The sequence below is a fragment of the Heloderma suspectum genome, chromosome 6, assembly GCF_057233095.1.
Source record: "Heloderma suspectum isolate Gila_16-S chromosome 6, 16-S_ref, whole genome shotgun sequence".
NCBI classification, from domain to species: domain Eukaryota; kingdom Metazoa; phylum Chordata; class Lepidosauria; order Squamata; family Helodermatidae; genus Heloderma; species Heloderma suspectum.
The window spans coordinates 83,147,386-83,219,474 of NC_139463.1; the positions used below are offsets into that span (position 1 = coordinate 83,147,386).

Here is a 72,089-nt window from a genome sequence, read left to right on the forward strand (position 1 = left end):
TCAATTAATCATTCAAGTTCTTACTTTTGTAACTAAGCATGTTTAGAATCCACACCACCAAAAAGAGAAGATGAATTCCTAGATGAAGAAGCATTCCTTCTCCCCAATAGGTTTGAGAAGGTAATTTTGATCTTGTTGTCATGCTGTAGATCACTGGGTTCAGCGAGGGTGGAAGCATGGAATACATCATGGTAACTGCCAAATTCAGATGTGATGGAGCATTAGAGTTGGGTCTGAAGTAGACAGTGCATCCAGTGAGTACTAATGTGAAGAAGACCATAAGGTGGGGAAGACAAGTTGAGAAGGCTTTTCCCCTTTCCTTCCTTCTCCAGCCTCTCCCTCAGAAACTGAGAAACAAACCCCTCAGGAAATGGCTGCATTGATTTTGGGACAGCTGTACCCACTGTACCACAAGCTTCAGTCCTGTTACTCCCTCTGGGTTCCAGAGAAACTCAATGTGCTCAATTGGTTCTCTCAACCCACTTGCAGGAGAAATAACCAGGATATAAATATAATAAAGGTAGCACAAAATCAAAGAACATGTGGGAATTTGGATTTGTAAACTAATTAAGATTTATTTTAAACATGAACAATGATAAGTTATTATTCTTAATCAATGCTTGTTGCTAACTTCCCTACCTACTCTACCCTCCTAATATCCCAGACAAAAAACCCACTACCTAGATGTTGCTTCTTCATTCCCTAACCCCCATCTGACTCCTGCCAGTTCATTCCTTTTATAACTTCAGAATCCTCACACACCTACCAGCCTCTCCCACCTTTCATTCATTCTCTGACACATCATTAACCCTATCTTGCCTAAGTCAGGTTTAGCGAGGAAAACTCAAACATTCATATGATAGGTATACGTTACAGGGCCCAAGCCAGATCTGCAGTTAGAGTATGTATGTGCCCACAGTTGCATACCCAAATCCAGATGGGGAGAATCGCATGTCTGGGACCAGACCCATGTTCTCTTGGTCCTGTATTGCTTTATGAAGCACCCGAACCTTACTGTATTGTTAGAGGAATCTGCCTGTGAGTTGACACAAGGCAGTTGGTACTTAACATGATGGTGGGATAAACAGTGAGGGAAGATGCATCATAAGACATTGCAGGACCAGGGCAACATGGAACACCTTTGCTGACCAAAGGTATGGGTCAATAGAAAGGGCATTGTAAGCAAGCACAATCTGTGAGATTGCACAACATCATCACTGATGCACATCAGTTAAAGCATCAGCCTTAGCTTCCAATTTCCTGGCTTTGTGGAGGTTGAGCCAACATGACATACCTGAATGGAGGTCTTGAGTTGGCAGATTATTTGATCACCAAATTTCCATGTGTGTGTTTTTTTTAAAGAAAATGTATTATCACAATGTTGGCAATCCCAACCTGTCCCCAATGTATTTTAATCTGCTTTCTTGCAAGATTATCTATACGGGATTATAAATGCTTAATTTACAGGATGCTTGATTTCATTTCAATATCACAATCCTAAAACCTCAGGGAGATCTTCATGGATAGCAAAGTCAGTTCTCTGAAGACATGTTAACAGAATCACCCTCTCTGTCACCTTCCACATGCACAAAGCAATGATAATAGTGATGGAGAGGGTGGAGATAGCAAACTCATCCCTGCTTCCCTCCCTCATGTGTAGAGATTATGACAAGAATGGCTGAACAGGACTCGATTCTCACAGCCATCTTAATTAGCATACATCGAGTTCGAATGCATGTTCTCTGTAATGTGTGAATATGCCCCTAGTGTGAGACACGATGCTTGCAAGTCCTTCTCCTTCCACACAGAAAGTGGGAGCATGGATCAGGGGCCTGGCACTGCAATTCTTCTTTCAGAAAGGAGGTGTTGCCCTTATTTTCGTTGGGCAACACGTTGCCCTTATTTTCCCCGTAGTCTACGTAATCTTTACGTAGACTACAGCGACCAAATAAGGAACTTGAATGGCAGCTCCCTATGGGGCCGCCATTAGCCATATGTGCTTTTTTTTAAAAAAAGTCACCCATGATAGGCTACGTGACGATTTACGTAGCCTATCATGGCTGACTTTGCAAATCTAGCCGTGATAGTCTACGTTAATCGTCATGTAGCCTATCATGGGGGCAGTTTTTTTTTTTACTTTTATTGGAATGGCGGTGGTGGCAGCCGGTCGAAAGACCGGCTGCTGCCTCTGCCCCTGTCGAAGACTTGACGAACCGCCGCCGGGACCCGCTGCTGGGAGGGACATTCGGGAAAGGTAAGTCCCATCCTGGGGGGGTGCGGGGTGCGGGGGGTGCGGAGAATTTCTCCCCGAAACTACTTTGGGGGGCCGAACACGTTGGCACTCGGCCCCCCAAAGTTTCGGGGAGAAATTCTCCCCCATCCCTAGCGCAATGTCCTTAGCAGTAGCATTTCACCACCACTCAATACTGCCGATAGAACTCAGTGGAATTCAATAGGTTTATAATGTCAAGGTCTCCTTTAGTCATAAAGCATAACTCAGTGCCAACTCACATGTGGCGACTGGCATAGCACACGTCAACTCAACCCAACGCCCTGTCAAAACCAAAGGAAAATGCCAGCAGTTTTACTTGTTGAAAGTAATTTCAGCTTTTTCAAGAACATCCCATATTTTGCTGGCATATAGAGTTTTAGGAAATACACCAAGATATTCACATGACTGATTTTGAATTACTTTCCCAAGTTCTTACATGTTTAACTAAGCATGTTTAAAATCCACATCTACCAAAAAATGCATTTCTAGATGAGCTCCTTCTCTCCAATAATTTTGACAAGGCAATTTTGATCTCCTTGTTTCTCATGCTGTAGATTACTGGATTCAGAAAGGGTGGAAACATGGAATATATCATGGTAACTGCCAAATCCAAATGTGATGGAACATTGGAGCTGGGTCTGAGGTAGGCAAAGGATGCAGTGAGCACTAATGTGGTGAAGACCATGAGGTGGGGAAGGCAAGTTGAGAAGGCTTTTTTCCTTCCCTGCACGGAGGGCATCCTTAACACTGCCCTGAAGATGTGCACATAGGTGACAATAACAAAACCAAAGCATCCCAATGAAACGACAACACTTAATACAACCATTCCCATTTCAACTAGATTTAACTCAGAACAGGAGAGCTTAAGCAAATGTGGAATTTCACAGAAAAACTGATTGACAACACTGGAGCAAAATGGAGTTGCAAAGGTGCCACTGGCATGTAAAACTCCATACAGAAGGCCACCGATCCACACCATAGCAACCATTTCACTGCAGGCTCTCCTGTCCATCACCATCTGATATTGTAGTGGATTACAAATGGCAACATACCGATCATATGCCATGACTGTGAGGAGGAAGAAGTCAGATCCTACAAAGAAGATGAACAAGAGGACCTGAGCAACGCATCCTGAATAAGAAATGTGTCTACTATTCATGAGGGAATTGGCCATGGACTTGGGGATAATCACTGAAACTGAACTAAGGTCAAGGAAGGCGAGGTTCATGAGAAAGAAGTACATGGGGGTGTGCAGGTGATGGTCAAAGGCTACCACAGAGATGATGAGAAGGTTCCCTGTTAGAGTTGCCAAGTACAAAACCAGGAACACAAGGAAGTGGAGAATCCGCTGTTCCTGAGACTCTGAGAAGTCCAGGAGCAGGAACTCTGACACGGAGGATTGATTACTCATAGCTTGCTCCTTACTAAGAGGCATGTCAACTGTGGAACAAAACAAAAGGACATCTCCTAAAATGACATGTCAACATTACAGGAAGGAAAGCTGCACTTGTTGAAAGTGCCATTAAAAATAAAATATAATAGTAATTATTCTAATTGCTACAATATGCAGATGACATTTTCGACAATTACTCAGCTTTCAGGAAATATAATCCCTTTAAAAAAATCTTACAATTTACATATTTGGGGGAAAAATCACCAGCAGAGGAATTCTTATGCAATCAATTAAAAAAAAAATGAAAAGGTCTCCCAGCCACAAAAGGTTTATAAAGTGCAGGTGAAACGTGCTGTTCTCAGAAACTCAAACCAGATTCAGAAGGGATAATAATCAGAGAAGTTAGGTGTTGAAGCGGAGGAGGTCACTATCCCTAATCTCTGCCATAGGCTTCTTTGGAGTGCAAATAACCCTTGTCCCCTACTTTCCTATTCAGCTTCAGACTCAGAGTGGATGTCATCTAGGGATGGCAGAGAATTCCGCCATGGATCACGGTGAGGCCGAATGCCAGTGTATTCGGCCCCCCGAACTCCGTGGCGGACGGGACTGCCACCCCTCCGCCACCCCATGGATCCCCCCCCCGGGACGAGACTCACCTGGGGCGGTTCTTCTGGGCGGCGGCTCCAACAGCAGCTGCGGTGGTGGAGGCCGGTCTTCCGACCAGCTGCCGCCGCCACCATTTCTACTCCTGTAAAAAAAAGAAAGAAAGAAAAAGAAAGACGTGATAGGCTACGTAAAGATTTACGTAGTCTATCATGACTAGGTTTAAAAAACCCACATACAACATGATAGGCTACGTAAATTTTTATGTAGCCTATCATGGCTGGGTGGGTTAAAAAACAAAATGGCCACCGCCATTTGCGTTCCTTATTTTTGCCCTTTTAATCTACGTAAATATTTACGTAGACTATGATGGCAAAAATCAAGGGGAACACAAATAGTGTAGTGGGTGCTATTTGCGTCCCTTTTTGATTCCCCATTTTAGCCTATGTATAGGCTAAAACAGGGAATCAAAAAGGGATGGAAATAGCGCCCGCTACGCTATTTGTGTTCCCCTTGATTTTTGCCGTCATAGTCTACGTAAATATTTACATAGATTAAGAGGGCAAAAATAAGGAACGCAAATGGTGGCGGCCATAGCTGCCGCCATTTGCGTACGCTGTTTTTTTTTTTTACCCAGAGCCCTCCGCAGCCAGAAATCCGGCTGCAGACAGCTCTGGCCTGGTTGGGCCTGGCTGGCTGGTCCGCGGAGCTGCCGTGGAGCACAGCCAGCCGTGGAGGATTCCAGGCGGGAGGAATGGAGCGCCTCCCCCCCCATCGAGGATTCCGGGGGGAGGGACGGAACGCCTCCCCCCCACCATCAACATAATCCGCGAACAGGTAAGTGACTTTCGTACATCCCTAAATTGACCTCAGGCTCTCTTTGGCAGAATTTGGAATACGCATCACCTGGGAAAACACTGGCAGACAGGCTGGCAGAGTGGGTTTTTCAGTAACGTCCTTTTTTAAGCACACACAAAATGAGTATTTTTTTATTTATTTTATATTTTAAACTTAAAAAAAAATTACCCACACCACACCTGCCAAATTTCAGACAGTTTTTGATTAAAGAAATGATGCAAGTGAACTGAAGGAACTGTGAGTATACCAAAGTGCACATCATTATCCAGTTTATGTTTATATATGCAGCTGGCAATCTGGTTAGGCACCAGAAACCTCCATCTGGTGGACCCATACTTCCCCCACCCCATCTCCTCCTCCTGCCTAAGCCTCTTGGGGCTGACAGATGGAGAGCCTGCAGGAGTTCTGGCACTACCAATCTTCTGCTGGCCCCTCTGGGGTGTCCTCTGTGGGCAAGACCGATGGGGGCTGCCTCCTTCAGTGCAGGAGCAGGCTGCTGGTGGTATGGTGCCCTGGCATTAGGGATGGCGGAGAATTTCTCCCCGAAACTTCGGGGGGCTGAGCGCCAACGTGTTCGGCCCCCCGAACAAGTTTCGGGGAGAAATCCTCCGCACCCCCCCGCACCCCGCACCCCCCCCGGGACGGGACTTACCTTCCCTGAATGTCCCTCCCGGCGGCGGGTCCGGCTGGCGGTTCGTCCGGTGTTCGAGCGGGGCGGGAGCGGCAGCCGGTCTTTCGACCGGCTGCCGCCCTCGCCATTGCAATGAAAGAAAAAAAAAAACACGTCCCCTGATAGGCTACGTGACGATTCACGTAGCCTATCACGGCAAGATTTGCAAAGTCAGCCATGATAGGCTACGTGAATCGTCACGTAGCCTATCACGGGTGACTTAAAAAAAAAAAAGCGCGTACGCGAATGGCGGCCCCCATAGGGAGCCGCCATTCCCCTTCCTTATTTGGTCGCTGTAGTCTATGTCAATGTTTACGTAGACTACGGCGAAAATAAGGGCAACGCAAATAGCGTTGCCCTTATTTTCGCCGTAGTCTACGTAAACATTTACGTAGACTACAGCAACTAAATAAGGAACGCGAATGGCGGCTCCCTATGGGGGCCGCCATTCGCGTACGCGCTTTTTTTTTTTTTTTAAGTTACCCGTGATAGGCTACGTGACGATTCACATAGCCTATCACGGCTGACTTTCCAGATCTAGCCGTGATAGGCTACGTGAATCGTCACGTAGCCTATCAGGGGACGTTGTTTGTTTTTTTTTTTTACTTTCGTGTTCGCGGCCGGGCGAGGCGGGAAGCCTCCTCCCCGGCCTGAATTTCGGCCGGGCGAGGCGGGAAGCCTCCCCCCCCGGCCTGAATTTTGGCCGGGCGAGGCGGGAAGCCTCCCCCCCCCGGCCTGAACTTCGCGGGGGGAGCAGCGAAGTGCTCCCCCCCACCGCGAACAAGCTGCGAGAAAAGGTAAGTGACTTTCGTTCACCCCTACCTGGCATTTCCCCCTTGCTCAGGCATGCCTCGAAGTGGCGACAGACAGCAGTGCTGGGATCAACTCCTACCTCAAATTGGTCCTACCCGATGTTGCCCTTATATTTCTGTGGAGACGGAGACTGCCTGCCTAAACACTAAACTACCTAAAATCAATGGGAGGGTGTGGGCTATAATCCAAACAGAAGAGAAAGGTATTTTGTTTTGTTTTTTAAAGGAAAAGGCAGAGATCAAAAATGGGAAGGGAAGGAATAGAGGAATCAAGAATTGGGGGTGGGGGAGGCAGCCAAGAAAAAGTACAGGGAAGTACTATATATTTCATTTTATTTTTTAAATAAAAAAAATCTAGACAGAATAAAGTAAGGGCAAACTGATGGTTGAGAGAGAATTGAGAATGGTGTGTGCATGGGAGGGGGGATACAGAATGTGGCAAGGCAAGTAAAGTAAAATTTTGTGTTGTTTTTAAATGAACAAACAAGAATGAGAGGTGCAACCTATTAGGGAAGGGTGGGGGGGGAGACAAAGAACATAGAGGAAACTCAAATGAAGTACTAAATGTTTTGGTGTTTAAAGAAATAATCTACAAAAGAAAGATAATAGTTCAGCTGGGAAGGGGAAAGAGCAGTACAAACACACACACACACACACACACACACACACACCTCTAGCCAAATAAATTCAGATAGAATACATTATCCAGCTAAACCACCAGAATGAGCATATGCAGACATTTTTCTCCAAATTTATTCAGTATTCCACCCACCCATCCTCCATGACCACTGTCACCGATTGGAGACTGCTGGGTTACGTTCATCCCTAATTTGGCAATTAGAGCTGCCATTCGCCAAAGCTCACTCACTCCTCCTCCTCCTCCTCTCCCCATCCCTGCTCCCTCCTCCCCTTCTCCCCCTCCCTGATCTCTCTCAGGTTGATACATTTGGAGCCAGCCTGTCTGGGATGCTCAGAAGGCATCAAAAGAGCTATGAATCTCCAAGGCAGATGAGGCACCTTGTCAATGAGCCACTTGGCTGTGGGGTTCCTCTGTGTTGTTCTGATCTGCCTTGTATCATGCCAAGGCACCTCTGAATCAGCCCGCTTCATCTCGTTATTCAGGCTTCGGACCAAAGCAGTGCACAGCCCTCCTTACATCCCCTTGGTTTCATCACCATCATCATAACAACAACAACAAAACGTCTTTAGTATATGAGAATTTATCATGTACTATTGCAGTATAACAACTATGTAATGTTATTTTATCAACATTCATATCCCTGTCTAGGAGATGGGGAGAAAAGCTCAGGTCAGGTCCCTTCTGGGCTCACAGGTTGTAGTCTTAAGCACTATACCACCTGAACCCTATCCTAAAAACAAACAAAGCAAATGCACGCGCATGCACACGCACACGCACACGCACACACACACACACACACAAATCAAAAAAGCAAAACAAAAGATAGGGGTGATGTGTAGAAATAAAATGAATGACTGAAGGATGAAGCATACAAAAATAGATATTCTCATTCAATGACTTACTTTTCAATTTTCATTCATAATTTTTCTGTCCACTTCACATGAAATTCTCTATTATTATCTCAAGATAATTTTGTGAGAAGTGTAACAGCAATTTCATACTTTCCTTTGAGCCAGCCAAACTGTATAGAGCTGATACAAAAATATTGGTAATAAGCATTTAAAATACAAGTGGAAGACATATATTAATATCTCTATGGGGCTTGGAGAACCTTATTCTCAAGAGTACAATGAAACCAAGTAGAAGAGAGAAAAGTGATCTCTTGAGACCTAAATTTTCCTTTGCATGTACTGCTGAAACAAAAATAATAAATTAATAAATACCTGAGTTACGATGAAATAGAAAATATGATAACTCATGAGAAGAAAAGTCTCACTGTTGTTATCTTACTTATTTATTGCTATTTTTCACACCCTTCAATAAGACACTCCTATCACAAACACAAAAATCCTGAAGTGTGTGCAATATAACTGTTAATATACACCCCTTACAATATTTTGGACTTCATGTTTGCACTCTGCATGCCATAAAATATTAGATATGAATTCTCCCATACCCCAAAACCATCACTTAGAGAATGTTCAGCATGGTAGAAAGTGGGGATGTACATCAGATTTGGCTGAGGCCCAAGATGACCTGTCCCCTGTGAACTGTCCCTGGTGCTTCTGGTAGGGATGTATGAAAGTCACTTACTGTTTCGCGGATCTGCATCACGGTGGGGGGGAGGCGCTCTGTCCCTCCCCCCAGAATCCTGCCCGGCTGGCTCCACTCCGCGGGGATTCCGCGGAGCTGCCGGCCGGCTCCGCCTGCAGCCAGACATCCAGCCACTGGGCAGCAGGGACGCAAATGGCGGCGGCCGCTGCTGTTTCCATCCCTGTACTTAACCGTGATAGGCTATGTACATATTTACGTAGCCTATCATGGCAAAGTAAAAAAAAATGCGTACGCAAATGGCAGCAGCTATGGCAGTTTCCAAAGTCAGCCATGATAGGCTACGTAAATCGTTACGTAGCCTATCACGGGTGACTTTGAAAAAAAAAAAAGTGTGTACGCAAACAGCAGCGCCCATGGGCACAGCCATTTGCATACGCGCTTTTTTTTTTTCAAAGTCACCCATGATAGGCTACGTAACAATTTATGTAGCCTATCATGGCTGACTTTGGAAATCTAGCCATGATAGGCTACGTAAATCATTACGTAGCCTTAGGGATGGGGGAGAATTTCTCCCCGAAACTTTGGGGGGCCGAGCGCCAACTAGGGGTGGACGAAAGTCACTTACCTTTTCTCGCAGCTTGTTCGCGGTGGGGGGGAGCGCTTCACTGCTCCCCCGCGAAGTTCAGGCCGGGGGGGGAGGCTTCCCGCCTCGCCCGGCCAAAATTCAGGCCGGGGAGGAGGCGCCTCGCCTCGCCCGGCCGCGAACGCGGAAGTAAAAAAAAAAAAACGCCCCCTGATAGGCTATGTGACGATTCACGTAGCCTATCACGGCTAGATCTGCAAAGTCAGCCATGATAGGCTACGTGAATTGTCACGTAGCCTATCACGGGTGACTTAAAAAAAAAAAAAAAAGCGCGTACGCGAATGGCGGCCCCCATAGGGAGCCGCCATTCGCGTTCCTTATTTAGTTGCTGTAGTCTATGTAAATGTTTACGTAGACTACGGCGAAAATAAGGGCAACGCAAATAGCTCCCGCCCCGCTCGAACACGCGACGAACCGCCAGCCGGACCCGCCACCGGGAGGGACATTCAGGGAAGGTAAGTCCCGTCCCGGGGGGGGTGCGGGGTGCGGGGGGGTGCGGAGGATTTCTCCCCGAAACTTGTTTGGGGGGCCGAGCACATTGGCGCTCGGCCCCCCGAAGTTTCGGGGAGAAATTCTCCGCCATCCCTAGCGCCAACGCATTCAGTCCTCCAAAGGTTGTTCAGGGAGAACTTCTCTGCCCCCCCGCCCCCCCCGGGATGGGACTTACCTTTGGCGAATGTCCCTCCCGGCGGCGGGTCCTGGCGGCGGTTCATCGGCCTTTAGTCGGGGGCGGGGGTGGCTGCCGCCGCCGCCATTAGAAAGTGTAAAAAAACAACAACAACCCCGTGATAGGCTACGTAACGATTTACATAGCCTATCACCGCTAGATTTCCAAAGTCAGCCGTGATAGGCTACGTAAATCGTTACGTAGCCTATCACGGGTGACTTTGAAGAAAAAAAAAGCTCATATGGAAATGGTGGTACCCATAGGGCGCTGCCATTTGCGTTCCTTATTTGTCCCGGTAGTCTACGTAAAGATTTATGTAGACTACGCTGTAGTCTATAATCTAGTCTACTATATAGTCTACATAAATTTTTACGTAGACTACTGGGACCAAATAAGGAACGCAAATGGCGGCGCCCATAGGCCACCGCCATTTGCATACGTGCTTTTTTTTTATTTTCAAAGTCACCCGTGATAGGCTACGGAACGATTAACGTAGCCTATCATGGCTGACTTTGGGAATCTAGCCGTCATAGGCTACGTTAATCGTTACGTAGCCTATCACGGGGTTTTGGGGTTTTTTTTACACTTTGTTTCGCGGCCGGGGAGACGGGGCGCTTCTCCCCGGCCTGAACTTTGGCCAGGCGAGGTGGGAAGCCTCCCCCCCCAGCCTGAATTTCGGCTGGGCGAGGCGGGATGGCTCACCCCCTTCGCCTGGACTTCGGGGGGAGAAGCGAAGCACCTCCCCCCCACCGCGAAGCACCCCTGTGAAAAGGTAAGTGACTTTTGTACTTCCCTAATTGCCACCACCATTTGTCTTCTCTATTCAAAAAAGCCTTACACATTTCCAAGCATCATAACTCCGTAGCCTTTGCACATATTCTTCTGAAATTTTCAGAATTTGAAATTAGAATAGCGTTGCCCTTATTTTCGCCATAGTCTACGTAAATCTTTATGTAGACTACAGGGACCAAATAAGGAACGCGAATGGTGGCTCTCTATGGGGGCCGCCATTTGCGTTCGCTTTTTTTTTTTTAAGTCACCCGTGATAGGCTACGTGATGATTAACGTAGCCTATCACAGCTGACTTTGCAGATCTAGCCATGATAGGCTACGTAAATCGTTACGTAGCCTATCACGGGGCTTTTTTTTTTTTTTTTTTGAAGTTCGTGGCTGGGGAGATGGGGTGCTTCTCCCTGGCCTGAATTTCGGCCGGGCGAGGCGGGAAGCCTCCCCCCCAGCCTGAATTTCGGCCAGGCGAGGCGGAAAGCCTCCCCCCCAGCCTGAACTTCGGGGGGAGAAGCGAAGCACCTCCCCCCCACCGTGAAGCAAGCTGCGAGACCAGGTAAGTGACTTTCATACATCCCTCAGTCTACGTAAATGTTTACGTAGACTACACATGCCAAAATAAGGAACGCTTTTCATGTGTCAAAATAAGGAACGTACACACTTTTTTTCCCCCCAAAGTCAGCTGTGATAGGCTACGTAAACATTTACGTAGCCTATCACGGTGTTTTTTAATAATCTAGCCGTGATAGGCTACGTAAATGTTTACGTAGCCTATCACATTTGCTTGTTTTTGGGGTTTTTTTTACTTGATGGTGGCAGCCGGTTGGAAGACCGGGTGCCGACGCCGCCAAACCGCCACCAAACTGCCGCCAAACTGCCGCCAAACCGCCGCCAAACCGCTGCCAAACCGCCGCCAAACCGCCGCCAAACTGCCGCCACCAGAGACATTTGACCAAGGTAAGTCCCATCCCAGGGGGGGGGGACGGGGGGGCGCAGACCGTTTCTCCACCAATTTCGGGGGGCTGAATGCACTGGCATTCGGCCTCTCTGAGATTCGAGGAGAAATTCTCTGACATCCCTATGTTGGAATAAGAAGGTAATTAATAGAAATACTATGTGTCTCATGCTTTTTCAGCACTGTCTTGCAATGTGGACATATTGATTTGGTGGACCACCACACAAGCACACACACACACACACACACACACACACATATGGACACAGGAACACAAGAGCAAAACAAAAGCAGAACTACCTAAGCAAATAAAAGGTTTTTTATTATTTATTTTTTTATATTTAATTATTGTTTAGGGAAGGCAGGTAAAGTTCAAGAGATACAGGAGGATGGTAGAGGCAATAAGATAAGAGCCAAGAGCAAGCAAATAATAGAAAACCCTTCTTTAAGTTCTGTGTTGGGAGGATCAAGAGAGAAAAGAAACAGATGGATCACTTCAGAACTGTGGGTGGGTAGGTGGGGATTCCAAACACTAAACATGCAGGCTGCTCTAGTGTGCCTTGATTTCAGAATTTAGAAAGGAAGAAAAAAAAAACTAAATGGTTGAATATTATTTCGGGATGGGGGTGGGTGTAGGAACATGCCCAGAAGTCAATGTCTATTTTTAAAAATCAAAATAAGACTGGATTTTTAAAAAGCTAGAAAAGACAGAGTTGGAAGACAAAAAGGACACAGAATGGAATGGAACAAGAAGCTGTGAGGGTCTAAATTAAACACACAAAATGGAAACTTCGCAGAGTCCCCAGACGAACACCTCATGCAATGATGGTAAGGTGTGTGTGGGGGAGGTAGCATAGCAATGAGCAAAGCAAAATCTATGTTTCTTTGAAAAAGAAATTGAAGAGATGAATACACACAATGAAACAGTGGGAGGATGACAGAAATAGAAGGCAGCTGCAATGGGTGCCCAGAAAACAAACAGTCCCAAAGGGGCAGCTCATGCAAGGAGCGAAGGAGAAATCCCACGACAACCTAGCTGTTTGTTTGCTTTTAAAAATCTAGAAAATTTTGATAGCAATTGAGAACAAAGGAATAGAAAGAGGAACTGCAAGGACTGCATGCACACACACACACACACACAGACACACACACACACACACACACACCAGATCATCTAACCATACGCCAGCCCTCTCCCAAAGACATAGCTTGTGCAATAAATGAACACAGCCATTCACCAAACTATTAGATCTCCCTCTGATTGGAGACTGCTGGGGTAGGTTCTAGCTGAGAGTTCCCATTCGCCAAAGCACACTCCCTCCTCCTCCACTCGCCTTTCTGCCTCCCCCCACCTCTTGCATCTACTCACCTTCCCCCTCCCTCCTCCTCCTCCTCCTCCTCCTCCTGCTTCTCTGCAGGAGCTTTCAGAAGTTGATACATTTTGGAGACAGCCTGTCTGGACTGCTCAGGCATTCAGAAGAGCTTCTAATATAAGAGGTGGGGGAGCTGCTTCGCCTTCTGGTACCTCAGTTCTGTGCTGATCTGCTTCGTATCACGAGGTGCCTCCTCCAAATCAGTCTGCTTTGCCTCATTATTCATGCTTCGTGATGAGGCATTGCACGGCCCTATTTTATTCCACATGAACTGCTGTACATATCCTTCTGAAACTTTGCAGGGCTATTAATTAGCCACACTTCTAGGCTGGCTGCAACTTTCAGAACAATGGTCTACAAAGTACATTGGGAGATAAGTCCACCCTCTTTTGGAGACTATCAAAATGTCAAGGCTGCTCTTGCACAAACTCCCCTGCAGCTGTCATTCGGAATTTGGTGGCTCAATCCCATGAGAAAGTCCAGTATCTCTAATTCAAATCTGCAAAGAAATCAAAAGTCATATTGGTGAGTAGCACAAGATTCCCTCAACCATTTTTTTTCCTGAAATTTGGCAGGCTTATTCCATCCAGAGTGGATACTACATTTGAAAATAACATCCAAATCTGACAAGGAGAACAGCAATTATAACCATTAAAAAAAAAAAATCCATGGTACTCAAAGGGAGGGATGAAGCCTGAGATTTCTCAGCTTTCAGTCTTGTCCAGTGCCCAAGTCAAAGCGGTTGGCCTCCAAATATGTACAAGGCAAATTGGAACATTTTCTGAAGGCTCAAATCATTGTAGGGGTGTACAGATTACTCGCCCCATCCCGGTCCGGGGCTTTCGTGGTGGGGGGGAGGTGATCCGTCCCTCCCCTTGGAATCCTCCCCGGCCAGCTTCGCTCTGCGGTGGGTCCACGGAGCTGCTGGCTGTGGCCGCCCGCACCCGAACCTCCGTCTGTTTCCGGGCTGTAGCTGCAAATGGCGGCCACATAGCAGCCGCCATTTGCATCCCTGCGTTAGCCATGATAGGCTACGTATATATATATGTAGCCTATCAAGGAAAAGAGCAGGGACGCAAATGGTGGCCGCTACGCCATTTGAATCCCTGCCTTTTGCCGTGATAGGCTACATAAATATATACGTAGCCTATCATGGCTAAAGCAGGGACACAAATGGCATAGTGGTTGTGATTTGCGTCCCTGCTCTTTGCCGTGATAGGCTATGTAAATACTTATGCAGCCTGTCACGGCTAAAGTAGGGAGGGAAATGGCGGGTGCAGACCGGGGCAGCCATTCGCGCCGCAGACGAGGGCAGCGGATGGCAGACAAAAGGTAGGGTCTGTCCCGGGGAAATTTCGCGGGGTGGCTGGGGGGATTGCTCCATTCTGCCACAGACTTCAGGGGGCTGGATTCTAAAGAATCCAGCTTCACTGGTGTCTGTGGCGGAATTCTCTAACATCCCTGAATCACTGTCCAATTCAAATCTGGGAGTTTGTGCACACCTCAGGTAGAATGTAGTAGGGATGAATGGAACAATTACCTTCCGTTCCATTCTGTTTCCACGGTAAGGGGGAGGCGCTCCATCCCTCCCCCCGGAATCCTCAACGGGGGGAGGCAATCTGGTCCTCCACCCTGGAATCCTGCTCGGCCGGCTCCACTCCGTGGCCAAGCCATGGAGCCGCCGGCCAGCTCCAGCCGCCCACAGCCAGACATCCGGCTGCTGGGCAGCCTTGCAGGGACACAAATGGCTGCTGTCGTAGGCGCCGCCATTTGCATCCCTGTACTTAGCTGTGATAGGCTACGTAAATATTTACGTAGCCTAACACGGCAGGGGGGAAAAAAACCCAACGTATGCAAATGACTGTAGCCACCACCATTTGCGTACGCTGGGCTTCCCCCCCCCCCGCCTTGATAGGCTACGTAAATACTTACGTAGTCTATCACGGCCTGTGCAGAGACGCAAATGGCGTCCCTGCATTAGCCGTGATAGGCTATGTAAGTATTTACGTAGCCTATCACGGCTATGAAGAGGAAGAAGCGAATGGCAGCCACAGGACAGCCGCCATTCGCAAAGCAGTGCGGACGGGAGCAGGTAAATGCTCCGTTTCGCATGCCTTTCGTGGGTTGGGGGGTGGGGGCTTCATTCCACGATGGATTTTGGGGGGCCTAATGCACTGGCATTCGGCCTCACTGAGATCCATCATGGAATTCTCCGACATCCCTAGAAATTAGAGGATCATAGAATCATAGACTAGTAGGGTTGGAAGGGGCCTACAAGGCCATCGAGTCCAACCCCCTGCTCAGTGCAGGAATCCAAGTCACAGCATCCCTGACAAATGGCTGTCCAGGCTCACTTTGAAGGCCTCCAGTGTGGGAGAGCCCACCACCTCCCCAGGTAATTGGTTCCATTGTCGTATTGCTCTAACAGTAACTTGAGCCCATTATTCCGTGTCCTGTACTCTGGGATGATCAAGAAGAGATCCTGGCCTTCCTCTCTGTGACAACCTTTCAAGTACTTGAAGTGCACTATCCCAGCGCTCCAGTCTATCCAGATCACTTTGAATTTTGTTTCTGTCTTCCAAAGTATTAGCTATCCCGCTCAATTTTGTGTCATCTGCAAATCTGATCAGCATTCCCTGCACCTCCTCCTCCAAGTCATTAATAAAAATGTTGAAGAGCACGGGGGCCAGGACTGAGCCCTGCGGTACCCCACTCGTTACCTCTCCCCCAGTTTGAGAAGGTCCCATTGATAAGCACTCTTTGAGTCCGATTCTGTAGACAACTGTGGATCCACCGGATCATTGTTTCATCGAGCCCACTTTGAGCTAGTTTGCTCATCAGGCTATCATGGGGCACTTTGTCGAAAGCTTTGCTGAAGTCGAGGTATATGATGTCTACAGCATTCCCATGGTCTACAAGGGAGGTTACTTGATCAAAAAATGTGATCAGATTCATCTGGCAGGACTTGTTTTTGACAAATCCATGTTGGTTTCGAGTAATCACGGCATTGTTTTCAAGGTGCTTACAGATGGATTGCTTTATAATCTGCTACCGAATTTTCCCAGGGATTGATGTCAGACTAACTGGTTTGTAGTTCCCAGGTTCCTTCTTTTTATCATTTTTGAAGATAGGGACAACATTAGCCCTCCTCCAGTCATCTGGCACTTCCCCCGTCCTCCATGATTTCTCAAAGAGAATAGACAGTGGTTCTGAGAGTTCTTCTGCCAGTTCCTTTATTACTCTAGGGTGCAGTTCATCTGGCCCTGGAGATCTGAACTCATTCAAAGTAGTTAGGTGTTCCTTGACCATATGCCTATCAATCTCAAGCTGCAAGTCTGCCCCTTCAGCCTGTACTTCACCTTTGCCAGGGGGGTCATAGACCCTCTTTTGGGAGAAACCTGAGCCAAAGTAGGAATTGAGCACCTCTGCCTTTTCTTTGTCATCTGTTATTGTTTTGCCATCCTTATTTAATAGCTGAACAACCATTCCTTTCCTCTGTCTTTTACTATGCATGTAGCTGAAGAAAGCTTTTTTGTTGCTTTTAGCATCCCTCGCTAACCTCAGCTCATTCTCAGCTTTAGCCTTCCTGACACCATCCCTGCAATTCTGTGCTACCTGCCTGTACTCTTCCTTTGTTACTTGGCCTTCTTTCCACTTCCTATATGTGTCCTTTTTTGTTTTCAGGTCATCCCTAAGCTTTTTGTGAAGCCATATTGGCTTCTTCTGTTGTCTTCCACCTTTTCTTCTTGTTGGAATTGTTTGTGATTGTGCCTTGAGAATTTCCTTTTTTAAAAGCTCCCACCCATCTTGGACTCCTTTTCTCATTACTGTCGATTGCAATGGGACCTTACTGATCATTGTTCTGAGTTTATTAAAATCAGCTTTCCGAAAATTCAGGGTACACGTTTTGCTTCCCTTAGAACCAAGACCTCAAGTACAACATGGTCACTTTCCCCCGGAGTTCCTGTACTGCTACTTTATCCACTAAGTCATCTCTGTTGGTTAGGATCAAGGATAGCCAATCCTCTAGTTCCTTCCTCTACTTTCTGTAGGAGGAATTTATCCACCACACAAGTCAGGAATTTCCTGGAGGAGCCATCTTTCTCTCACCCATAATCATTTTAGTGATTCATTTTTGGATTAAGCTTCAGTTTACTGGTCCTCAACCAGATTCTGGTTCAGAGGATTAGAAAAAGCATATATGGGAGTCATCTGTGCAAACATGGTACTGAGAAACACAAAAAGAGAGAGAGCAGATTGTAGAGAATGTACTTCTTGGAAGGCCAACCTGACCATTAAGCGGGATGAAATGGTCTGCTTCAGGCAGACAATTGTGGATAAGATTACAGTACATTAGGCAAATTGTTAATTATTTGGACTATTATGATATTTTTTATTACCAGAAGGTAGCTGCCCTTGTGGTTTTCTGGTTTATTGACCAAAATGGACATAACTTTCTCTGTTTATCTAACTCCAGAAGAGCCTGCTGCATTTTCAGCTAGAATATAATCCAGATACTAAAGGGTAATTGGTAGGTCACAGTACACAACCCTATCATATTGCTCCTGTTTAACTTCTTGCAACCCCTCCCATCCATGAATGGATTTCATAGAATCATAGAATAATAGGGTTGGAAGGGGCCTGCAAGACCATCGAATCCAACCCCCTGCTCAATGCAGAAATCCAAGTCAGAGCATCCCCGACAGATGGCTGTCCAGCGTCATCTTGAATGCCTCCAGTGTGGGAGAGCCCTGGGTCATTGGTTCCATTGTCATATTGCTCTAACAGTTAGGAAGTTTTTCCTGATGTTGAGCCAGAATATGGCTTCCTGTATCTTGAGACCATTATTCCATGTCCTGCATTCTGGGATGATCAAGAAGAGATCCTGGCCTTCCTCTCTGTGACAACCTTTCAAGCACTTGAAGAGCACTATCCTATCTCCCCTCAGTCTTCCCTTCTCAAGGCTAAACATGCCCAGTTCTTTCAGTCTCTCTTCATAGGCCTTTGTTTCCAGTCCCCTGATCATCTTCGTTGCCCTCCTCTGAACCCTCTCCAGCTTGTATGCATCCTTCTTAAAGTGTGGTGCCCAGAAATGGACATAGTACTCCAGATGAGTCCTAACCGGTGCTGAGTAAAGGGGAACTAGTACGTCCCGAGATTTGGAAGTTATGCTTCTATTAATGCAGCCCAAAATAGCATTTCCCTTTTTTGCAGCCACATCACATTGTTGGCTCATATTCAGCTTGTGATCGACAACAATTCCAAGATCCTTCTCGCTTGTAGTGTTGTTGAGCCACGTATCCCCCATCTTGTAACTGTGTATTTGGTTTCTTTTTCCTAGGAGCAGAATTTGGCATTTATCCCTATTAAATTTCATGCTGTTGTTTTCTGCCCAGCACTCCAGTCTATCAAGCTCACTTTGAATGTGGTTTCTGTCTTCCCAGGTATTAGCTATCCCACCCAATTTTGTGTCATCTGCAAATTTGACCAGCATTCCCTGCACCTTCTCCTCCAAGTCATTAATAAAAATGTTGAAGAGCACAGGACTGAGAGCTGCGGTACCCCACTCGTTACTTCTCCCCAGTTTGAGAACATCCCTCTGATAAGTAGTCTTTGAGTCCGATTCTGTAGCCAACTGTGTATCCACCTGATTGTTGTTTCATCTAGCCCACTTTGACCTAGTTTGCTCATCAGGATATCATGGGGCACTTTGTCGAAAGCTTTGCTGAAGTCGAGCTATATTATGTCTGCAGCATTCCTACGGTCCACAAGGGAGGTTACTTGATCAAAAAATGAGATCAGATTTGTCTGGCAGGATTTGTTCTTGACAATTCCATGTTGGCTTCGAGTAATCACGGCATTGTTTTCAAGGTGCTTCCAGATGGATTACTTGATAATCCTCTCCAGAATTTTCCCAGGGATTGATGTCAGACTGACTGGTCTGTAGTTCCCAGGTTCCTCCTTTTTGCCCTTTTTGAAGATAGGGACAACATTAGCCCTCCTCCAGTCATCTGGCACTTCCCCCGTCCTCCATGATTTCTCAAAGAGAATAGACAGTGGTTCTGAGAGTTCTTCTGCCAGTGCCTTTATTACTCTAGGGTGCAGTTCATCTGGCCCTGGGGATTTGAACTCATTCAAAGTAGTTAGGTGTTCCTTGACCATACGCCTATCAATCTCAAGCTGCAATCCTGCCCCTTCAGCCTGTACTTCGCCTTTGCCAGGGGGGTCATAGACCCTCTTTTGGGAGAAGACTGAGCCAAAGTAGGGATTGAGCACATCTGCCTTTTCTTTGTCATCTGTTATTGTTTTGCCATCCTTATTTAATAGTTGAACCACCATTTATTTCCTCTGTCTTTTACTATGCTGAAGAAAGCCTTTTTGTTGCTTTTAGCATCCCTCGCTAACCTCAGCTCATTCTCAGCTTTAGCCTTCCTCATGCCATCCCTGCAATTATTTGCTACCTGCGTGTACTCTTCCTTTGTTGCTTGGCCTTCCTTCAACTTCCTATATGTGTCCTTTTTTGTTTTCAGGTCATCTCTAAGCTTTTTGTGAAGCCATATTGGCTTCTTCTGTTGTCTTCCACTGTTTTTTCTTGTTGGAATTGTTTGTAATAGTGCCTTGAGAACTTCCTTTTTAAAAAACTCCCATGCATCTTGGACACCTTTTCTCAGTAGAGTTGCTTGCCATGGGACCTTACTTATCATTGTTCTGAATTTATTAAAACCAGCTTTCCTAAAATCCTGGGTATGTGTTTGGCTACACTTGGCTTTTTCTTCCTTCAGAACCAAGAACTCAAGTATAACATGGTTGCTTTTCCCCAGAGTTCCTGTAACTGCTACTTTATCCACTAAGTCATCTCTGTTGGTTAGGATCAAGTCAAGGATAGCCGATCCTCTAGTTCTTTCCTATTTTCTGTAGGAGGAAGTTATCCACCACACAAGTCAGGAACTTCCTGGAGGGGCCATGTTTTGTAGAATTTCTCATGTAAAAATTCAGCTGAAGTACGATAGCTCTTTCTATCCTCCCCAACTCTTTCCCATGGTCATGCCCCTCCAAATCAGAGAACTTGTTTCACCAAATGCCAGCCTTCTTCATTGTTCCAAATGTTTGCCTTCTCCAGCAACCTAAAATTACAGCACTGGCATTATTTCCTGATACCTGGGTGTTGCACTAGATGGGGAAAACCAAAATCCACCCATCTACTTTGTTATTTCTTTTGTGGCTGTGGCTATGTCAGCATATGGGCTCAGATCTAGTACTAATATGTTAATATCCCCAATTTTCCTGGGATTATTCCACTCAATCAATCAATCAATCAATGATGCTCCAGTGATCTAGGTTGCTTAAAATGTTTGCTTCACTCATAAACATTTTGAGTGAAACAGAAACTTTGGGGGCCATGAACTGGTCCCCCCAGATCATCTCCACTGAAATTTGTTTCATGCATTTTTGTTGTTCTTATTAGTTCTTTTCCCTCTGTGATGATGATTAAGTATAATTTTCCAGACAACTGACCTAAGAACATAAGAACCTAATGCAAGAACCTAAGAAGAGCCCTGCTGGATCAGACCAAGGGTCCATCTAGTCCTGCATTCTGTCCGCACAATGGCCAACCACAAGCAGGACATGAGTGCAACAGCACCCTTCCGTCCATGTTCCCCAGCACCTGGTGAACATAGGCATACTCCCCCTGATTCTGGAGATAGCATATAGACAATGGGACTAGTAGCCAATGATTGCTTTGTCCCCCATAAATTTGTCCGATCTCTTTTTACATCCTTCCAATGTGGTAGCTGTCAATACATATTGTGGAAGTGAATTCCGTAGCTGAACTATGTGCTCTGTGAAGAAGCACTTCCTTTTATCTCTCCACCAATCTGCTTAAAGGGATGAGCCCAGGTTCTAATATTGTGAGAGAGGGAGAAAAATGTTTCCCTATATGCTTTCTCCACATCATGCACAATTCTGTACACCTCTATCATTTTCCTTTAGTCACCTTTTTTCTAAGCTACACAATCCCAGCTGTTGTAACCATTCCTCATAAGGATGCCCTTTGCTGCACTTCTTCCAACTCTACAATATCTTCTTTTTTTAGGTACTGTGACCCAAACTGTACATAGGATTCTAAGTGTGGTCGCACCACAGACCTCTCTCCCCAAGTGATCCTGAAATCATGAATTACATAAGGAGCACGATGACATCATGGAACCATGTAGCCAAATGAATCCAATGCTTTGATCTCACTCCACATTACTGTGGGGAGAGGAGGAAATGGTTGCATCTCTTTGCTTTCATACCAAAATTCAGACTGAAGATAAAGGAGTGCAGTGTGCTTGCCAATAGTGGGGATTGATTCCTCACAGCACAACAATTAATTTGGTGTGCGGGTGGGAGGAATATCTTTGCTGTGGAAGTATCTATACTGTGTAAGCAACACAGAAAGATTTGGTTCAGCTACTTTGGAAACTCGAATGTTTCCCATGGCACATTTCTACATACCTTTGAGACTCCTCCCCCATCTCCAAAAGCTGAAATGGGTGTGCTTTTCATAGGGTGCAAAAGTGTTCATGACAAATACAGTTGAATAGGAACCTCAACTAATTCCAGCTTTTCATGGGTGTGTATCTTCATAATGCACATTTTTAAAGGCATGTGTATCTCCTTCATACACTACATTTATGCTGTTCACTTAAAAAATTCTGGAAGCTGGAAGGTTAATAGCTTGTAATAGGACTCTAGCTTGAAGAACATATCATGTATTGACTTGAACTTTAAATGATGTCATACTTTACACTGAAACTTACTTCTCATCTTAAACATGAATTATGTATATTTACATAAAAATGAAAAATACAGATATGCTGAGATGTGCCTGTAAATACCTTTGACATTGTGATTGAGAAGAACTTGACTCTCATCTTTACTTTTTCATTTCCATGTACCTAAACACAGCCAGTAACTGGCTGCTACTATTAGAAGATGTACAAACAAGAAAGTTAACTCTTCTCTATATGCCTTGTTTTCTGATTTGTTTTGGACTCCTGAGACTATGCCTTCAGGAGCATAAATCTTCTATTATCCACCCCATGGTAGCAGCTTCATACTGCCAGGGTAGGTAAATCTTTTGACAGTCTCAAAAAGAAAGGGAGAGGATGATCCTCCTTTCCAAAAGAAAGGGGAAGAGAAGGAGAGCTGGCTTGGAGGATACACAATGCTCTGGAGACATGTAAGTGGCTGGAGAAGAAGTTGCATCTGGAAGTATAACTTTGATGAAGAGAAATAGTAAGTTATTTATGTATTTATCACTTCAGTGATCACCTGGATAGTTTGTACAGCTGAAGGCAGATACTGCTAGGGATGTTCAGAACTTGTTAAATCCATTCTGTGTTTCATGGGTTGTCTGGTGTCTGGACATCAATGGAATCAGATATTTTTGTGATCTGAATTTACATGCACTAATCCGCTTTACAGCTAATTCTGCAAAGCTGCTGCTAGTTAGTGTCAACAGTGCTGAGCTAGATAGACTCAACATCAGTGCTGATGTTCCTATGTAAAGAACAGTGGGATATGTTCATCCTTTTTTTAGATGCCTTCAAAATGTAGAGGCTCCTCGTGCACAAAACTCTCTATACGATTCATGAAAATCTTGGTAGGCCTGGGCCCCTTAGATGGGGCAACTGTCCCTGCAAATGTCATCAAATTTTGCCAAGATATTAAAAAACACACACCAAGTGCTGGCAATTCCCTTGTAAAAAATTCAAAATATAAAGATCTGCTGCACAAAAATCAGTGTATCAAATTTTGGAGACACACACTGAATCCCAAATCTTCCTCTGAATCCCAATTCCTCTGAATCCCAAGTCTTCACAACTGTTCAGATTCAGAATAAATCTGCTTCAGAGATCCCTCATTTCAATTTGGACACCTCCCGCATTTGTCCAACTCAGTCCAATTTGGTTCAGACTTCAGGTTTGGAAGCTCATCCCTAATATATATGGTTAGTAATATTGTATTTACACATACACACATGTAGTGATTATGTTTTTTTATTCTAGTCTTCTCCAAATTTTCAAGCAAACTCCTGTGAAATAAAAGGTTATTCTGTTGTTTTCCCTAACTCACAGAAGCATCAGCAATGACATACACTTTGTTTCAATGTTTTTAATGTAGTGTTGGAGGCCTACTTGTCTGTTGAGCTGTGTTAACAAACCTGTGACATATGGGCTGTTCACACAATAAGCTAACCCGGACTCAATGGCTAGGTGTGGGTTGTTTTGAACTGTGGGTTGTCTGTTGAACTGTGAGTTATTGTGTTGTCTGAATATCATATATTTTCCTTAGGGTGTCTTATTGTGTTGTCTAAACACAACCAGGGTGGCTTGTTAACCATGCGGTATGGCTTGTTAGCTGCCCTGAACAAACCAACAAGAACCCATGGGTTCTCAAGGTGGCTTGTTCAAGAAAATAAGCCGCACTTCATGGTTAGCAAGCCACCCTGGCTGCATTCAGATAACATAACACTTGGTTCAACAAACAACCTGCAGTTCAAAACAACCCACACTCAGCCCCTGAGTGTGAGTAAGTGTGTTGTGTGCACAGCATCATATTCAATTCAAAAAAACCTTTTCAGTATAATGTCTTGTGTTAAGGGCTTTCAATTATCACTCAAACTCCAGAAATGCAGGGAAATAGCTGGTCTTAAGGACTAAACCTAAAAGAAAAAAGCACGTATGCAAATGCGTTCCTTATTTGGGCCCGGGTAGTCTATGTAAAGATTTATGTAGACTACGGCAAAAATAAGGGCAACGCTGACTTCTGCTGACTTCTACACTTCCAGGAGAGGTCTCTTTCAACCTTCCTCTGGGTCCACGAAAGCCTGGTCTTCAGATCTTTGCTTGGGATAGGTAGCTATAACTTCCTCTTAATCCCCCCCCGCCTTCCTCACACTCCTCCTTTTCTGTAAAAGTTTGGACCATACTGCTATATAACTGGAAGCATGAAACACTGCATTTCACTACTTTGGATTGGTGGAAGTTTAAATGCAGCTAGGTACAATTGAAACTACTGCTGGGAGTGCTAACATTGTTTGGGGCCTACTACCATTGGGCCTACTAACATCGTTGTTGTTGTTTTTCAATAGGCCTTAGGAAGAGTTAAACTGTAGTGTATTTTGCACAGTGTACACATGCATTTTCTTTGTAATCATTGCATGTTTAACATTTTACTTCTGTATATGATGTTCGTCTGCATTTATTTTTTTTTATTAACCATTCATATCTTAAGACTTCTCATGTGGGATAATTTCATTTGTTTAACAACTTAAAAAGGTATTCACTGTTTTCCTGCTTAAGTTTTAAAATATATTTTGAAACATATTTCACTTTTTGATAGTGTTTTAGATAGCAGGGATCTGTATTGGGACCAATGCTTTTCAACTTGTTCATAAAGACAGTGTGTTAGGGTTAGGGTGTTGGAGTGGAACCTGCGAGATATACGGACTGTGTAAAATCCGCTCCATCTATGTTTTGCGGATTGTCAGGTGCCTTTCGTTCCGTCATCCGCCCACAGAAGGATGCAAATATATTTTTTTTTGTCATGCAGAAAAATATGGAAATAATTACATAAATATTTACATAAGTATTTATGTAAGTATTCACATAATTTACCCCAGTATGTAACATTTAGTGTATTGTCCCCTATTCCATTCTACGTTTCCTAAGCAGAAACTTAGGTATATTTCTACAGGTTTATATGCGTAAATTTTGGGAAAGTAAAAAAAACATCCAAAAGTCCACAGACTCTGCAGGGCCTGAGGGGGTCACTCTGCAGTGGATTCCGCAGGTTGGATTCTTAGAAATCCGAGCTCATTTTAATCCATCTCGAATTTCTCCAGTATCCATAGTTCTAGTTAGGGATGTACGAATCCCTTACCTTGCTCCGCTGAGGGGCATCTGTGGTGGGGGGGAGGTGCTCCGTCCCTCCCCCCGGAATCCTCGACGGGGGGGAGGCACTCCATCCCTCTCCCCGGAATCCTGCCCAGCCACCCGCAGCCGGACATCCGGCCACTGGGCAGCCCTGCAGGGATGCAAATGGCGGCTGTCGTAGCCGCCGCCATTTGCATCCCTGTAATGAGCCGTGATAGGCTATGTAAATGTTTATGAAGCCTATCACGGCAGGGGGAAAAACCCCAGCGTATGCAAATGGCGGCTACTGCCATTTTTTTCCCCTGCCGTGATAGGCTACGTAAATACTTACTACCCTATCATGGCAGGGGGGAAAAAAAAAACCAGCATATACAAATGGCGGTAGCCACCGCCATTTGCGTACACTGGGGTTTCCCCCCACTGCAGTGATAGGCTATGTAAATACTTACGTAGCCTATCATGGCCTCTACAGGGACGCAAATGGCATCCCTGCGTTAGCCGTGATAGGCTACGTAAGTATTCACATAGCCTATCATGGCTTGAAGAGGAGGAAGTGAATGGCGGCCGCAGGACGGTCGCCATTCGCAAAGCAGCATGGACGGGAGCAGGTAAGTGCTCCGTTTCACGCACCTTTCATGGGGTGGGGGCGGCAGGGACTTCATCCTGTGCACCTTTCATGGGGGGGGCGGGGGCGTCATCCTGCGCGCCTTTCGTGGGGTGAGGGGCGGCGGCTTTGTTCCACGACGGGTTTTGGGGGATCCTGTTGATCCATTGCGGAATTCTCTGACATCCCTAGTTCTAGTCCCCCCTCGGCCATGAAGCTCACTGGGGCTGAATCTACACATAGCACTTATACTGTTATCATACCGTTATCATAACTATTTGTGCCCATTGGTGTCATGTGTACCATGATATATCATAACCATTTGTGCCCCCGCCCCCCACTGATCCATGTCTTTCTGGTTCAAGTCAGGCAAATACTATATAAGGACAGGAATTTAACATCTTCTCAGGCCAATTTCTGAGGACTCAAATAAAAAGAAAAGTGCATACTTCCCAGTTACACAGGATTCTTTGTACAACAGAATCAGAAGGATGCTCTATAATGCACTCATTAATTGTCATTAATTTTTATCATAGAAGCTTCCACACTGCCTGTCACTTTTTCAAAACCACTTTGGTGAGAAATATAGATTTAAATTGTATGCAAGCCTATGTATGTATGTATGTATGTATGTACTGCATTTTCTTCTGTTTGGCTCAAAAGTCTCCCAAGGTGATTTACAAAGACAGGAAATAAGACAGCTCCTGTCCACACAGGATTACATTCTAAAAGACATAACACAAAAGGAAAGGGGATTGGGAGGGAGGAGGAAACACAGAGCCAAGATGGAGAAGCCATGTGCTGTAGCTGTTTCTCATTGTATGCATGGTGCATACAAGAACACAGTGCAAGAGGAGGATCATCGAATCAAACATGCTATAAAGGCTTTGGACAACTCAAGTTTTGTTGTTGTTCAGTCATTCAGTCGTGTCCGACTCTTCGTGACCCCATGGAACATAGCACACCAGGCCTTCTTGTCCTGCGCTCTCTCCCGGAGGATGCTCAAGTTCATATTCATTGCATCGGTGATGCTATCTAGCCATCTCATACTCTGCCGTCCCCTTCTCCTTTTGCCTTCAGTCTTTCCCAGCACCAGGGTCTTTTTCAGTGACTTTTCTCTTCGCATTCGGTGGCCAAAATATTTGAGCTTCAGCTTCAGGATCTGTCCTTCCAATGAGCACTCAGGGTTGATTTCCTTTAGGATTGACTGATTTGACCTCCTTGCAGTCCAGGGGACTCATAAGAGTCTTCTCCAGCACCACAGTTCAAAAGCATCAATTCTTCGGCGCTCAGCCTTCCTTATAGTCCAGCTCTCACAGCCATACATTACTACTGGGAAAACCATAGCTTTGATTAGATGGACCTTTGTCGGCAAGGTGATGTCTCTGCTTCTTACTATGTTGTCTAGGTTTGCCACAGCTTTCCTCCCAAGGAGCAAGCGTCTTTTAATTTCATGGCTGCAGTCACCATCTGCGGTGATCTTGGAGCCCAAGAAAATAAAATCTGTCACTGCTTCCATTTCTTCCCCTTCTATATGCCAGGAAGTGATGGGGCCAGATGCCACGATCTTAGTTTTTTTTTAATGTTGAGTTTCAAACCAGCTTTTGCACTCTCCACTTTCACTCTCAACAAGAGGCTCTTTTGATCTTCTTCGCTTTCTGCCATTAGAGTGGTATCGTCTGTGTAACTGAGGTTGTTGATAATTCTCCTGGCAATCTTAATTCCAACCTGTGATTCATCCAACCCGGCGTTTCTCATGATGCACTCTGCATATAAGTTAAATAAGCAGGGCGACAATATGCAGCCTTGTCGTACGCCTTTCCTAATTTTGAACCAATCGGTTGTTCCATGTCCGGTTCTTAATGTTGCTTCTTGGCCCTTGTACAGGTTTCTCAGGAGACAGGTAAGCTGGTCTGGTACTCCCATCTCTTTCAGAATTTGCCGGAGTTTGTTGTGATCCACACAAAGGCTTTACCGTAGTCAATGAAGCAGAAAGAGATGTTTTTCTTGAATTCTCTTCCTTTCTCCATGATCCAGCGAATGTTGGTGATTTGATCTCTATTTCCTCTGTCTCTTTGAAACCCAGCTTGTACTTCTGGTAGTTCTTGGTTCACATGCTGCTGAAGCCTAGCTTGTAGGATTTTGAGCATCACCTTGCTGGCATGTGAAATGAGCGCAATTGTATGGTAGTTTGAACACTCTTTGGCGTTGCCCTTCTTTGGAATTGGAATGTAAACTGACCTTTTCCAGTCTTGTGGCCACTGTTGAATGTTCCAAATTTGTTGGCATATTGAGTGCAGCACTTTAACAGCATCATCTTTGAGGATTTTAAATAGCTCAGCTGGAATACTGTCATCTCCGCTAGCTCTGTTGTTACTAATGCTTCCTAAGGCCCACTATCATGGCTATCAGGGACATTAAGATCTTTCCTGTATAGTTCTTCTGTGTATTCTTTCCACCTCTTCTTAATCTCATCTGCTTCTGTTAGGTCCCTGCCTTCTTTGTCCTTTATCATGTCTGTCTTTGCAGAAAACGTTCCCTTGATACCTCCACTTTTCTTGAAGAGATCTCTAGTCTTTCCCATTCTGTTGTTTTCCTCGATTTCTTTGCACTGTTCATTTAAGAAAGCCTTCTTGTCTCTCCTTGCTATTCTCTGGAACTCTGCATTCAGTTGGATATATCTTCCCCTTTCTCCCTTGCTTTTCACTTCCCTTCTTTCCTCAGCTGCTTATAAAGCCTCCTCAGACAGCCACTTGGCTTTCTTGCATTACTTTTTGGATTTAGTTGGGATGGATTTAGTTACTCCTGAACAATGTAATGGACCTCCGTCCATAGTTCCTCAGGCACTCTGTCTATCAGGTCTAATTCCTTAAATCTATTCCTCACCTCCACTGTATATTCATCAGGGATATGATTTAGGTCATACCTGAATTGTTTAGTGGTTTTCCCTACGTTCTTCAATTTAAGCCGAAATTTTGCAATGAGAAGCTCATGATCTGAGCCACAGTCAGCTCCAGGTCTTGTTTTTACTGACTGTATGGAGCTTCTCCATCTTTGGCTGCAAAGGACATAATCAATCTGATTTCGATATTGACCATCTGGTGATGTCCATGTGTAGAGTCGTCTCTTGTGCTGTTGGAAAAGAGTGTTTGCTATGATCAGCGTGTTGTCTTGGCAAAACTCTATTAGCTTTTGTCCTGCTTCATTTTGTACACCAAGGCCATGCCTGCCTGTTATCCCGGTGATTTCTTGACTTCCTACTTCAGCATTCCAATCCCCTATGATGAAGAGGACATCTTTTTTTGGTGTTAGTTCTAGAAGGTGTTGTTGGTCTTCATAGAACCAATCAACCTCAGCTTCTTCCGCCTCAGTGGTTGGGGCATAGACTTGAATTACTGTGATGTTGAATGGTTTGCCTTGGATTCGTACTGAAATCATTCTATCATTTTTGGGATTGTACCCCAGTACTGCTTTTCCCACCCTTTTGTTGACTATGAGTGCTACTCCATTTCTTCTAAGGGATTCTTGGCCACAATAGTAGATATGATGGTCACCTGAATTAAATTCGCCCATGCCTGTCCATTTTAGTTCGTTGATTCCCAAGATGTCGATGTTCAATCTTGCCATCTCATGTTTGACCACCTCCAGCTTTCCTTGATTCATTGATCTTACATTCCAGAATCCTAAACAATATTGTTCTTTACAGCATTGAATGTTCTTTTCACCACCAGACACATCCACGGCTGAGTGTCCTTTCGGCTTTGGCCCAGCCGCTTCACTCTTTCTGGAGCTACTTGGAAATACCCTCTGCTCTTCCCCAGTAGTACATTGGACACCTTCTGACCTGAGGTGCTCATCTTCCTTCGTTATATCTTTTAGCCTTGTGATACGTTCCATGGGGTTTTCTTGGCAAGAATACTGGAGTGGGTTGCCATTTTCTCCTCCAGTGGACTACATTTTGTCAGAACTCTCCGCCATGACCTGTCCACCTTGGGTGGCCCTGCATGGCAAAGCTTATGGCTTCACTGAGTTATGCAAGCCCCTTCGCCACATCAAGGCAGCGATCCATGAAGGGGCAACTCAACAAGTTTACAACCCATCAAACCACACGCATGTTGAACTGAAATAACAGTAAGCGAAGGCAATTCCTGCCTGCAGGCTTACCATCTAAAAAGACATGACACACAAGGAAAAAAGAATAGGGAGGAACGAGGGGGGGAAAATAGGATGCAATCCTAGGCACATTTAGGCAGAAATAAGTTCTACAAGTCCCAGGATTCTCCAGCCAGCCTTTCAGCAGGAATGGTGCTGCTTCTCCCTCTCATCTCTCTCAGGCTCAGCAGAGCCTGCTGGAATGGAATTTTTAGGACGCCTTTAAGGGTAGAACATACAGGATAGAAACATATACAACTGTAGAAATGGACAATTGGACAACAATAAACATTTTATTTTTGAAACAGATTATCTTTTTCTACTAGACTGATTCTGATTTGCTGATTCTGAAGCAAATGTGTTCAGCACCAGGACAGGAGCAGCAAGCTCCATTTTAATTCTTTGATTATCACAAAAAATTTAGTTATGATGAAATTTAAGTGAGTTTAAAGTATAAAACTACACATGCTCAGATTACTATCATTTTTTAAGCAGGGCTGGCAAACAGTTGAACACCATGGATTGGTGCATAGCAAACACCACTACGCTATTTGCGGTTCCCTTTTTTTTCGCTGTAATTGCCTACGTAAATATTTACGTAGGCTAGAACGGTGAAAAATAGGGAACACAAATGGCGGCCACCATAGCCTCCGCCATTTGCGTACGCCTTTTTTTGGGAGGGGGGGCATGTCGTGATAGGCTATGTACATATTTACATAGCCTATCATGGCAGCCTGGAAGGACGCAAATGGCGGCCGCTGTGGCGGCTGCCATTTGCGTCCGCAGCAGCCCCTTCCGTGGCCAGAAGTCCGGCTGCGGACGGCCCTGGCTGGCTGCTCCGCAGAGCTACCATGGAGCAGAGCTGGCCAGGCAGGATTCTGGGGGGGGGAAGGACTGGATCCCCTCCCCCCCATCGAGGATTCCGGGGGGAGCGACACAGTGCCTCCCCCCCCCCAGTGGATGCACCGACCAGAAGAAGGTAAGTGTTTTGTACATCCCTAGCAGGAGGCCATTGACTATATATTTACAATTCAGCCCTGTCTTTCCCTAACCCCAAGTATCCTCTGTGTGTGTGGGTGCATGTGTGTCCATGTGTCTGTCTGTCTGTAAGGCGGTCTCCTGTGTTTTATCCACTAGTCATTGGATGGTTGACTTCCAATAGTTAATTAACAGAAGGATGCTCCAGTTTTGAATCTGTACTACAGAGAGTGATACACATTAAATAAAATAAACAGACAAATGAAACTTGCAATCCTTCTTTATAGTCCTTTATCATCTTTCGTTCATTCATTTCCTTTCTGCTTAAATTAAATAAATATTTGTCACTAGAAGAGGATACAATGTTAACATATATCCTTCTCTTTTCTTCCAGACATGGCTTGCATCTTGGTAATTAATGAAAAAGATGGATAACAAGTCCTCTTTCTCTGAATTTCTACTCATTGAATTCTCAGCAGCCCAGGAACTGCAGATTCTACACTTCCTTTTATTCCTGCCATTGTACCTCGTAACTGTGTCAGGAAATCTTCTCATCATTGCTGCCATAGTTTTTGACCACCACCTTCACACCCCCATGTATTTCTTTCTGATGTACTTGGCCATGCAGGACATTGGTTCGGTTTCCGTTATTATGCCCAAAGCCATGATCAATCTCCTCATCAACAGCAGACATATTTCTTATTCTGGATGTGTCGCTCAGGTCCTCTTGGTAGTTTTCTTTTTAGCATCTGATGTTGCCCTCCTTACAGTCATGGCCTATGATCGGTATGTTGCCATTTGCAATCCATTACGGTATGAGATGGTGATGAACAGGACAGCCTGCACCCAAATGATTGCCAGTGTATGGATCAGCAGTCTTTTCTATGCAGTGTTTCACACTGGTGGAACTTTTGCAACCCCGTTCTGCTCCAATGTTGTTGATCAGTTCTTCTGTGAAATCCCACAGTTACTTAAGCTTGCCTGCTCTGATTTGTATCTAACTGAAATAGGATTTGTTGTTTTTAGTACTGTAGTTGGGTTTAGCTGCTTTCTCTTCATTATTGCAACTTATTTACATATTTTTGGTGCTGTTCTGAAAATCCCTTCCATCCAGGGAAGGAAAAAGGCCTTCTCAACTTGCCTACCCCACCTTATTGTCTTCTCCATATTTTTATTTACTGTATCCTTTGCTTATCTCAGGCCCACCTCTGATGGATCCTCACACCTGGATTTGGCATTTACCATGATATATTCCATTGTTCCACCCTTAATAAACCCAGTAATCTACAGCATGAGAAATAAAGAGGTGAAAAATGCTCTTTCAAAACTCTTAGGTTTTGAGGCACTCTTCCGTGAATTCCTTCTCCAGTCTTGTTCTGTGGAGGTAAATTCTCCTCCTGTGTGTATTGAAAAAGGCATGGGAGCCCTGTCAACACACACACACAAAGTTCCACCATAATAAACCTAAATATTCTATTGCTTATAAATATGACAACAGTTTAGCTAATAATGTGAACCTGAGTATCTCATGTTCTATCTGATGAGGCTTATACTTCTGTAAAAAATCAAACTGATCAAACAGAAATTGTCACAGGCAGAATATTAAGTGTGCTAATTGGCATATTTACACATTTTACTCCAATTTTCAGAACACTATGGCTTTCTTCACCCAGACCTTTTATCCTGTGATTTAGATTGCTCCTTCACAGAAGTCTGCGGGCTCTTTATATGACACCGTGAACCTCCATGGCATCTCCTGCACTAAATGCCCTTTGTACCATTTTTTAATAGATCGCAGATAATGAGCTATCAAATTACCCCGTTGTGTTCCGCTTCAGTTCCCTCCATGAAAAGAGGAAAAGCAGGAAGAAGAGGAGCAAGATCAATGAAAGATAATGGAAGACTCAGATATGGGGAGAAGGAGGGGGGAGGGGAGGGGGGAAAGGAAGTGGGTGAAAACAGTCGTTGTGATCCTGCATTTAAAATGGAAGCAGAAAGCCCCATTTTAAATGCAGGATTTTAGGCTGGTGTAGAGATTCCCTATCTATATGTCTTCAAACTGTTGGCAAAAATGGCTGATGAACATTATGGGTTTGAGCATGTCATGCCTGAAATGTGTATCTTTGTTTAAAGGAGGGAGGAAACAAAAAAAAGAAAAAGGAAGGTATACTGTTAGAATCCTGTTCAGGCTTACTCACATTTCTGAACTAAGAAAGACATATCTATTCATTTACGCACATATAGCCAGGTAATAATGTGTGTGTGCATTTCAGATTTGTGTAAGCTGTAAATATTGCAGGGCAATTGTATCAGTATTGTGCCCAATTTGAAAATGTGTGAAACTCTGGTGAATGAAAAGTTCATATTCATAGGAAGGGCCATTTGCTTCCTGGACATAGTGTGGTAAGAAGAACCCCTTGCTGTTTGCTGTAGATGATTGTATTTAAGAGCCTCTAGGCCTCCACTGTGGTTTACACTCAAATAAATATGTTGAATTAATACCTCTTACACTGTGTGTATTCTGAATGGAAACTAGAGAAGATGAAATCATTATTACAACAGGATCCTGAGCACCAAGTAGTTGCATGAGAGATGTGCAACCATGGCGGGGGCAATGTGATATTTTTAATCCTGGGTCCCATTCCACCTTATCTATGCTTCTCAGGGAAGGGGCGGGAGAGATGGAGTTCTTCCTGCTTAGCTTTTTCCTGCTTATGCATCAATACATGCCACACGACTTCATACAATTGTTGGAAAGTCTGGTTTGACTTACAGCAGTGTTCTTATATAGAGAGAAAGCATGTTAACACTAGGGATGGCAGAGAATTCCGCCACGGATCTCGGTGAGGCTGAATGCCAGTGCATTCAGCCCCCCGAAATCTGTGGTGGAACAGCCTGTCCCCCCGCGGATCCCTCCCGGGACGAGACTTACCTGGGGCGGATCTTCCGGGCGGCGGCGGCGGCAGTTGTGACAGCTGGTCTTCCGACCGGTTGCCTCCGCTGCCATTTCCAGTCTTGGTAAAAAAAGAAAGAAAAAAAGATGTGATAGGCTATATAAAGATTTATGTAGCCTATCATGGCTGGGTGGGTTTAAAAAAAAAAACACCCAGCATACGCAATTGGCGGTGGCTACGGTTGCCGCCATTTGTGTTCCTTCTTTTTGGCCGTCTTAGTCTACGTAAATATTTACGTAGACTATGAGGGAAAAAATAAAGGGGAATGCAAATAGCGTAGTGGGTGCTATTTGCGTCCCCTTTTGATTTGCCATTTTAGCCTACGTAAAGATTTACGTAGGCTAAAACAATGAATCATAAAGGGATGCAAATAGCGCCCACTATGCTATTTGCGTTCCCCTTTATTTTCGCCATCATAGTCTACGTAAATATTTACATAGATTCAGTCAGCCAAAAAGAAGGAACACAAATGGCAGCGGCCGTACCTGCCACCATTTGCGTATGCGGGTTTTGTTTATGTTTTTTTACCCAGAGCCCTCCGCGGCCGGAAATCCGGCTGCGGACGGCTCTCGCCTGGCTGGGCCTGGCTGGCTGCTCCGCGGAGCTGCCACGGAGCACAGCCGGCCATTCGAGGATTCCGGGGGGGAGGAACGGAGCACCTCCCCCCATCGAGGATTCCAGGGGGAGGGACGGAATGCCTCCTCCCCACCATAAACATAATTCGCGAACAGGTAAGTCACTTTCGCACATTCCTAGTTAACACAGCATTTAGTATTACTAGGGATGTACGAAAGTCACTTACCTTTTTGCAGGTGTGATTTGCAGTGGGGGAGAGGTGCTCCGTCCCTCCCCCCAGAATCCTCCCTGGCCGGATCCGCTCCACGGTAGCTCTGTGGAGCCGCTGGCCAGGGCTGTCTGCAGCCAGAGTTCTGGTCATGGCTGGGCTGCTGCAGATGCAAATGGTGGCCAACGTAGTGATCGCCATTAGCGTCCTGCCATGCTGCCGTGATAGGCTACATAAGTATTTAAGTAGCCTATCGTGGCAAAGAGCAGGGATGCAAACAACGGCTGCTACACCATTTGTGCCACTGCTCTTTCCGTGATAGGCTACGTAAGTATTTACGTAGCCTATCACGGTAAAGGCAGCCACACAAATGGTGTAGTGGCCGCCATTTGCGTGGCTGCCTTTACCGTGATAGGCTACATAAATACTTACGTAGCCTATCATGGCAGCTTGGCAGGACGCAAATGGCAACCGCAGCAGCTGGCCGAAAGAACAGCCGCCGCCGCTGGAGCCGCTGGAACCCCAGGTAAGTTTCGGTCTGGGGGGATTCTGCACGGTGGCGGGGGGTGGGAGGCCATTCCATTCATGAACATTCGGCCTCACTGAAATCCGTGGCAGAATTCTCTGCCATCCCTAAGTATTACAGGCAAAAAACACAGGCTAGATCCAGTTTAAAAGAGTTTCAAATCAACTTACTTTATTAGTGCTTTTATACTAGGGGTGGCGGAGAATTTCTCCCCAAATCTTTGGGGGGCCGAGCGCCAACGCATTCGCCCCTCCAAAATCGGCGGTGAAATTCTCCGCCCCCCCCGCCCCCCCTGGGATGGGACTTACCTTTGGCGAATGTCCCTCCCATAGGCGGGTCCCAGCGGTGGTTCGTCGGCCTTTCCTCGGGGGCGGGGGCGGCAGCTGGTCTTCCGACCGGCTGCCGCCGCCGCCGCCATTACAAAGTAAAGTGTAAAAACAAAACAAAACCCCGTGATAGGCTACATAACGATTAACGTAGCCTATCATGGCTAGATTTCCAAAGTCAGCTGTGATAGGCTACGAAAATCGTTACGTAGCCTATCACGGGTGACTTTGAAAAAAAAAAGGCGCGTACACAAAGGAATTTGCGTTCCTTATTTGGTCCTGGTAGTCTACGTAAATCTTTATGTAGACTACCGGGACCAAATAAGGAACGCAAATGGCAGCGCCCATAGGGCGCCGCCATTTGCGTACGCACTTTTTTTTTTTCAAAGTCACCCGTGATAGGCTATGTAACGATTAACGTAGCCTATCACGGCTGACTTTGGAAATCTAGCCGTGATAGGCTACGTTAATCGTTACGTAGCCTATCATGGGTTTTTTGTTTTGTTTTGTTTTTTTACTTTTTCTTTCGCGGCCGGGGAGACGGAGTGCTTCTCCCTGGCCTGAATTTCGGCCGGGCGAGGTGGGGCGCCTCCCCCCTGGCCCGAATTTCAGCCGGGCGAGGCAGGATGCCTCCCCCCCTCACCTGAACTTCGGGGGGAGAAGTGAAGCGCCTCCCCCCCACCGCGAAGCACCCCTGCGAAAAGGTAAGTGACTTTCGTACATCCCTATTTTATACACATCATCAAAGAAGGCTAACACTTTTGAGCTCCTAGCACCTCATCAAGTGTGGGGGGGTGAGTGTAAGTAAGTAAAGCCATGAGACTTGCTTCCTTCAGCGAGGTGCCACATGTTGCTTGTTGAAGAGAGAAGAGGAGGAAGTGGAAGGGGAGGGAGCAGGAAAAAGGAACTGATCAAGCTACAGGACATTCTCTGTCATCTCCTTGTGTTTGGAAGCAAGCAGAGTTTACTGATTATATTTATCTATTTAAAATATTTGTACCCTACCCTATCTCAGGGTAGTATACAGATAAAATAAATTTAAACAGTATAAAACAATAATAATTTAAACAGCAAACTGCATATTAAACCACTAAACAAGCCAATGCCAATTTAAAAAATCTAAAACAATAAAACAGTTAAAACAGTGTGCACCTTTAGGGAATGCATTTAGCCCACAATGGCTTTGGTAAAAATGTCTTTCTTCTTTATACTCTTAGTATGTGGGGTGAGATATACTAGTCTTCAATTCTAGCCAGACCAGAACATAGGCATTTAGAACAAAAACCAAAAAAACACAACAACACAGGGGCGTCATTAAGAGGCCCACCTGGGCATGGGCCCTGGATCTTTTCTGAGCTGTGCCCTGGATCTTTCGAGCTGTCCCAATTGCTTTTTTTGTTTGTTTTTACATTTTCCCTTTGACTTGCATTGGAAAACAAAAATGCCATTTGTGTCCCTGTTTTACATGATAGGCTATGCAAATATTTGCGTAGCCTATTGCATGAATGAAAAACATGGATGCAAATGGCATACAGGATGCCATTTGTGGCCATAAAGGTCTTTGTTTAAGCTAAATGCAGCCATTTTGGCTGCATTTATCTTCAACTAAGGCCTTTATGGCCACAAATGGTATCCTGGATGCCATTTGCATCCGCAGTCAGTCCCCATCAGCCAGCGATATGGCATGGCGGCTGTATCGCTGGCAATCTGGAGCTGGAGGATCTGGCCGAAGAGGATTCTGTGGGGAGGTGGAGGTAAGTGTTCTGTTCCGCCACAGACTCCGGGGGTGGGGGGATTCTAGAATCCAGCCTCATTGGAGTCCATGGAGGAATTCTCCACCATCCCTATTGATGTTATGCAAACAGACAAGAGGGTTGGTTTTTCTCCTTCTCACTCAAGCCTTTGAGAAAAGTGGGTTCACATGGTTGCAGAGAAACAAATCTGGGGCTGTTTTGTTTGTCAGTTGCCGTTATCCAGCAATAGGAAGGGCTGTAGCTCAGTGGCAGAGCACATACTTGGCATGCAGAAGGTCCCAGGTTCAATCCCTGGCATCTCCAGGTAGGGGTAGGAAAAAATCCTGCCTGAAACCCTGGAGAGCCGCTGCTGCCAGTCAGTGTCAACAATACTGTGCTAGATGGACCCAGGGTCTGACTCAGTACAAGGCAGCTTCCTGTGTTCCTCTGAACAGAAAGCTTTCTTAACAATAGGAGTTTTTGGTTTGTTTTTTAAGTGGTGGGGAGATAAATATTGCTAATTTATGCAATCCTATGCCTACTGAGAAGTCCCATTATGTTTAATGAGGCTTACCCTCAGGAAAGTGCGCATAGGATTCCAGCACAAGTTACTTTTGCAGGGAGGTTTGCACCTCAATGTTCTGCATGTCTACTCAGAAATAAGTCCTGAGTTGTGAGCATGGTACCGCAGGCATAATACAGTTCCTACCCAATTCTGTCTAATAAATTGACTACCCTTTCAGCTGAGTCCTATGCATGTTTTGTCATTTGTGGGTTTGGGGTTTTTTTTTTGCATGAATTGAACTCTAGCTTCAGTGGTGAGAGAAAGGCACTTAGTGCATGCTCAGAGTTTCTCCATAACTGAGCCCTAGTTTTGAAAATAGACTCATTGGCCAAATCCTAGTGAAGTCTTGGAGCAAATGAAGTTATGGATAGGAAGATGCAATGAGAGCTTGTGCATAGAGAGGAGTTGCACAAAATAAGACATCTGCTTTTATGAAAAGTTGCTGGAGGATGGTAGGATGAGGAGGGATGGTTGCATGGAGGGGAATAGAGTTGGTAGAGGGAGAATGCAAGTGCTCAGTGGTGAAAGAAGAACATTCTGCAGAACATAAGAAGAGCCATGCTGCCTCAGACCAAGGTCCATCTAGTCCAACATTCTGTTCACACAGTGGCCAACCAGATGCCCATTGGAAACCCACAAGCAGGACATGGGTGCAATAGCACCTTCCCACCTGGGTTCCCCTGCTGCTAACATTGGTGAAATGTAAATAAATTCTAGTAATTCTAAATTAGAATGCATGTATATCCTTCAGAAACTTTGCAGGTTTCTTGCCTGGGGGACAGCTCTAATGACCTGTGCATTTTCATACAACTTTACTGAAAAACTATTGGGGAAGGGGTGAATGGAAGGGAAAGCAAATCACTCCCTCCCCCAAACTGGAGAACTCCCCTTTCACATGAACTGCTGCACCTATCCTTTTGAAACTTTGTTGGTTTCTTATTTAGGCTGTCTATAACTTTCAGAACAATGGTCCACAAGGAACATAGGGAGATAAGTATGTCCTCTTTTGGAGACCTCAAAATGTCAAGACCACCCTTGCACAAAACCCCTTGTGGCTATCATTCTGAAATTTGCCAGACATGATCTCCTCTGATGGGGCAATGAATTCTGAAATTTTTATCCAATTCTTCCAAGGAATTGAAACGTTATTGGCAGTTCCCTTTAAAAGAAAATCAAAATATAAAGCCTGCACCTATTTTTCTGACATTGGGCAGCTGTAATCCCCTTCTAGGGGGCTACTATGCCTGAAATTATCCAGTTCTGACCAAGAGAAAAAAGTTACAGTGTTGTTGTTTTTCTAATTTCCCATGGTAGTCAAAAGGAAGCAGAAAGTCTCATTTTTCTATACCTTGACTCAGGTTTGGTGCTGAGCTGAATAGGTCCGACTACAAATTGGCCTAAGAAGAAGTAGGATGTTTTTCAAAATGCTGAATCGGGGTCTGAGTTGAAGTGGGGTGGGGGATCAGTGCACACTTCTTATATATGTATCTGTGTACGTAATCTATACACACATGCAAGCACACTGTATGCACGCACCACACACACACACACATGTATACTGTATGTATGTGTATATATATATATATATATATATATATATATTAGACTGGTATGTGTGTGTGTTTCTCTCTCTCTCTCTCTCTATATATATATATATATATATATGCAAATTTGTGTTATGGGCCTGTGCCCCAGATCTTTTAAGACCCCAGCAACACCCCTGCAACAACATATCTTTATTTAACAAGTCAACATTCAGCATAAATGATAACAGATAAATAATGACTAACAATAATGGTTCGAAAAAGTTAACACCACTGCTCTGCTTCAAATAATTCCTCTCCCTCCCTTTCTCATTTACAAATTGTCTCTGATTCTATTTACTGAATAACTTAGAGAGCAGCTCTATAGAGAACAACCGTATGGTCCCTGGAAAGGGTCCCAGGGACCATAGGACTTCTTGGAGTCCCTTTTCCTGAAGCCGTAGACACTTGTATGACTTTGGGAGGGGGACTACTCCATCTTATCCCATCCCCTGTCCACACCCCCTTGCAGCCACCATTCCAAGAACTGTGCCAGCTGCTTTCTGAGGTCGCAAAAGCAACCTTGGAGGACCTCATGGAGCCTGGAAAGGGGGTGCTGTGGTGGGTGGCGAGGGGAGAGGCCAGAATAGGAGAAATCCTATGGGCTCTCCAGGCCCAGAGCACCTCCACCAACACACCTCCTCTAGATAAGCTCAGAGGCCTGTCGAAAGGGAAATGTTTCAAAAAGGGAGTATGGAGAGACATCAATTGCCTCTGTCACTCCTTCTGCCCTGCTGGCAGCAGTCCAGATCTTTTGGACCTCTGGTGCCCGCGCCCCCCAAGCTGCATCCACCAAGCTCTCCCCTGCTGTCTGGCCTCCAGGCTGCAGTCAAGCCCCCACTCCATACCCAGTGAGCAGCCCACAACTTATCTGGGCCTGTTTGTCATTATCCTGATCGCTGTGTTTTTAAAAAACATGGCGATCGGCAGCGCTGGCCCATAGACTTATACGCAAAATAGAGCTGTGAAGCTAGAGCCTGTGGGTGATTCACAGTGCTTCTGGTGTATCTGTGTGAGCACACATCCCTACCAGCAGGGCACTGGATACTCAGAATCCTCCAAGAGTGGAGGCACCATCTAGTGGGTGTAGTAGAAATGTGGAGGACTATTGCATTTTAGGGCCACGGTGGCTTAGTGGTTAAGATGCTGAACTGCAGACTGGAAGGTTGGCAGGTCAGCAGTTCGAGACCCGAGTGCTGCGTGATGGAGTGAGCTCCCGTCTTCAGTCCCAGCTCCTGCCAACCTAGCAGTTCGAAAGCAAGAAATTGCAAGTAGATAAATAGGTACCGCCTCGGCGGGAAAGGTAACAGCGTTCTGTGCACCTCGGTGTTCAGTCATGTTGGCCACATGACCACTGAAGCATCTTCGGACAGCGCTGGCTCTTTGGCTTAGAAATGGGGATGAGCACCACACCCTAGAGTCGGACACGACTGGTTGGGGACACCTTTACCTTTATTGCATTTTAAGGATTTAGTGGTGCATCAGTTTGCTTGCCCATGTCCAGAGTGCTGTTGGGGCCTGTTTATGGAGTTGGATGCCTTTTCAACCAGCTCCCAGGGAACTGCTTCTTTCGATCTTGTATTCAATGCTTCAGATAAGCCTCTGGCAGGACCACAGTATTAGCTGCTTGTTTTTGTGGAATGGCTGAGAAGAACATTCTCTTCTGAGCTAGCAGCCTGCCCATTATTAGGTCTAGTGATTTTCCCCTGAAGTCATGGGGCCAATTCCAGAAGGATGAATGGGATTGTATCTGATTCCCTAGGGCCCTCCCAAGGCCAAACCTCACTGCAGGGCAATCTGGAAGATGTGCTGCAGGCCAGGCTGTTATGGGTTTATGTTTGCTGCTAATCTTATCTTGCTATGAGGCCGGGGTTCCTGGTGCCTGAAGGAACATATGCTTATGTTTTGAATGTATGTTTTTCTCCCCTCCAACATATTAACCTCTTTTTTGCTAAACAAACTTCTTTTGTTCACCCATTGGTGTGTTCATTGCCTCTGAATATCCAAAAACAACCTTTGGCAAAGCAGTGGGAGGCAATCCATAAGATTGCACCATTAACAGACTGACTCTGCCCCCTGATTCCTGTCACTGTCTATCCATCTTAACTAAGCTCCCTCCTTCCCGGATCTCTCCCTAACTGTCTCTGTCCTCCTTCTCACCACATTTCTCCAACTGCTGTTAACTCCACTCACCAATCCATTCTGGCCTTGTCTGTCCTTCAATGACTCTGATCTCACAGTCTGGCATATCCAAATTCATCTCCATGCTGAAGTTCAGCAAGAAGCTTTAGGATGAAAAACTTCAAGGTTGTCAATGGGCACTCCAGAGCAAAACTCAGCCACCTCAGTCATACAGAATTGCAAAATGAGTTACCCAGGTCATAAAATGCAGAATTCAATGATGTCACAGTCCTAGCACTAATGTTGCTTTGATAACATAGATCTTAATATTTCCACCTTGCATATTGTCTCTGTGTATCTACATGAGCAAAATAAGAATGGAAACAATAGGGATATTTCAAGGATTACTGCCCCCCCCCCACAATTTTTAAAATATGGTCTATAAAAAGGAGATATAGACCACAAGTCTCCTATCCCACCCACACCCTCTTACATAAAATGTGTTCAATTAATTGTGAATATTTCCCCATTGGTAGAATATTTCCCTATCTACCCATACAAAAGGCAACTGATCCACACCATAGCAACCATTTCAATGCAAGCTCTCCTGTCCATCACCATCTGATATTGTAGTGGATTACAAATGGCAACATACCGATCATATGCCATGATTGTGAGGAGGAGGAAGTCAGATCCTACCAAGAAGATGAGCAAGAAGACTTGAGCAACACATCCTGAAAAAGAAATGTATCTACTATTCATGAGGGTATTGGTCATGGACTTGGGAATAATGACTGAAACTGAACTAAGGTCAAGGAAGGCGAGGTTCATGAGAAAGAAATACATGGGGGTGTGCAGGTGATGGTCAAAGGCTACCGCAGAGATGATGAGAAGGTTCCCTGTTAGGGTTGACAAGTACAATACCACGAACACAAGGAAGTGGAGAATCCGCTGTTCCTGAGTCTCTGAGAAGTCCAGGAGCAGGAACTCTGACATGGAGGATTGATTACTCATAGCTTGCTCCTCCTAAGAGGCATGTCAACTGTGGAACAAAACAAAAGGACGTCCCCATTAAATGGCATGTCAATATTACAGGAAGGAAAGCTGCACTTCTTGAAATTGCCATTAAAAATAAAATATAATAGTATCATTCTTATTGCTACAATATGCAGATGACCTTTTCAACACTTACTAAGCTTTAAGAAAACATAATCCCTTAGAAAGAGCTTATATTTTAAATATTTTTTGGGGGGGAAATCATCAGCAGAGGAACTCCCAATCAATCAATCAATCAATCAAAGAAAGCTCTCCTAGCCACAAAAGGTCCATATAGTATGCACACCATCAACATAATCACAAAAAGGCGTATTCATTTATTAGTTATTATTAGCATTTATATACTGCCTTATCTCCTAAAGAGCCATCAAGGTGGTAGACAATGATTCAAAATAATAAAACAGTATAATAATAGAAACAAGAACATCAAAACTGGTTTATATATATATATATATATATATATATATATAATACTACAACTTTAAAAGGGTAAATGGTAAAGATATGTCATTATACCTATTCTAAGGGCCAAGAGAGTGAGGGCCAAACATAGTTCTAGAGGGAGTCCATTCGATAATTTGGGAGCAATTCGCATCTGCCTGACAAATGGTCCTTCTATAGGTAATGGTGCCTTCAAAGGGCCTGCTCATGCAGATCTTGATACTTAGGAAGTAGGGATGTACGAAAGGCACTTACCTTTCATGGAATCTGTTTATGGTTGGGGGGGAGGCATTCCGTCCCTCCCCCCGGAATCCTCGCCGGGGGGGAGGCGCTCCGTTCCTCCCCCCTCGGAATCCTGGCCGGCCGGCTGTGCTCCGCAGTAATTCTGTGGAGCCGCCGGCTGGCTCCGCCAGCAGCCGGACATCCGGTCGCTGGCTAGCAGGGACACAAATGGCAGTGGCCGTAGCCACCGCCATTTGCATCCCTGCAGTCAGCCATGATAGGCTACGTAAATGTTTACGTAGCCTATCACGGCTGACTTAAAAAACAACAACAACAACGTGTGTATGCAAATGGCGGCGGCCACGGCCGCTGCCGTTTGCGTTCCTTTTTTTGGCACGTCTTAGTCTATGTAAACATTTACATAGACTAAGACGGCGAAAATAAGAGGAACGCAAATTGCGTAGACATTTGCATACGCGCGTTGTTTTTTTTTAAGTCAACCGTGATAGGCTATGTAAACATTTACGTAGCCTATCACGTTTTTTTTTTTTTTTAACTGGAAATGGCGGAGGCGGCCGGTTGGAAGACAGGCTGCCGCAGCCGCCTCCGCCGAACTGCTGGTGCAGCTGCCGCCGGAGCCGCCGCTGCCAGGAAGATCCGCCCAAGGTAAGTCTCGTCCCGGGGGGGTGGGGGCGGGCCGTTCCGCCACCGATTTTGGGGGGTTGAATGCGTTGGCATTCGGCCTCCCCGAGATCCATAGCGGAATTTTTGTACATCCCTATTAGGAAGTGTCCTGGATTTTTAGGAAATAGCTGATTTTGCTTTATTGGTTGTACCCAACTTAAGTTCATTGTGCTTAGATGCCACTGAAATCAATGTGAAAAGTTTGTTAGGAATAACTTACATCCCATTGGTTCCATCACCATCATCACAACAACAACAACACTTCCGTTCTTTAGTGTTGAGAGAATTTCTCATATACTATTGAAGTATGACAACTCTGTAATATCATAGTATCAACATTCATATCCCCATGTAGGAGATGGGAAGAAAAGCTTCGGCTTTGATCAGGTCCTGTCCAGGCTCACAGGTCGTAGTCTTCAGTACTATACCACATTAACCCTATCCTAAAAGCAAACAAACAGACAAAACACACACACACACACAAAGCAGAGAGGTGATGAGTGGAAATCAAATTAATTACTGAATGATGAAGTGTACAAAAAGAGAATTCTCATACAATGACTTAATTTTCATTCATAGATTTCTATCCACTTGACATGAAATTCTTCATCATTGGTTCAAGACAATTTTGCGAGAAGTGTAACAGCTATTTCATGCTTTCTTTTGACCCAGCCACACTGTGTGGAGCTGATACAAAAATGCTGGTAATAAGCATTCAGAATTTAAATGGAAGAGATTTATGAATGTATCTATGGGGCTTAGAGAACCTTATTCTCAAGAGTGCAATGCAACCAAGTAGAAGAGAGAAAAGTGATCTTTTGAGACCTAAACTTTTCCTTCACATGTACTGATGAAACAAAATTGATAAAGTTTGCCAAAGAAACTGAAGTATGATGAAAGAGAAAATATGATCATGTATGAGAAAAAAGTCTCTCTGTTGTAATCTCAGGTTTGTATTGCTATTTTTGTCACATCCCAATAAGTCACTTCTGTCACAAACACAACAATCCTGAAGTGTGTGTGATTTAACTGTTATCTTACATGCTTTTAGGGATGTGTGAACTCTCGGAGCTCCTGCCCAGCCCCTGCTCCTGCCAGTTCCCAGACTGCGCTCAAGCCCCTCCACTCTTGGCAAGCAGCTTGCACTCACCCACCCCAGTGGCCTCATCGAGCTCCGCAGTTGCCATTTCTAAAAAAAATGGCTATTGCAATGCTGGGCATGTTTTTGTATGCATGAAAATGCACATTTTTGTGAATGCTCATATTCTCATTGTGAAATGCACATTTTTGCAAAGGCACACATTAGCGTGCATTCAAAAATGTGTATTTTTCATAAAACATGCATTTTCGTGCATATGCAAATATGTGCATTTGCAAAAATGTGCATTTTCACATCTGCACAAATTTGTGCATTTTGGCAATCGCCATTTTATTAGAAAATGGAGACTGCGAAGCTCGACAAGGCTGCCGGGGTGAGTGCAGGCCATTCATGAGCGTGGGCAGGGGGCAAGCAGGGGCAGGGGCTCAGTGAGCAGGGCTTGGGGGTGCAGGCAGGAGAGCAGGTCCACCAGATTCCTGGACTGAATTGGGCTCCTGTGCCTTCCCTATATGCCTTACAGTATTTTGGGGATGTCTCCATGAAAGATTTACTCTGAGCTGGCTCTGTTTGGAGGTCGTTAGGGATATATGATGTCGTGGCCATCCAGCAGCCACCCTGGAGCTACCCACGGAAAAAGTGGATTTCCTGAGACTGCTTAAAGTCCAATCCTTTTCCTTAAATTGTGTTCTCACAGTATAGTTGCTGTGTACCCCAAGCCCTGCATTTACCTCGGGTATGTGAGGCCTGCCCGGGGGTGTGCCTTTCACCATGACCCCATTGAAGGGGTGTTTCCAATGGGTTTCCCATCCCTGCACAAACCAATTAGTGACAACTCAGAAGTAACCCCCATTGTGCTCAATGAAGCTTGTCTCCTGAATGCTCAGAACAGCATTTACAGAGATCCCCCTCAATTGAAATAGCAGATTTTAAAGCACTAATTCCCTAAAGGCTGTGAAGCACTTTCCCGATCCTGTGATTCTCTGTTGTTTGGTTTATTGCCATTCGGAAGTAGTGACTTCCACCTTTGATCACCAGATCCTTTGCAGCATTGGGTTAGAAAAGGGGCTGGTTTCCCATCCCTTTGTTTCCCCTCTGTCGTTCCCAGCACAAATATATATGTGTCTACTCAGAAGTAACTCCCACTGTGGTCAATGAGGCTTGTCCCCAAAATTTGCACTCCCTGAGTTACTAGATTCCCATTAATCAAAATAATGCATTTAGGAGCTTTAATGTCAAAGCTTTGAAGCTTCAATTGATTGCATCATCAGCTGATCAGGGCAGAAAGAACACTGCGTTCCTTTAGTGATTGTTCTTTGAAGGAGTAAATAATGCTCCGGGGGAGAGACAGAAAGAGAGAGAGAAGGATAGTGATTTCTATAGTGACACAAAGGGAAACCTCCCGGGATTTTATCAGTGAAAGGCGGGGGGAGAGCCTGGAGGGGGGAAGCCTCTCTTATTGGTTGAGCAGCACTTGCCTGTCAGATGACATTCACTTTAACCCCCAGCCCCAGCCTACATAGAAGCATGTTCTGTGAAGTGACTTTTACTGATGTGATACACTTTCTCATGGGGGCCTGCATGGAGCAAAGCCAGCCCCTTGAAAAAACTGGGTAAGCCATGATTGGCATCTCCTTCTACCTCCTTCCATTGTCATGGAAAAAAATGCTTGGACTTCATGTCTGCACTCTGCATGCCATAAATATTAGATATGAAGTTCCCCCCCCCATATAATCACTTAGAGAATGTTCTTCATGGCAGAAAGTAGGGATGTACATCAAATTTGGCTGAAGTCCAACCTGACCTGGGCACTTTGGGCTGTCCCTGGTGCTTTGGGAGGCTAAGAGGGTTTCCTTCCAAAGCAATCAGAAGTGTACCTGGATCTGGATGAGGCTTTGTTACAAACTCAGGCTTTGGAGATGCAGACATTTCCTCTCCTTCCCAAAGAGCATCGTCCTTCCTCTAAATGTTGACTATGATCAACAGGGAAGAGGAGGAGTTCGTTTGAGTGGCTGAATGATCCACTTTCTAATCCTAGGGCACATTTTACCAGGGGCTCCAATCATGGATTATTTTCAATTTTTCTCACTTCCTGCTTGTGGCAAAACAAGTAGGAAGTGAGAAGTCCTGTGTTTAGGTGTGGTCAGTTGGATTCCAGTTTTGTTAGTTCACTGATTTGTTTCTCCTCAAGATTGGTTTCTTTCTCCTCAACCATTCTCTCGGCTTTTTTCCAGAAATGATGTATTTGCTTTCTCTCAGATGCCTTAACCTCTCCTTTTCTGTTTTTGTACTTTCTGTCATTCTGTTTGTTTGTTTAGAATTAGCCAGTGAACCTATCTTCCTTTTCCCTAGTTAGAAAGAAGAAAGAGAGGGTTATGAGAAATATGAGAAGTGGGGGCAGAGATTGAGGCAGAGGGAGAGCTAGAGACCGAAACAAAATTTACCTCTATGAATTTGGAAAGAAGTTTGTTTTTATTCCCAAGTAGTAAAATTACTGGTAAAACCATAAGGCTGGAGTTGTCATACAGCTATACTCTGTCTGAGTAGTACAGACAGGCAAGTATAGAATAGATGAGATGGGGTGGAACATGAGATAGCCCATTTTCCCGATGTCACCACCACATTTCTTCTGTATGAAAAAAGCCTTACACATTTCCAAGCATCATAACTCCTTAGCCTTTGGACACACTCTTCTGAAACTTTGCAGTTTTCTTGCCTGGAGAGACCTCTAAAAACAATGCAATTTTTATACAAATTGCCCTCAAACTGTAGGGGCTTTTATTCCACATGAACTGCTGTACATATCCTTATGAAACTTTGCAGGATTATTAATTAGCCACACTTCTAGGCTGGCTGCCACATTCAGAACAATGGTCCACAAGTAAGATAGGGAGATAAATGCATCCTCTTCTGGAGACCTTCAAAATGTCAAGGCTGCTCTTGCACAAACTCCCCTGCAGCTATCATTCTGAATATGGCAGGCTCAATCCCATGAGAAAGGCCACTATCCCTGAAATTTTAATTCAAGTCAGCAAACAAATTAAAAGGTATATTGGTGAGCAGCACGAGATTTCCTGCACCATTTTTTCTGAAATTTGGCAGGCTTATTCCTCCCAAAGGGGATACTGAATCTGAAAATATCATCCAAATCTAACAAAGAGAAAAACAACAGTAGCCATTAACAAAAAATCCCACGAGAGTCAGTGGGACAGATGAAGCCTCAGGTTTTCAAACTTGGAATCCTGTCCAGTGCCCAAGTCAAGGTGGCTGGCCTCCAAATCTGTCCAAGCCAAACTAGGTGTTTCATGGATTGTCAGGTGTCTGGACATCAATGGAATCCATTTTCTCTTTGTTGGTTTGTTTGTTTGTTTTAACCAGAATTTCATTCTACTTGTGCTAACCTGCATTAGATTCTAATCCTGCAAAGCTGCTGCCAGTCAGTGTCAACAGCACTGAGCTAGATGGACTAATGACTCAGTATGAGGCAGCTCCTGATGTTCCTGTGTAAAGAACAATGGGATATGTACATCCTTGTTTAGATGCCTTCAAAATGTAGGGGCTCCTCTTGTACAAAACCCACTATACAGATTCATGAGAATTTTGGTAGCCCTCTCCCAGCAAATGTCACCCAATCCTTCCAAGAATTTTTTAAAAAAGTTTTTGGCAAGTCCCTTAAAAAAATTCAAAATATAAAGATCTGTAGCACAAAAATCAGTGTATCGAGTTCGGCAGACAAACTACCCTTCAGTTTGCATGATCACTGGTGCCCACCATGGCGTAAATATTGGCTCCCAAGAAACCTCTGACTTACTTCTGAGTAGACATAAAACGTCAGATTGTGCTGTAAGTCTGCAACCCTTGGTACACTTACTTGGAAGTAAGCCACATTGAACTTAATAGGGTGCTCTGAAACAACAGCGAACGTTGCTTCTGAGCTTGCTGGGGTGGGGAATCAGATGTGTCTCCCTTCGTTGCAGGGAGACATTTTATCCTCTTCTCCCTCCAATTCAGAAATGCAGAGGCAGGAGACACAATCAGCAGGCAATTCTTGCCCTCACTCCTGTCAAATCTCATCCTGACCAAGCCCCCAACAACTGAAAACAAATGCCCACAGAACAGAAGCACAGCTCTTTCTTCTGATATTGGAGAATTTCACAGGGAGGTCATGGCACTCCTGTTCTGTGGGGTGGAAAAAATACCACATGTTTTGCATTTGGTAAAAACATGAGATAGGCTGGAGGTAATGACGGGAGACACCCTGGAGGGTGACGGCGTCATCTAAAGAGCCCGCAAACTTCCAAGAGAGAGCCATCTCAATAGCAAGATAAAAGCTCCATGTGATGAACCCCACACATACAAGGTTCCACCATTTTAATCCTAAAAACTTTATTGCTTACAAAACTGACACCTTTATTGCTAATACTGTGAAACCTGGTATCCATGTTCTGCCTGATGAGGTCTACAATTCTTCAAAAATGCAATGTGATCCAATAAAAATTGCCACAGTTAGAGCAAGTTAAATGTGCTGAACAGTGGCATGTTTACACTTTTTACTCCAGTTTGCAGCACGACATATATATGTCTTTAAACTTTTTGTGAAAATGACTGATGAACATGATGAGGATGAGGGTGTCGAGCCTGAAATGTATATCATTGATTAAGAAAGGAAGGGAAGCAAAAGGGGGAGGAGGCAACGGTATACTGCTAGTATCCTTTGCAGGCTTACTCAGAAGTTAGCTTTTGTAATGAAAGTATCTATTCACTTACACACAAGTGCCCAGCTAATAACGTTTGCATTTGTTTTAATATCATTTTGTAAGCTGTAAATACTGTAGGGCTATTGTGTTACTATTGCGCCCTACTTGTAAGAGTCAGTGGTAAAATGCATCCAACTCTGGTGAATGAAGAGTTCATGTTCATAGGAGGGGCCATTTACTTCCTGAAGGCAGAGCAAGAAGAATCCCCCTTGCTGTTTGCAGTTACTCTATAAGATGATTGTATTTAAGGGGCTCTAGGCCTCCACTGTGTTTTACATTCAAATAAATATGCTTATTCCTATGTAAAGGTGTCCCCAACCAGTCGTGTCTGACTCTAGGGTGTGGTGTTCATCCCCGTTTCTAAGCCGAAGAGCCAGCGCTGTCCGAAGATGCTTCAGTGGTCATGTGGCCAACATGACTGAACACCGAGGTGCACAGAACGCTGTTACCTTTCCCACCGAGGCGGTACCTATTTATCTACTTGCAATTTCTTGCTTTCGAACTGCTAGGTTGGCAGGAGCTGGGACTGAAGACAGGAGCTCACTCCGTCACGCGGCACTCGGGTCTCGAACTGCTGTCCTGCCGACCTTCCGGTCTGCAGTTCAGCGTCTTAACCACTAAGCCACCGCGGCCCCTTTATTCCTATGACACTGTGTCTATTCAGAATAGAAGCCAGAGAAGACAAATGGATCTGTATTACAACAGGATCCTGAGCACCAAGTAATTGCATGAGAGATTTGTAAATATGGTGGAGAGAACTTGGTACTTTTAAAGCCAGGGTCCCATTCTACCTCATCTATGTTTCTCAGCAAAGGGATGGGAGAGATGGAATTCTTCCTGCTGAGCTTTTCCCTGGTTATGCACTGGTGCCACAGAACTTCATGCAACTGTTGGGAAGCCTGGTGTGACTTGCAGTAGTGTTAGCTTATATAAAGACAGTGTAGCAACACAACATTTAGTATCAGAGGCAATAAATGCAAGGCAGAACCAGTTTAAAAGAAGTTCAAATTAACTTACCTTATGAGTTATTTTATACACATTATCAAAGAAGGCTATCTAACACTGTTCAATTACAAGCACTTCCTTTTTTTTGATATAATAATTTTTATCTTTTTAAAAAAGAAAGAAAAACAGAACACCACCACAACAACATAAACACACAATACACATACACTAAAATGTAGATTTTACTGTAAGATATCTACCTTTGGCTCCCCTTACACAACAAATGCTTATTATTATTCTCCAGTTCTTCTCTTAATTGTATATTATACATTGAGTTCACAGACATTATCTCATTTCTCTCCTAATTTTAACAACAAAAAAGAGAATTAACCATCTCAAAATTCAAAATCCACATACATAGATATCATTTTTCTCTATTTCTTGTACAAATACTATAAAAGGTTTCCAACAGAACATAAATTTAGTTGTTGACCCTTCTTTAATTATAATAGTAATTTTTGCCATTTCTGCCAGCTCCATCATTTTCATGATCCACTTACTCACAGTTGGTATTGTTTCATTCTTCCACTTTTGTGCATACAATAACCTTGCAGCCATTTTCAAGTAGAGATAAAGGGTTCCCCCCTTGTCTTTTACGTGTTTATCTGTTAGTCCCAATAAAAAAGTGTCTGGCTTTAATTCTATAGTAGACTTTAATATCCTTTGAGCTAAAGACTACCCCTTCATGGATCACTCATAGTCAACAAAAGGGTGGGAAAAGCCGTACTGGGGTACAATCTTAAAAATGATAGAATGATCTCAGTACGAATCCAAGGCAAACCATTCAGCATCACAGTAATTCAAGTCTATGCCCCAACCACTGATGCCGAAGAAGCTGGGGTTGATCGGTTCTATGAAGACCTCCAACACCTTCTAGAACTAACACCAAAAAAAGATGTCCACTTCATCATAGGGGACTGGAATGCTAAAGTAGGAAGTCAAGAAATCACTGGGATAACAGGCAGGCATGGCCTTGGTGTACAAAATGAAGCAGGACAAAAGCTAATAGAGTTTTGCCAAGACAACACGCTGATCATAGCAAACACTCTTTTCCAACAGCACAAGAGACGACTCTACACATGGACATCACCAGATGGTCAATATCGAAATCAGATTGATTATGTCCTTTGCAGCCAAAGATGGAGAAGCTCTATACAGTCAGTCAAAACAAGACCTGGAGCTGACTGTGGCTCAGCTCATGAGCTGCTTCTTGCAAAATTTCGGCTTAAATTGAAGAACGTAGGGAAAACCACTAAACCATTCAGGTATGACCTAAATCATATCCCTGATGAATATACAGTGGAGATGAGGAATAGATTTCAGGGATTAGACCTGATAGACAGAGTGCCTGAGGAACTATGGACGGAGGTCCGTAACATTGTTCAGGAGGCAGCAACTACATCCATCCCAAAGAAAAAGAAATGCAAGAAAGCCAAGTGGCTGTCTGATGAGGCTTTGCAAGTAGCTGAGGAAAGAAGGGAAGCGAAAAGCAAGGGAGAAAGGGGAAGATATATCCAACTGAATGCAGAGTTCCAGAGAATAGCAAGGAGAGACAAGAAGGCCTTCTTAAATGAACAATGCAAGGAAATCGAGGAAAACAACAGAATGGGAAAGACTAGAGATCTCTTCAAGAAAATTGGAGATCTCAAGGGAACGTTTTGTGCAAAGACGGGCATGATAAAGGACAAAGAAGGCAGGGACCTTACAGAAGCAGATGAGATTAAGAAGAGGTGGAAAGAATACACAGAAGAACTATACAGGAAAGATCTTAATGTCCTTGATAGCCATGATAGTAATGTCCTTGATAGCCATGATAGTGCAGTCACTGAACTTGAGCCGGACATCCTCGAGAGTGAAGTCAAGTGGGCCTTAGGAAGCATTAGTAACAACAAAGCTAGTGGAGATGACAGTATTCCAGCTGAGCTATTTAAAATCCTAAAAGATGATGCTGTTAAAGTGCTGCATTCAATATGCCAACAAATTTGGAACACTCAGCAATGGCCACAAGACTGGAAAACGTCAGTTTGCATTCCAATTCCAAAGAAGGGCAATGCCAAAGAGTGTTCAAACTACCGCACAATTGCACTCATTTCACATGCCAGCAAGGTGATGCTCAAAATCCTACAAGCTAGGCTTCAGCAGTATGTGAACCTTGAACTACCGGAAGTAAAAACTGGGTTTCGAAGAGGCAGAGGAACTAGAGATCAAATCGCCAACATTCGCTGCATCATGGAGAAAGCAAGAGAATTCCAGAAAAACGTCTCTTTCTGCTTCATTGACTACGCTAAAGCCTTTGATTGTGTGGATCACAACAAACTGTGGCAAATTCTTAAAGTGATGGGAGTACCAGACCACCTTACCTGTCTCCTGAGAAACCTGTACGAGGGTGAAGAAGCAACAGTAAGAACTGGACATGGAACAACCGAGTGGTTCAAAACTGGGAAAGGAGTACGACAAGGCTGCATATTGTCACCCTGCTTATTTAACTTATATGCAGAGTACATCATGAGAAATGCCGGGTTGGATGAATCACAGGTCGGAATTAAGATTGCCGGGAAAATTATCAACAACCTCCGATATGCAGACGATACCACCCTAATGGCAGAAAGTGAAGAGGATCAAAAGAGCCTCTTGTTGAGGGTGAAAGAGGAGAGTGCAAAAGCTGGTTTGAAACTCAACATTAAAAAAACGAAGATCATGGCATCTGGCCCTATCACTTCCTGGCATATAGAAGGAGAAGAAATGGAAGCAGTGACAGATTTTACTTTCTTGGGCTCCAAGATCACGCAGACGGTGACTGTAGCCATGAAATTAAAAGACGCTTACTCCTTGGGAGGAAAGCTATGGCAAACCTAGACAGCATAGTAAGAAGCAGAGACATCACCTTGCCAACAAAGGTCTGTCTAATCAAAGCTATGGTTTTCCCAGTAGTAATGTATGGCTGTGAGAGCTGGACTATAAGGAAGGCTGAGCGCCAAAGAATTGATGCTTTCGAACTGTGGTGCTGGAGAAGACTCTTACGAGTGCCCTGGACTGCAAGGAGGTCAAATCAGTCCATCCTAAAGGAAATCAACCCTGAGTGCTCATTGGAAGGACAGATACTGAAGCTGAAGCTCAAATATTTTGGCCACCTAATGCGAAGAGAAAACTCTCTGGAAAAGACCCTGATGCTGGGAAAGACTGAAGGCAAAAGGAGAAGGGGATGGCAGAGGATGAGATGGCTAGATAGCATCACCGATGCAATGAATATGAACCTGAGCACACTCCGGGAGTGTGCGCAGGACAGGAAGGCCTGGCGTGCTATGGTCCATGGGGTCACAAAGAGTTGGACATGACTGAACGACTGAACAACAACAACGAGCTAAAGACTGTATTCGTTTCCAAAATGTTTTAGCTTTTTTACAAGTCCACCATAAATGATAAAATGTTCCCTCTTGATCTTCACATTTCCAACATTTTCCAGAAATACCTTTATACATTTTAGACAATTTAAACGGTGACATATACCATCTATACATCATCTTATAAAAATTATCTTTAAGACTTGTACATAAAGTAAATTTTAAATCTTTTCCCCACATACTTTCCCACTCTTCCATTGATATATTATGGCCCACATTTTGTGCCATTTTATCATACAATCTTTTACTTGTTCATCCTCTGTCTCATACCTTAACAGTAATTTATACAGTTTAGCAATAACATGTTCATCATTTGTACACAGTGCTGTTTCAAACTCAGATTCTGTTTGTTCAAATCCACCATTTTTCTCATCTATTTTAAACCTTTCTTTAAGTTGCAAATATGAAAACCACTGGCATACATGACCTTCTTCCAATAAGCTTTCCCTTGATCTTAACTTATATTCCCCTTGTGACAGTTCCAGTAAATCGTTATATCTTATCCATTTATACATGCTATCAAATTCTCTTCTATGCATTGCTTCTTGTGAAGATATCCAACATGGTTTTTTTTTTTATAGAACCTTGATTTATATTTATTCCAAATTCTTAATACAGCCCTTCTTATATAGTGATTATTAATTCACATTATTATTATTTATTATATTTAATTATCACTACATTCACTTTTGTTTTATCATACCACAAATGACCATGCCACCCGTATCTCAATTCATGTCCTTCTAGTTCTAAAAGTCTTCTATTTTTCAAGATCACCCATTCCTTCATCTGCATCAAGCAGCAGGCAGAAAAATAGGTTTTAAGATCTGGTAATCCCAAGCCACCTCTTTCCTTTGCATCTTGTAAGTTTTTTATTTTAACTCTTGGCTTTTTTGCTTGCCATATATGTAAACTTCATTATATCTCTCTGCCGCTGCTTAAAAGGTAAATCCGATGTAATAATGGGTATCATTTGAAACAAAAATAACATTCTAGGTAATACATTCATTTTGATTGTTGCAATTCTTCCCAAAAGTGATAGTTGTAATTTTTCCATTTTAATAGGTCTTGTTTAATTTCATTCCACACTTTAACACAGTTATTTTCTAAAAGCATTCTGGGTAGACCTTTTGTTTTTGCATATGTCAAATTCAGTCTATAAGCTCGATCTATTTCCATGATTTTCTCTTCTTTACTCAAAAAGGTTGCTATAGTCTTTACCAATTCCATTCTGAGGTCAGATTCTGTGCTGCATAACTTTCCGTGACCCCCATAAAATGTAGTAAGCGTTCCTTGTCTTTAAGCTCAAACCAAGCTAAGGCATCTTGCTCACGTTCTAACTCCATAGTTACAATTTCTGCATTATTTTCCAGTACTTCCACTCTGTTTGTCATTATTTTAAATTCTTCTGTTCTTTGATTTAATGTAAATAATCTAATGTCTTAAATTCTTGTCTCAATTCTCCCTTTGTGTCTTTAACCTCCTCCTTTACTTCCAATACTTGCCTTTCCTTTTTCTATACATAGCCCAAAAGTGCCCATCCTTAGTTCTATGTGTGGTTCAAAAGTCTCCATCTTTTTGCTTATAGCATCTACAATATTCTGTGTTTTTCATCCAAGGCCATCTTTTGTATATCTTGCTTCTGCTCAAGTACCTCTTCCTTGTTTACAGATTTTGCTTTCACCGATAATTTCGTAGCTCCCATCAGAGTATCTTTTAGAGAGCCTTTCCTGGATTTAGTATTTCTACTTAATTGTTCTGTAGGCATCTCCCAGGTAGTTGCTTTACTATGGCTTGTTCTGATATCCTTTGCTAGTTTATCCAAATTCATAGCACTCATTCAATTATCTTCTTCATGCTTCCTTTATAAATTAATCTATCTGGATATCCAGTAAGTTATTGATCCTCCAATGCCAAAAGAGATCTTTCACAGTATCAAAAGGAGAAAAAGAGATTAAGAAAAAAAGAACATGAAAAGATTTTTCATAAGCTGCTGATTTTGTAATATCCAGCAGGTGTCAGCAATACTCCTTCTTTAGTCAGCCCACAAGTTAGGGGTGGACGAAAGGCACTTACCTTTCGTCGAAGCTTGTTCGCGGTGAGGGGGAGGCGCTTCGCTGCTCCCCCCGCGAAGTTCAGGCCGGGGGGGAGGCTTCCCGCCTCGCCCCAGCCGAAATTCAGGCCGGGGGGGAGGCTTCCCGCCTCGCCCCGCCGAAATTCAGGCCGGGGGGGAGGCTTCCCGCCTCGCCCGGCCGCGAACTCCATTGTTTTTTTGTTTTTTTTTAAAAACGCCCCCATGATAGGCTACGTGACGATTAACGTAGCCTATCATGGCTAGATCTGCAAAGTCAGCCGTGATAGGCTACATTAATCATCACGTAGCCTATCACGGGGGTGTTTTATTTTTTTTCTTTGATTGGAATGGCGGCGGCGGCAGCCGGTCGAAAGACCAGCTGCCGCTCCCACCCCGCTCGAACACCCACCGAACCGCCGGCCGGACCCGCCGCCGGGAGGGACATTCGGCAAAGGTAAGTCCCGTCCCGGGGGGGGTGCGGGGGGTGCGGGGGTGCGGAGGATTTATCCCCGATACTTGTTCGGGGGGCCGAACACGTTGGCGCTCAGCCCCCCAAAGTTTCGGGGAGAAATTCTCCGCCATCCCTACCACAAGTTGATATTATTCCAGCCTATTCCAGGCTTTCTGCCAAAGATTTATTTATTTTGACTTAGTCGCTTTCTCAAGGTCATGCAGAAGAAAAAAAGCCACTGGACAAAAACACAGCTTTCAGCCATATAAATTCAAACATTGAAACCTTCAAACAATGATTTAAAGAAATAGAAAGTTAATTAGACTGTAATACTTATTCAAAAATGCAAACAATCTTAGTACTCTTTCTTTTTTCCTCTTTTGAAAGGACCTCTTGAGCTAAATTCACTTTGTAAAAGTCTGCAACTCCTTGATTTTAATTCAAATTAGATTTATACAACTGCCATACTTTCGCTTTTTGCTGTGCAAGTGGTGCTTGCTAGTAGCTTAAGTTTCCAAACACTATCTAAGATCGGAGCACACCCATCCTTATATTCTCTAAATTAATTGTTTCAAAACAGCATTTCAGTAGGTGTTCATCTCTGGCGACTTAGTTTTGAGCCCCTTTGCATCCTCCACAAAGGCAGCAGTTCTTCTAAGATTTCATCCGGATAGTACTGCAGGCTTCCCCTTTATTTTCCGGGGGGGGGGAGGGTTTCTCAACCTTTTCACAGCTGTTTGAAAGAAGCAAACTGTGGAGCCCCTCAAGTCACTGCCAGGACAACATGGCTCCTTACCGGAAGTCCCAGTTACAAGCACTTCCAAAGCTTGGTGCGTGAGTATAAGTAAGTGAAGGCGTGAGATATGGTTACTTGTTTTCTTTCTGAGAGAGGCTGCAGGTTGCTTGTTGCACAGGCAAGAGGAGAAACAAAGAAGGAGGAAGAGGAAGGGGAGGGAGCTGGAGAAAGGAACTGCTCAAGTGACAGGACATTCTCTGTCATCCCCCAGTGTCTGCAAGCATGCGGAGTTATTATTCCTGTTCTCCAACAGCATCAAGGTTGATCTTACAGTGGTTTAATTAAAAGAAATGCAGTCTGTGGGATAGATCAGAAGAAATTTACATAGCAAGAGCAGTAGCATATAGCAAGTCAGTGCCGGCATTATGCTTGACAGAAAAAGAAAACACACACACACACACACTTGAGGAAGGAGAATGGAAAGTAAAGGAAAGTGTTTATGTAAACCTTACTCAGAGGTAACCCCTCCACCTGTGGAGAAAATGGGTGGAAGGCTGGAACCCCACTGCTTTCAATGGGAGAACCTGCCATTCCTTTGCTGCCTGTAACTTCAGTGTTTTTCATTACAAACATGTGTGTGTGTGTGTGTGTGACAAAAGTGTAAGTGCAGGTGCAAATAGAGGCCACCATACCCCCCCACACAGACACACATGCACACACACAACTCAGTCAATGCTGTGTCATGGTGTACTATCATTCAAACATTGCATTGTGGGAGAACATGGCAGCCTAGAACATGTCTGTGAAAAAATAACACTTTAAAAACAGATGCTGATGCTCCATCTTTACTGATACGCCCCCCATTTCTGATAGTATTTACACTTCTGCTGGCCTCCCAAAATGACAATTTTTCCCCACACACTTTCATTCACCCAAATCCCCTCCTCCCCTCACCCTAGACATCACAATAGTTCTAAAAAACTAAAAAGAAATAACTTAACACAGCCATTTTTACTTAGTCTGGAAGAACCATCACGTCTCCCTGCTCAATCCAAGATGCTTTTACTTGGAAGCCATCAATGAAGTAGGCAAATAGATTTATCTAGAGAGAGTAATGGTAATACCACTGATTATTAATAGTGAGTGAACTTCTTTCCCAAAAGCATTTATTCTGTCATCATTTGGCAACCTCCAAACACTGTAAATATTGGTTGGGATCAAATGACATCCCCCCATCAGTAGAACAGACACAATTGGCATATTGAGTTTTCCCATCCTCAGGTTCCACCCCTGAATGTTCTGCTCTGGAATTTTGGGCAACCCTCCAGAGAAGATTTGGGATGTGTGCATGACCTGCAATGCAGAATAGGGGAAGGGAAACTCCCATTGCACAAGCAGAAGTCCACTCATGCAATGCTGGATTTAGACCATTATACAAGAATTCAATATCTGACAGATTCGCTGGGAACACAGTTTGAAAAAGTAATTCAAAGAAATAAATGAACATTTATTACTAAATTCGGGGGGGGGGTGGACCTACATGAGCACTGATACCCAACATACTTTACAGTATCAGCAGATGATTAAATAATTATTACATATAATGTATTTTTGAATGCATATTTTTCAATGTATAGTGCATGAAGCAATTAACAAACATTCATTAATGTGTGGGAACTGAAAGAGTTTCTCCCAGTTCCTAAGAAAACATAAGGAGAGTTAACTGTAGGGATGAGGGATAATTCTATTCAGTACACATTTAGATAATGTATTTTGGACTTCCAAAATCAATACATGAACCAGAAATGCAGCAGCTGTCGTTCAGTTTTCACACTTCTCTGGATTTTGCAGTGCAGTCCAAGGGACAGAAAATGTATACAAAATGCATATTTTGTGGGGAAATGTGCACAAAATGTGTATAGTATAGAAAGAACCATATAAGAAAAGCATTATATGAGGGTTAAGACGCTGAACTGCAGACCAGAAGGTCGGCAGGACAGCAGTTCGAGACTCGAGTGCCGCGTGATGCGGTGAGCTCCAGTCTTCAGTCCCAGCTCCTGCCAACCTAGCAGTTTGAAAGCAAGAAATTGCAAGTAGATAAATAGGTACCGCCTCGGCGGGAAAGGTAACAGCATTCCGCGCACCTCGGTGTTCAGTCATGCCGGCCACATGACCACGGAAGCGTCTTTGGACAGCCCTGGCTCTTCAGCTTAGAAATGGAGATGTGCACCACACCCTAGAGTCAGACACGACTCGTTGGGGACACCTTTACCTTAACTGCTTGCAAAACTGCATTTTCAGGTGACAAATGTGTTTAAAGTAGTGTATATTAGGAGGAATGCATACAAAAATGCATCCAAATTTCCATGCACATTTGTTATTCTTCTTGTACATGTAAACTGCTTTGGAAATGGGATGGAATGAAATGACGCCTGGACAAATTAAAAATAGTGGGAAACTAAATGTTTCAGCCACCCCTGACCCTATTTTCCAAAGCAATACAGCGGCACAAAGAGTTTGGAGAGCTTTGCATCTGTCATACAGTTGCACCAGTCAGCCGCTCCATCATCATCATCATCATCATTATCATCATTGAAGATTTTTATACTGCCCCCATAGCCAAGGGTTTCTGGGCAGTTTAAAATGATTAAAAACAATTAAGAAAGAATATACAACATTTAAAAACCATTTACATAAAACACACAAACCAACAGTACGCATGAAGACAACATATATCTAAAAACAACATTGAGCACTCAGCCATAACCATAAGACAAATCCAGGACCAGTTAAAATTATGTGGCATTCAGCCTGTGGTGAACATCAGATGTTCACTAGCTCAGCTCCACTGACCTTCTTCACTGCATGAACTCTGGCTACACAAGGACATGAGAGGAAAGACAGAGTGTGAAATGTTTCAGAGTTCCATGTGGTGCAGGCGTTCTGTCCAAGGGTATTGAGCACTTGTCCTCCTTTTGGGATGGCTCTAGCATTTGATGCTCTTTAGTTTTGGAAAAGAATACCTCAGAAGGGACATGAAAATAATGTATAATATTATGGATGGTGTTGATAGAACAGCTAGAGATAAATTTTCCTTTTTCTGATAACAATAAAACTTGGATGTAGTAAATGACTGATGGGTAGAACTGTATGTTCAAGGCAGTCAAAAGGAAGTTGCAAGTTCATACAAAGCAGAATCAACCACCCAACGCAGAATGAAATTAATTCCAATTGAATGTGGCATTATCACCACCATCATACTATTTATTATTTTACTGTGGTAAACAGAGCAGTTTACAATGTAATAATCAATACATACAATGGCTTAACCTTTAAGAACATCAACCAGAGGTGTTGAACCTCTTTCAGCCTGATGCCAAATTCAATCTAAGCAAAGCTCCTGGGGGTGGAATTAAAGTGGAGGTCTACATCAAAGGCAAAATCAGGCAGGTCCAAAAATAACAGAAATGCCAACAATACCAACATATTTTAGCTCAAATCTCTTACTGCCAGTCTTGGATGTTTGATCATAATCAGTGAGATGCTAAGGTCATACAAGACCCACTCTGCATTGTGCCTGCCATTCATGCAGGATTGTGGTAACAAAGCAGTATAGGATCTCTACAGCAATATACAAGAATAATACACACATAATGAATCAGTAAAACGTTACAGCACCAACAGGAATGGGTATATGGTTAATCTCACTTAAATGAAATTTATTTCTAGGCTTACATCTGCACTGCAGGGGGACAATGACTGTTTGTGTCCGTGACATTCCTTAAGTCACACGTGTCTCCTGGGTGGTGCTAAAGAACAGTCACTTCGAAGCAAACATCTGAAGCTTCGAAGTTATGGCAGCCAGTCAATCCTAGTGATCTCCTGGCTATATTACATCGCATCTGCACTGCAAGGAGTTTTCTATTTTCTATCGTAAAATAGATAAGATATGAAATAATCAAAGTCAAACAATGTTAGCTCCCATTGTTTGCAGTGGGGGAGATTAATCTTTTAATCCTATGCACACTTCCCTGGGAGTAACTTCAGCTGAATTCAGTTGTATTTAATTCTGATTAAGGGTGCATACTATCAGGCTGTTAACCATGTTATGTACCTAAGTCTTCCACTAAAATACAACGCATACATATTTAATTGGATTAGAGTGTACATACAATGTTTACTGAAAAATGTCCAGGCAACTGTGTGTTTCCTACAATACTTGCGCAGGAGAGTTGTTTTTGTGCAAAATGTGAGGCGAAATGTGGACAATCAGCTTCCAAAATGCCATTTTGAGTTCTTTGTTCCTCATGCTATAGATCAGTGGGTTCATGACTGGTGGCACTATGCAGTACAGTATAGAAAGCAAGACATCTAAAACTGAGGATGAGCTGGAGGGTGGCTTAAAGTAGACAAAGGTACCACTCACCATAAACAGGGAGATGACGATAAGATGCGGCAAGCAAGTTGAAAAGGCTTTTTGCTTCCCTTGAGCGGATGGAATTCGTAGAACTGCTCTGAAGATCTGAACATAAGAAAAAGTAACTAGAGCACAATTACTGAGTGCTAAACAAGAACCAAATGTCATCACCCATAGTTCAGGGAAATATGGGTCAGAACAAGAAATTGTCAGTAGTTTTGGGATTTCACAAAAGAACTGGTTGATTATGTTGGAACAGAACTGGACAGTGAATGTATTTCCAGTATACAATGTTGAATAGAAAAGGCCACCAATCCATGCACTGGTTGCCATCTGGATGCAGGTTTTCTTGGTCATTGCAGCCTCATAATGCAGTGGATTGCAGATGGCCACATAGCGGTCATATGCCATGCCACCAAGGAGGAACAAGTGGGATATCATGAAGAACACAAGGAAGAAAACTTGACAGACACATCCAGAGTAAGAAATGGCTTCGGTGTTCATCAAGGAATTTGCTATGGTCCTGGGAACCGTGGCTGATATGGAGCCAAAGTCTTGGAATGACAGGTTGGCCAGAAAGAAGTACATGGGTGTATGCAGCTGACGGCTATAAACAATGACGGTGATGATGAGAAGGTTTTCTATGAGTGCAACCAAATATATTATTAGAAAAAAGATGATGTGAAACATCCTCAGACCCTGTGTATCAGAGAATCCATGCAGAAAGAATTCACTCACTCCTGACTCGTTTGGCATTACGTTTTGACTTGTTTGATGCCTGTAAATACAAAGGATGTCTCAGCTACCTCTTTCATATTCAGCTGTATCAGTCTGAGGGATAGACAGATGCTCTCTGAAAATTATTCTCTTCTTACTGATGGCAGTGGAGAGGAAAAAAAAATAAGCTGTGTTAAATGAGCATCGTCCATGTCTATTTATCCGTGTTCAACATATCCTCAGGGGGTTCAGTTCTCAGGAGTCTATTACAGCTTCACAAAACTAAGTCAGATGTCTTTGTGAGGGAAATGTTGGCTCTATGTTTGCATTGTCTACAATCCAAAGCACTGCTTAAGTTATGTTAGGGGCTTGTAGCACAGGGAAATTAAAATGGTTTTAATTTGAGCAGATGACAAGCTCCATGGCCATGTCACAAATTGCTTTTGAAAGACATATAATTTTTTTAAAAAAATACTATGTGATATGGGGCGTGTTGCTGCTATTCCTGAAATAGCAGCCAATCAGTTTGTTTTTATTAACAAGAAATTTGAAATAATCTAAAGTAAACATAGATGAATATATAATAGACTAGGGGAGCAATCCTATGGCTGCTAGTCAGTGGCTAGACAGCCACAGGATATGTGGTTTTCTGGGAACCAACCTCAGAGCACTTTGTGTTCAGTTCCCAGTGAACTGACTCCCCCCTCTTCTGCTGTGCCTCGCAGGCAGCACGGAACGGCCCCATGCTTCTTGCTCAGGAGTGCAGGGCGGCCAAAATGGGGTGCTCTGGGGGGTGTTCCGGGGCAGGAAAGGCGGAAATGCCAGTATGACACATCCTATATGTTGTTTGGCAGTGTCCTCCCCGCCATCCACCTTCCTGCAGCTAGACAGCTGAAATCTGAGCAAACAATCCCCTCCGTGCTTCCCCTCCCCAGCATTGGATAGGCAGTCTCCTCACCTCTCCCCATACGATTGTGCCTTAAAAACCAAACAGCACCTACATGTTGAGTAGAATTCAAGGCCAACATCCAAAAAACATGTGAATTGTTTTATAATCCTCAGTGGGGTTTGAAGGTGTGTCGTATTTCTCAGCTTGCTCTTCATGCTGTATTGCATGAAGTCAATACTTTCGCTGGCCAGCGAAATCCTCCCATATGCCAAGATCATACGATCCTGATTCTAACCTTGAGAAACCTTAGGAAAAAACATATTCTCTGGCCAAGGAACCTGGAAAGCAGGAGTCAGGCCAAGAGGTCTGAAAGGCCTAATTTTAAGGCCTCACAGAATGTTTGGTCATGTAAGGAGCTGTGGCAGCATGTCCCGCCTATCTCCTTGAGATTACAAAGGTCTTCCGGCGTTTTCTCTACACTTCCTTAGGCAGGGATCCAGCTGCTGCTGCTGGTGACGGCATCTAGAGCACCTCCCTGTGGCCGTGGGCACCAGGTTAGCAGAAGGTGAGGACGTGAGGGAGCTGTCGTTGCTGTGGGAAGGAGAAAGGGAGTTGGGGGCTTGCGTGGTATGTTTCCCTCCTTCGTCTTGGCCATCTTCAGGGAGAGCACGCCTAACTTTGTACATTCCCCTTCATCCATTCCCCTCCTTCCCCTCCTTTTGATCCTGCCTTACTCTCTCTCTCTCTCTCCCCCCCCCTCCATGGAAATAGAGAGCTGGGAAGAAAAACAAAAGCTCCAGCAAGGAGGAGGAAGAAAGGGGGCAGAGATGGAAGAGGGGAGGTGGGGAGGCTGGGTCTAAGAGAGCTCCCTCAGCCTTTCTGCTTTGTTTTGTTTTTTTCCTTCTGCTTTTCCCTATGTGCTTAGTGGGAGGGAAACGAGGGAAGGTGGAGTCTGCCACTGCATAGCACATGGTCTTGAGGAGGTTACATTAAAAAAAGGTAGGTGCAGGCTCCTAGAATTTATGGGGGTGTAAACACTCATGGGTTCCTGACAGGCCTCTTTGATTTCTTTATAATAACAAAACAGCCTCTTTGGCTGTTGCATCTCAAAGAGGCAGTGAGTCAGTTTATGCCTCTTTCTTCAGTGTGCGTGCATGCGTGTGTGTATGACAGTGTGCATCAATGTGTGTTTATGTTTCCTGTATCTGCGCACTGTATTTTGTGTTTGTATTTGAGTTTTCTACCATGGAAGAGATATAAGTATTTTATAATGGAAGATGATTATGGAAAACATAATCATGGAAGATGATTTCCACTAAACATGGAAGATGATTTCCATTAAAATATGTAGTGAAAAATGTTTTTGCATTATTATTGTACATTGTTGACTCTGTGTGTGTGTGTGTGTGTGTGTGTATGTTGTGTGTGAGTTCAGTACTGGGGGCAGAGTAGGGGGCTCACTAGGCACAGCTACTCTGGGGCCCATCATGGCCTTGAGCTGGTCCTTGCTGTGTGGCTTTGAGGATATCATCATTAGCAGTGGCAGTCGCCGTTGTTTCTCGAACAAGAGAATGTGGGTCCAGAGGCACTGTATACTTTTGTGTACAGTGATTTCCCCAAGGTTGAGACATTGCTCAGAAGCCACATAAACAATTGAATCCAGACTTAGTATTTCTTAGAGTAGACTCACTGAAATCAATGGGAAAAGTTAGTCACGACATATGACTATCTTAAGGTCCTCTGATTTCTGTGAGTCTGCTCTAAGCATGACTAAGTTTGCAGACCCTAATGGATCATCCTGTGTTCCCCCTAGGATGCGTGCACCGCACTTTGGAGACCACTGCTCTAGCATCTAGTCCTCTCCTCTCCAGTAACACCACCTCTCTCACAATGAGCAAACGGAGGCTGACTCACAGCAAAGCTCCCTCCCTCTCTTCCTCCCCCTCCCTCTTCTCTCCCCTTCCTCTGCCTCTCCCATTGGCCAGATCTCTCTCAAATTGATACATTTGGCACCACCACATCCTCTCACTTCCCCCACCCTCCTCCTCCTCCCTCTCCCCTCCATGTGATCTTTCAGAAGTTGTTACATTTTGTAGACAGCCTGTCTGGGCTGCTCAGAAGTCGTAAGAGCTCCAAATATGTGAGCAGATGAGGCCCTCTGTGGAGGATCTGCTTCACTTCGGAGCGCTTTAGTGCTGGTCTGATCTGCTTCGTATTATGATGAGGCACCTCTGAATCAGCCCGCTTCACCTCATTATTTGGGCTTAGTATGGAGACAGTGCACAGCCCTAGTATTTACACACATACACTCACAGAGATGCCGTGGTTGTTTTGTATTCTAGGCTTCTTCAAATTTTCTTGTAGCTATTCCTGTGAGAGAAACTATGATTCCCTTGTTCTGCATATTGCTTTGAAGCATTGCTCTCCACATCTCAGGGATTTATTTATTTATTTATTTCTGTGTTATGAAACTCCACACCCTTTGCTTCAATGTTTTAAAAGTAGTGTTTGAGGCCTAGTCTTCTGCTGAGCTGCGTAAACAAATCTGTAACATATTCAGTTAACAACCCCCTTTCAGTTTAACCTGTCATGTTATGGGCTTTTCATATCCACTCAAATTTTTTAAAAAATGTAAGGAAATTGCAGCTCTTAAGGACCACACCTTTAACATACAAGCTGTTTAGGCAACATGGCTATGAGGTGATATCCTGTGCTGTTCCAGCTTCACCACTACCTTGGAGCTGGATGACAGAATGGCAGAATGGTGGAAAAAATGGCAGAATGTTGGAGCTCAGTCCCACATATGCCCTAGCCCCAGCGCCAGCTTGTCTGGCAAAAGGGGGGGGCGTTGCGGGCGGGTGGGGTGAGAAGAGGTGGCTGGTGCCTATTGGGTACCCCTCCATGGCACCACCACGCAGGGAGGGGCCAGCAGAGCCCTTTTAAGCTCCACGCCCCTTCCAAAACCAACTCTCTCGCTCTCGCGGCTGGCTGTCAGGAGTGCCCTAGCTGCCTCTTAAAGTCCCCTCCAGTAGCCCAAACAAGATGCAGACAAAAGGGATTCTGTCCAAGGCTTTATTCCTTTACAACCTAATGACTCTTTCAGATGCTAATTGCCAGCGACTAAGCAAGGAACCTCAAAGGGTTTCCTAACAGGGTAACCTAAGCTCCATGTACGCAGTTGGTCCCCATTTTGAGAAGAAGGGCGGGAGAGCTCTGAAACTTATGGGCTCGGAGGGAAGGCTCCCCCCCTTACCTGTGGGGCATCGGGGTGCAGCCGTTGCCATAGTGCCAAGCAGGCTGAGCACCTCCTCTTTGCACCCTCCACCTTGTGCCTCTCTCTGCGCCGGCGCCTTGCATCTAGCAACAACCAATCTCCCGCTCTTTTGCTGCCAGGGTCACTATCTCTCTCAGGAATGTGCGCAGGGGGAGCCTTTCCCTACAGCTGCACCTCTGAGAGATGAGCAGGCTCCTCTCCCATGGGTTGTAGCTCTTCCTCAGAATCAGAGCTGCTTTGGGGCTCTATGGGCTCAGTTCCAACCCTGACATCATCCCCACTCCCATGAGGCCCCCCTCGCGCTCCCCCCCAGAGCCCCGGGCTTGTGGGGGTACAGCTGATTGAAGCACCTCATCAACAAAGGTGCATGCACATGTTCAGCAGGTTCCCAGGAGTGCTCATCTGGCTCATACCCCTTCCAGTCCACCAGATATTGCAAGCACCCACAAGAAAGGTGTGAATCCTTGATCTCCATGACTTCAAACTCCTTCTCCCCCCGCACCAGCACTGGAGGTGGGGGGGAGCAGACTGAGTGATGAGGGTCACCAGAAACTAGGGGGGAAAGCAAGGACCAATGAAAAACAGGATGGATCTTCATGGAGGGGGAGAGAGCCAGGCAAAAAGCGACAGCATTAATTTGGGCTGTAATCTGGAAAGGACCCGTGCGATGGGCCATGAGCTTCTTTGCAGGAGAGTGAGAGGGGAGGTATTGGGTGGACAATCAAACCCAGTTCCCCACTTGCAGAGACAGACCGGGCTGACGCCGCTGGTCTGCAGTTGCCTTGTAGGCTGTTTTTGCTTGCTCAAGGGAGTCCTGTAAAAGGTGGTGCACCGAGTGCAGCTCCTCTAAAAACTCATGGGCTGCAGGCACAGAAGAGGGACCCAGGGTGGATAGGAAAGCCCTGGGGTGGTACCCAAAATTGGCAAAAAAAAAAGGAGTCTGGCAGGTTGAAGCATGGCAGGCATTGTTATAAGCAAATTCTGCTAGAGGCAGCAGGGAAAACCAGTCATCTTGTTGGTAGTTGACATAACAGCACAAGTATTGCTCCAGAGTTGCATTGGTGCGTTCGGTCTGACCATCCATCTGGGGGTGGTGGGTGGAGGAAAGATGGAGCCTTACAAGTAGCTCCCTCCAGAAATGGGCAGTGAATTGGGCCCCCCTATCCGAAATGAGACCCTCGGGCCATCCATGGAGCTGGAAAACATGCGTCAAAAATTGCTCTGTCATCTCCCTGGCTGTGGGCAACTCGGAGCAGGGATGAAGTGGGCCATCTTAGAAAACTAATCCAAATGGTAGTCTTACCATGTGTTTGAGGCAAGTCAGTGATGAAGTCGAGGGAGAGCAGTTTCCCTGGGCCTGATGGGGTAGACAGGGGGTGAAGTAAGCCTGTGGGGTTGCCTGAGGGGGCTTTCACCCGCTGACAGGTTGGGCAGGAGGTGACATAGGTCTCGATGTCCCGACACACATGAGGCCACCAAAATTCTCATGTAACTCCATGCAGGGTCTTGGCGACCACCTAATTTGCCACTGGTTTAAGGCACAAACTGTCTGAAGATGTTCCAGGTTGCGATGGTCAGTTCTGACTTAGACTGGGTGCTGTGCCCCCTCCTGATGATGACGCCAAGTATCCAAGGTGGACTTGATCGCTAAGAGTTCCTTCTCTCAGGTGGTATAATTCTGCTCAGACATGCTTAACTTCCTGGAATGGTAGGCGCAGGGAGGGATGTCAGAGAATTCTGCCACAGATCTCGGTGAGGCCGAATGCCAGTGCATTTGGCCCCCCGAACTCCATGGCAGAATGGCCTGCCCCCCCCACCCCCCTGCAGATCCCCCCCGGGATGAGACTTACCTGGGGTGGATCTTCCGGGCAGCAGCGGCGGTGGCAGCTGGTCTTCCGACCGGCTGCCCCTGCTGCTTGTGTTAAAAAAAAAAAGAAAGATGTGATAGGCTACGTAAAGATTTACGTAGCCTATCATGGCTAGGTTTTTTTAAAAAAAAACACGACATGATAGGCTATGTAAATCATGGTTGGGTGGGTTTTTAAAAAAAAGCGTACGCAAATGGCGGTGGCTATGGCCGCCACCATTTGCATTCCTTCTTTTTACCATCTTAATCTACGTAAATATTTATGTAGACTATGATGGCGAAAATAAAGGGGAACGCAAATAGCATAGTGGGCGCTATTTGCATCCCCTTTGATTCGTCGTTTTAGCCTATGTAAATATTTACATTTGTGTTTTTTTGTTTTGTTTTACCCAGAGCCCTCCGCAGCTGGAAATCTGGCTGCAGATGGCTCTGGCCTGGCTGGGCCTGGTCGGCTGCTCCACGGAGCTGCCGCAGAGCATAGCCGGCCATTCAAGGATTCCAGGGGGAGGAACAGAGCGCCTCCCCCCCGGTGAGGATTCTGGGGGGAGGGACGGAACGCCTCCCCGCCACCATAAACATAATCCATGAACAGGTAAGTCACTTTCATACATCCCTAGCAGGGTTGCAACCCACCGTCCACCTGAACTGGCTGAAAAGCACAGCCCGCACTTCAAAATCAGAGACATCCGTTTGCACTACAAAAGGCTTCCTCAGGTTGGGATGTAACAGGATCAGCTCAGAACTAAAAAGTTTCTTAAATTTCCTCAAAAGACTGTTGGGCAGATGCAGTCCAATGAAAAGGAGATTTCCTGCCCTTAAAGAGGTCCGTGATAGGAGATGTCAGCCGAGCATAGCTGAGCAGGAATTTTTTGTAGAAATTTGAAAAGCCCAGAAAACGTTGTAAGTCCTTCTTTGTGGATGGAGCCTGCCAGGAAAGGATGGCCTGAACCTTCGCAGGGTCCATCCTGATGCCATCAGCTGAGATAATGTAGCTGAGAAAGTCCAAGGATGTCAGGTCAAATGCACATTTCTCCATCTTAGCAAAGAGATGGTGTTTGCAGAGGTGCTGGAGGATGGCTGTGACATGGCGCTGATGGTCATGGGGGTCCGAGGAGAATATAAGTAAATCATTGAGATAAACAATGAGAAAAGTGTCCAAATAGTCCCGGAAAATGGCATTCATAAAGCACGAAAATGGCGGGGGGGGGGGGCTCAGGTGAGCCCAAATGGCATCACTAAGTATTCATATGCTCTGGACTGGGTTCCGAAACAGGTCTTCCACTCATCCCCCTCCCGGATGCGAATCAAATTGTAGGCGCCATGCAGGTCTAATTTGATGAAAATCTTGGCCCGCCCCAGGCACTCCAGCATCTCAGGGATCAGGGGGAGGTGGTCCTTGTCAGGGATAGAGACCAAATTGAGGGCTGTGTAGTCATGCACCAGACTGAGGTCCCCCGTCTTTTTGTGAACAAACATGGTGGGGGTGCAGGCGGGGGACGGGGAGGGGCAAATAAAGCTGCGGCAGAGGTTTGTGTCCAAAAACTCCTGCAAAGCTCCAAGTTCTGGCTTCAACATCGAATACAGCTGGCCTGCTGGGATGGTGGCCCCGGGGATCAGGTTAATGGCACAGTCAAAGGGGCGGGGGGGGAGCTGGTCAGTCTCCTTCTTGTCGAAAACATCCCGGAAAGCCGCTTACTTCTCTGGGAGGATCACGGGAGCAGAAGAACTGCTGGGGGGAAGACGATGAAGGGGAGGAAAAGGTTAAGGCCTGGGCTGGGACTGGCATGTCGATTGGGAAGCGATGCTGCTAGCAGTAGGGAGATGAGAACTTCACTTGATGAAACCCCCAAGAAATCTGAGGATTGTGCTTAGAGAGCCAGGAATTACCCAGCACGATTGGGTATTGAGGAACCTTGGCCAGATGAAACTGAATCTGCTCAACATGGCTCTGGGTGCACAGAGTTAGTGGAGCTGTAAGTCGAGTAACTGCTCCTGAAGAAAGAGGACACCTGTCGATGGTCTCCACTGCCAAGGGGGCAGGAAGATGCAGAGTAGGAATACTGTGGAGGTGAGCAAACACTTCATCCATGAAACTGGTAGTCGCCACAGAGTCCACCAAAGCCAGGTCCTCCACCCCACCCCACTGGGAGGAGTAAAGGTGAACAGGCAATAGCAGATGGGAGGGTGGGGGGACATGAGGAAGGTGCCCCCCCGGTGTGGAACAGACCCCCACACTGGAGACCCCCAACAGGCTTGGGGGGTGGCCTAGTCAGGCCTGGGGGCAAGGAGGAGAAGGAGGATGAAGAGGAGAAGGGGGCAATGGGCCCACTGGCCTGGTGCAGCAGGATTTGGTGAAATGACCCTGCTTTGTGCAGCGAAAGCACCGGCGCTCCGTGTGCCGCCATTCAAGCTCCTCCAGCGGCAGTGGAGCTCGGGTAGCTCCCAGTTGCATAGGGGTCTCCTCTGCCCCTGCCACCAGGGTGGGGGGTGGGGGAGGGGGCAGTAACTATGGGGGAATGGGAGGAGGGAAATCCCGGCCAGCAGTGCTCCTCCTTGTCTGCTGTCACCCCTCCAGCTGACTATCGATCTGTAGGTAGGTCTGAATGAGCTCCTCCAAAGTAGGCGTGCAGGGTGTGTGCGCCAACTCATCCAGGATCTCATCGTTCAAATTGTCCAAAGATTGGGCCACTAGAGCAGCATCATTCCACTGTAAATCCTGCATCAGCAAGCAAAAGGTGGTCGCGTAGCTGGAAACTGAGTCCTTGCCCTGCCTGAGGCAGCGAAATCTCCCAAGTAGCTGTCTCCGTGTGCAGGGGGTCACCAAAAAATCTCGCCATCACCGTCATGAAACCTCGATAGTCCCTGAGCACGGGGTCATTAGCGAGAAGAAGCGCTGAAGCCCATTTAGCTGCCACGCCTGAAAGCAGGTTAATGATAAAGCCCACGCAAATCTGTTCCATCAGGAAATCCTCAGGCCGAAGGTGCATGTTCAGGTCCGATTGGGCATGGAAAATTTGGAAGAGTCCTTTCTCACCGGAAAACTTCTCTGGCAGAGCCACCGGGCACTTGCAGCAGGGGGGAATAAGAGGCGGCGGGGGTTGAGCGGCAGCTTGCAAAGCTTGCACGGCAACTTTGGGTAATTTGATCACGAAGAGCCTTGCACCAGAGTCTGCAACACCGTCCATGGCGCCGTCCCAGAGGCAGTAGGAGATGAGGAAAAAGAAAAGAGATGGGGACCAAGCTGTCAGGAGCGCCCTAGCTGCCTCTTACAGTCCCCTCCAGTAGCCCAAACAAGATGCAGACAAAAGGGATTCTGTCCAAGGCTTTATTCCTTTACAACTTAATGATTCTTTCAGATGCTAATTGCCAGCGACTAAGCAAGGAACTGCAAAGGGTATCCTAACAGGGTAACCTAAGATCCATGAACGCAGTTGATCACCGGTTTGAGAAGGGCGGGAAAGCTCTGAAACCTATGGGCTCGGAGGGAAGGCTCCCCCCCTTACCCATGGGGCATCAGGGTGCAGTC

At 45.0% G+C, this 72,089-nt stretch overlaps 2 protein-coding genes and 1 pseudogene across 2 annotated transcripts; 1 reads left to right on the top strand and 2 right to left on the bottom strand.

Moving 5' to 3' along the window:
- Positions 1-2,726: 2,726 nt before the first annotated feature.
- LOC146341548 (olfactory receptor 14A16-like) lies at positions 2,727-3,707 on the bottom strand. Its single transcript, XM_084807529.1, has one exon. It carries the CDS (start codon positions 3,705-3,707, stop codon positions 2,727-2,729), a length of 981 nt encoding a protein of 326 aa, XP_084663655.1.
- Positions 3,708-31,302: 27,595 nt separating this feature from the next.
- Positions 31,303-32,272, top strand: LOC146341549 (olfactory receptor 14C36-like; annotated as a pseudogene).
- A 29,337-nt stretch (positions 32,273-61,609) lies between these two features.
- LOC146341550 (olfactory receptor 14A16-like) lies at positions 61,610-62,572 on the bottom strand. The gene has a single exon (XM_084807530.1). It carries the CDS (start codon positions 62,570-62,572, stop codon positions 61,610-61,612), a length of 963 nt encoding a protein of 320 aa, XP_084663656.1.
- Positions 62,573-72,089: the final 9,517 nt, after the last annotated feature.

Bases quoted from the DNA above. Each gene is read 5' to 3' on its own strand.
- LOC146341548 (XM_084807529.1), bottom strand. From the start codon at position 3,707: ATGCCTCTTAGTAAGGAGCAAGCTATGAGTAATCAATCCTCCGTGTCA.
- LOC146341550 (XM_084807530.1), bottom strand. From the start codon at position 62,572: ATGCCAAACGAGTCAGGAGTGAGTGAATTCTTTCTGCATGGATTCTCT.